Here is a 59,595-nt window from a genome sequence, read left to right as displayed (position 1 = left end):
ACGCTACCTTAAATTAAACCTCTCTAAAACTGAAATGGTTATCTTTCCTCCAACTAACACCAGTAGCATCCCTGAAGTATCCATCATAGTTAACAATTCCACTATCACCCCCTTTTCCCAGGCCCGGTGCTTTGGGGTTATCCTAGATTCTGCCCTGTCATTCACTCCTCATATCCAGTCACTTATTAAATCATGTCACTTACACCTAAGGACTGGAACAAGGATGAGGCAGAGCACACTCTTCAATTTTAATAAAGAAGCCCCGGTGCACAGCGTAGAGGGTGCGGCAATCCCCAAACGAATACTTCAGGTAAGAATACACTGGCACACGAGGTACAATGCAATGCAGAGTGACCCCTTGCTTATTTATTTGTGCGGACGTGCAACGTTTTGGGGCAAGCCCCTTTCTCAAGCATGACTTACACCTAAGGAACATATCCAAAATACGATCATTTATCACCCGAGACGCTGCCAAAATTCTTATTCACTCTCTCATCATATCGCGTCTAGAATACTGTAACTCTCTTTTAATTGGCCTCCCCCTCCAGAGACTGTCACCTCTCCAGTCCATAATGAACACTGCTGCGAGGCTCATACACCTCAGCAACCGCTCCTCCTCTGCCTCGCCATTCTGTCAATCCCTGCACTGGCTTCCGTTACCTTTCAGAATCAAATTCAAATTAATGACACTGACTTTCAAAGCACTTCATAACTCTGCCCCACCCTACATCTCTGAACTCATCTCTATATACTCGCTTACTACGCTCCTCTACTGACCTGCTACTCAACTCTTCTCTCATTACCTCCTCACATGCTCGCATTCAAGACTTTGCAAGGGCTGCACCCCTCCTCTGGAACGGCTCTCCCACGGTCTGTCCGACTTTCTCCCAACCTTTCTGCTTTCAAAAAATCTCTGAAAACGCACTTCTTTCGAGAAGCCTACCCTCACTCTGCTTAACTACCAAACGCAACACCACATACAGTACCACATTTCTCACCCACTCAATTCGATCTTGCCCACTCCCACACCTTGTGTATTACTCCCTTCCCTTTAGACTGTATGCCTATGCATAGGGCCTTCCTCACCTTTTTGTACCTGTATTGATTGTGATGTTTGTTACTCCATATATTCTATATATGTAATTCATGTGATGTAGTTGTATAATCACATTTACTTTACAGTGCTACGCAATATGTTGGCGCTATATAAATACATGTTAATAATAATATTGCTGGGGATTATATGGTAATGGACTCTTAAAATATCTATTAATAAACACTAGTTCTAGTTAACCTTGGGGTTGGAAATATATATGATGCTTTGCACGTGTGTGAATACATGGGCTGCTTTGATACTTTTGCCAGGGCTGCTTTTTCCTCCTAGTCTAGCCCTGGTATTTGGAGTGGTAAAACTGTCTAAAATAAAGGAATATTTGCTCAGCAAGAAGTGGTGAAGTGCTTGCCTTTCCTGTGAAATTTTGCTGTGGACGTGGCCGTAACGTCTAAGGAATAGTACCACCGTATGCAACAACATCTGAAGAGTGTAAGTAGTGCTGGCCATATCTCTTATTTGTTATGGTGGCACTGCAGACATGAGCTCTCAAGTACCTATATAGAAAATACAGCCCTGCAGCTATTGTTGAACTGCAGATTTCAGAAGCTACAGGGCTTTACTTACCATATAGGTCCCGAAGGGCCCTTGAGTGCCTATAGCATACCTCCCAACATAGAGGTATAGAAATAAGGACAAAAAGATTTGCCGCGCGGCTAATTTTTTTGACCACGCCCACATTTTTGGTCACCCCTATAATTAACATTTTCATTTCACAAAATTTGGCAGGTTATGAAAGTTTAAACACATAGCCGCACGATGGATCATCGCCCTGTTGCCGTTTCTGAAGAGGAGCGCAAGCAGAGAATCTGTAAGTGTTAGTGCAGCAGATCAAAGAGAAAGTCGGGACATTCTAGTAACAATCTGGGATTGTGGGTTGAGCTGTCAAAATCGGGACTGACCTGCAAAAAAACATGGACAGGTGGAAGGTATGCTATATTCCTCTCCCTGGCGCTGATGGATACCTGTGACTAAATCCTGTGGTGCAGTGGGGGTAACTGTTTCCTCTGTTATTGCCACATGCGCAGTACAGCAGGACCACCTGTAAATGAACCAATCACTGAGGGAATGGGGCAAGCTGAGGTTTGATGTCTATGGCAGTTAGGGTAGGCACCTTTTCTGGAAAAAATACTGGCCTTAAATTTATCTTTTTTCCCTATTAATAACATTGGGATCAGCCATCATTTTTACCGGCCAGACCAGTAACCTTAATGGCAGACATAAAGACAGACAGAGAAGATTCCATATTTACCTGAAAGCTGGGTTTACATTAGAAGGAAAGGAAATTGCATAATTGAAAAGTGTCCTACCTAAAGCACTCCAGACATCACGCTGAAAGCTAAAGTTGTTCACCTTTGAGTTAACTTTTAGTATACTGTAGAGATTGATATTCTGAGACAATTTGCTATAAAGACCAATTAAAAAGTTGCTTAGAATTAGCCATTCTATTCTATAACATTGTTATAGCCCCCTTTTTTCCAAGGGAGGGCAGCCTTCCTGCTTTCCATGGGTCCCCTTTTCTCTAACCCTATCCTTTAATAAACTATTGTTTTCCCTTAGCAGCATTGTGGTCAGAGCCTCTGTATAGATAAGCTAACACTATTAAGATTGTAGAATAGTTTTGAGAAGGAGAAGTACGATGAACTACCCAGAAATATATACGCTTTTTTATCATTTTTATTTTTTTGCTCTAAATAGTAAATGAGGCCCAGGGTGTAGTAGACCACTAGACAAGTTTGGGCACACACAGACAATCTCATGCAGGCCAAAACAAAGTGACTTCCACAAACAAAGGTGATATTTTGGGTCATGTTTATCAATTGATGGCAAACTACACAACTGTCTATTCACCAGTATAGTTTTTTTCAGGGGCATATTTATTAAGGCTAGCAGTGCCATTTCGATGTGGGGAGCCAACTGAGATGGCTTCTGCAATGCCTCCACCCGGCGCAGAAAAGGTAAGGGGAGGCAACTCGCTGAAAATGTACTCTCTTGATGCCCAAAGAAGTTTGAGAATATTTGGAACCCTTGGCTCGAGTCGCCAGCCACCTCGAACAACTATTGATAGATACTTTTTCAGCCGTATCCCCTTCTCCCCACTTTCCCCTTCTTTTCTTTCCTTTCTAACTTGCTTTTCTTCCTTCTAATTTTCTGTTGTTAAAATTTAATAAAAATTAACCTTTAAAAAAAAAAAGAAAATGTACTCTCTTGCACTAGAAGATTTGACTTTCTGGTTTAAAAAACTTAAATAAAGTTATCAGGAGTCTCTTTTTTTGCCGCCCATGGTAACTTTTTCAGCACTGCTGCCTGAGGTGAGTTTTTCAACTCACCTAATTGCCACTGAGCCCCTGAAGGCTAGTGCCACACAGTTAGGGTTGCCACTTTTTCTGGAAAAAAATACCAGCCTTCCTATATATTTATCTTTTTTCCATATGAATAACATTGGAATCAACCATCATTTTTACTGGCCAGGCCAGCAAAATACCGGCCAGGTGGCAACCTTACACACAGGGAGTGAAATTGTCCTACTAATAAGCACATACTGAAATCAGCTCCTATACCTGAAATTAGCCTTCTCTCCTGCCTGCACCTGGAACCATTGTGTCGGATCAGGTTCAGGCACATGCGACCGATTTCAGCACAAGAATGGAGAACACAACAGTTCCGAGTGCAGGCAGGAGGCTAACACCTGCATAGGAGCTAATTTTCGGTGCACATTTTTTAGCAGGACTATTTCAGCCCCCGTATGGCACTAGTCTGAATGGTGAATGATAAATATGCCCTTAAAATTCCTAGGCAACTTAATATACAAGGCAATGCTATGTGTGTAGCACCAGGCGGGGGAGTAAATACCGAGTGCATTACAAAGGCTTACCCTGCATGTCCCTATTATAGTCAATGCACATTGGGAACAAATCATGATGGTAAAGCTAATGTAAATATGTGTTTTTCCACCTGCTGAGAAAATGCTGATTTGACCTAATGCCGCCCCCATTTGTGTAGTAAATTAAATGGTGGATACCTACCAATGCAATGCACTCATGGGGCCAGAAAATGCAAATTTAAACACTGATGGAGAAACCACATGGTGTGACATTAGCCTCCGGGTGCAGGTATTAAAGAAAATGCATTTAGCAATGCTCCTGCCCTGTATTTAGCTTCATGTTGTGATGTAAGTAGATGTAAGCAGCAATACTGAGCAGCTCTGCAACTGACATTTTTTTATTTTCATGATATTAGCTGTTTTTACATGAATGTGTCCCTGCTGTTCTATTGGGGCGGCTGGCCAGAAATAGTGGCAAAATCTTAAATGACGAAGGAAGTCTCTCTTTATGCTTTTCTGCTCTCTTATCCCTCATAATATGACAGGAGAGATAGAATTGAGTATAGAAGTGTCAGAAGACCCTTTCTGCATCCGTAATTTCATTTAAATGATTCCAATATGAGAAAGTAGTAATACAAGTTACAGTGTTCATTTTCTGGCACTGATTTGTCTTTGTTTTCCTCTTTTGTGCAGGATGTTTTTCCACAATTGGATAAAAACCTACCACTTGAAACCTAGTTTTTTTTTTAAATAATCCTGAAAAATATAATCCTTTAGAATGGGAAAAAAATTGATAAATTGCATTAAAATGAGTTAAAGAGCTCACTTTTCAGTTAAAGAAATCCCTGCCCTAGAGGCTCCAACATGACTTTGCATTCCTGCATAAGAATAGGCTCAGCCAACAGAAAGAGATCCAGCCCCAGAGGCTCCAAGTCTGCACAAGCATATATATAAAAATAATGATTTCATGGGTGAAATGGGCAGTAAGGGGATATAAAGAGCCAAAAGGAAAGATCTGTGTGACATAGTAGAAGCAATTGTACTATAGGGTCTAATATGTTGCCTCAATCATCCAATGCTAGAACTGCACCAGTGTAGGTTTGCAAAAAAAAACCTCAGATAACCCATGCATTGTGTAATCCACCTGTCTTCTATTTGCTCCAAAAAATCCTTGCCTGGACCAGCTAGAACAGGGGTGCTCACAGGGCTGGATTTGCAGCTCGGGTGCCCCTAGGCCGCGCTGTCCTAGAGCACACATCCTGCAACCCTCTCCCAGCAAGCGCACGCTGCACCTCCCCAGTGCTCCGTAGCAAGTGGCTGGGCCTTTGTGGCCTCGCCACAGATTTGGGCCTGGGTGCTCAAAAGGTAGATTGGGATCTACCAGTAAACCTTTAGCTGGTGATCAGTAGATCTCAAGACACTGTTTACAAACAGCCTATTTAAATCACTCTCCTGTTTCATGCTTTTCATTCAGATATTTATTATGTTAAGGTTACATAAAAAATAGTTGTTTTTTAAATAAAGCAATATACAGTTTCTCATAAATCAATATTTAAGTAATATTTCCATGGAACAGAATGCTAACAATGCTTTTCTTTTATATTTGTAGATCATAATGGGACATCATCACTAAAAGTAGACCTCACATTAGTAAAGTATTGGCACTCCTGAGCTAGAATAATTCCCCCCATGCCTCACTGGGTAAAGTAGTACAAGTATAGGACCTGTTATCCAGAATGCTGGGGTTTTCCAATTAAAGGATATTTCCATGATTTGGATCTTCATAGCTTACTAGAAAACACTAGAAAATGGTGTAAACATTAAATAAACCCAATAGGCTGGTTTTGCTTCCAATAAGGTTTAATTATATCTTACAGGATAAAAAAATAGTAATCGCATATAAGTTTCTTATCTGTCCGTATGTCTCGCTCTCTGTCCCACTCCATGTGTGTTTGGTGCTCACAACCAGTCCCGTGCCGGCAATCAGTCCCTCTATGGTCTGGATTTCGAGCTCTCTCAATTCACACTCATTCTTGGAGGAGTTTCAGATATACAGACTCCTCACTCTTTATCCAACACGTTTCACGGATTCTGATCCGCTTTCTCAAGGACGAGTGTGAATTGTGAGAGCTCGAAATCCAGACCATATTGCCGGCACGGGCCTGGTTGTGAGCAAAAAACACACGAAGTGGGACAGAGAGCGAGACATATGGACAGATAAGAAACTTATATGTGATTACTATTTTTTTATCCTGTGAGTGTAACTTTGTATGCGGGGATATGTAGAACTATAACTAAATACTGCACTTAGGGTAAGGCCAGATGAGAAGATTAGCAGGCGACAAGTCGCCGGCGGTTTTGAAAAGTACCAGCTGGCGACTAGTCGCCCGTAAAAAAGCAAGCACAAAAAACCAAGCGATTTCGCCCATAAGCGACAATTTATCCCATCGTGCATTGCCGAATTCGCGCCGCCTACAGTGAGAACCACGGTGTGCTATGGGTAGAAGACGGAAGTAGTATCCATACTGAGCGCCGCGTGTTTTCTCAGCGAGTTGTCTCAGCGTCTTTTGCAAAATGGAAAAAGAATGGGTTGTTATCTTTTTTCTGATATACTTATATTATTATTTGCTAGAGAAAGAAAAACAAGAAAGAGCTACTGCTAGAAAATATTGGGTCCATCCCTTGACAAATCAACGGCTACAGAATGCATACAATTCAGTTGCATTGTATTACTAAAATACTCATTGTTTATACATTGTATTAATAAAATACATATTATTTTAAAAACTATTGTGTACTCTATTGTTTTTCATAAAATGGAACTAAATGACAATTTCTATGTCCTACAGATATATATGTATACACATGAATACACATGATGCACATGACACCCATGAAGTAAAAGGCAGTGATGAACTACAATCATATAGACAACCCGAACGACAAAGTGTATAAAAATAGCCGCCACGACAAAGTGTATACAAATAGCCACCACGACAAAGAGTACACAAATAGCCGCCACGACAAAAGGTGACGTTGTGCGTCTTGCGGCATGCGTCATACTTTGTTTTAGAGCCTGCGTCATTACCACAGCAGAAAGCAAAATGGTGGGCATTAACTCACTCATCGGCATGGGGTCACTTTTGACCATCGGACACTGCAGCGGCTGTGGTCTGATCTAAAAAGGAGGGACCCAGCTACATACTTATCTATCAGGGGGACATCCACAAGCTGAGCAGTCTGAGACTGAGGAGGAGCTGTTTGAGGAGGCAGAGACAGAACCTCAACAGCCTGAGCAGCCTGAGGAGGTGGAGGAGACAGCAGAAAGGGCTGATGCTTCTGATGAAGGTGTAATGGAAATGGAAGGTTTCCAAGATGGCGACGGTGTCCAAGATGGCGACGGCGTCCAAAATGGCGACTCCCGACCTCACCATGTGGATCCTATTGGTCGCGGCTCTATGACGCCTTCTTCCTCCCGTCTGCCGATTGGTCGCCGGCGACGGAATGGTCGCCGGCGTCAGAACGTGCGCCGGCGTCAATGCGTCAGCATCAGGACGTCGGAACCAACGCATTGACGCCATTGCGTCCAAATTGGCGCCAAAACCTGGCCTATATTAAGCCTCTGGACATTGCTATCATTGCCCAAATATAGGTCTTACCTTGTGTATTCCTGGGTGTGATTATTGCTATTGATTTCTTGTGTACCGACTCCTGCTTGTCTTTTGGATTGATTCTTCGCTGCCTGAACTGAACTTTTGCCTGGACTTCGACCATTCTCTCGTCTCATCCCTTTGTACTTCGATATCGGCTTGCTACCTGCCTCCTCCTTGGTCCTCACTTCAACTGCGCCTTCGGGCCCTTACAGAAGGTACACTTCATCACACCCCCCACATAAAGCTTTTTAAAAAATTTTTGTCTATAATGAAAGATGTATTATAAGAATTCTGTATTATTTTTTTTACCCTCAGTGATTGGTTCATTTACAGGTGGTCCTGCTGTACTGCGCATGTGGCAATAACAGAGGAAACAGTTACCCCCACTGCACCACAGGATTTAGTCACAGGTATCCATCAGCGCCAGGGAGAGGAATATAGCATACCTTCCACCTGTCCATGTTTTTTTGCAGGTCAGTCCCGATTTTGACAGCTCAACCCACAATCCCAGATTGTTACTAGAATGTCCCGACTTTCTCTTTGATCTGCTGCACTAACACTTACAGATTCTCTGCTTGCGCTCCTCTTCAGAAACGGCAACAGGGCGATGATCCATCGTGCGGCTATGTGTTTTTTCCATATGAATAACATTGGAATCAACCATCATTTTTACTGGCCAGGCCAGCAAAATACCGGCCAGGTGGCAACCTTACACACAGGGAGTGAAATTGTCCTACTAATAAGCACATACTGAAATCAGCTCCTATACCTGAAATTAGCCTTCTCTCCTGCCTGCACCTGGAACCATTGTGTCGGATCAGGTTCAGGCACATGCGACCGATTTCAGCACAAGAATGGAGAACACAACAGTTCCGAGTGCAGGCAGGAGGCTAACACCTGCATAGGAGCTAATTTTCGGTGCACATTTTTTAGCAGGACTATTTCAGCCCCCGTATGGCACTAGTCTGAATGGTGAATGATAAATATGCCCTTAAAATTCCTAGGCAACTTAATATACAAGGCAATGCTATGTGTGTAGCACCAGGCGGGGGAGTAAATACCGAGTGCATTACAAAGGCTTACCCTGCATGTCCCTATTATAGTCAATGCACATTGGGAACAAATCATGATGGTAAAGCTAATGTAAATATGTGTTTTTCCACCTGCTGAGAAAATGCTGATTTGACCTAATGCCGCCCCCATTTGTGTAGTAAATTAAATGGTGGATACCTACCAATGCAATGCACTCATGGGGCCAGAAAATGCAAATTTAAACACTGATGGAGAAACCACATGGTGTGACATTAGCCTCCGGGTGCAGGTATTAAAGAAAATGCATTTAGCAATGCTCCTGCCCTGTATTTAGCTTCATGTTGTGATGTAAGTAGATGTAAGCAGCAATACTGAGCAGCTCTGCAACTGACATTTTTTTATTTTCATGATATTAGCTGTTTTTACATGAATGTGTCCCTGCTGTTCTATTGGGGCGGCTGGCCAGAAATAGTGGCAAAATCTTAAATGACGAAGGAAGTCTCTCTTTATGCTTTTCTGCTCTCTTATCCCTCATAATATGACAGGAGAGATAGAATTGAGTATAGAAGTGTCAGAAGACCCTTTCTGCATCCGTAATTTCATTTAAATGATTCCAATATGAGAAAGTAGTAATACAAGTTACAGTGTTCATTTTCTGGCACTGATTTGTCTTTGTTTTCCTCTTTTGTGCAGGATGTTTTTCCACAATTGGATAAAAACCTACCACTTGAAACCTAGTTTTTTTTTTAAATAATCCTGAAAAATATAATCCTTTAGAATGGGAAAAAAATTGATAAATTGCATTAAAATGAGTTAAAGAGCTCACTTTTCAGTTAAAGAAATCCCTGCCCTAGAGGCTCCAACATGACTTTGCATTCCTGCATAAGAATAGGCTCAGCCAACAGAAAGAGATCCAGCCCCAGAGGCTCCAAGTCTGCACAAGCATATATATAAAAATAATGATTTCATGGGTGAAATGGGCAGTAAGGGGATATAAAGAGCCAAAAGGAAAGATCTGTGTGACATAGTAGAAGCAATTGTACTATAGGGTCTAATATGTTGCCTCAATCATCCAATGCTAGAACTGCACCAGTGTAGGTTTGCAAAAAAAAACCTCAGATAACCCATGCATTGTGTAATCCACCTGTCTTCTATTTGCTCCAAAAAATCCTTGCCTGGACCAGCTAGAACAGGGGTGCTCACAGGGCTGGATTTGCAGCTCGGGTGCCCCTAGGCCGCGCTGTCCTAGAGCACACATCCTGCAACCCTCTCCCAGCAAGCGCACGCTGCACCTCCCCAGTGCTCCGTAGCAAGTGGCTGGGCCTTTGTGGCCTCGCCACAGATTTGGGCCTGGGTGCTCAAAAGGTAGATTGGGATCTACCAGTAAACCTTTAGCTGGTGATCAGTAGATCTCAAGACACTGTTTACAAACAGCCTATTTAAATCACTCTCCTGTTTCATGCTTTTCATTCAGATATTTATTATGTTAAGGTTACATAAAAAATAGTTGTTTTTTAAATAAAGCAATATACAGTTTCTCATAAATCAATATTTAAGTAATATTTCCATGGAACAGAATGCTAACAATGCTTTTCTTTTATATTTGTAGATCATAATGGGACATCATCACTAAAAGTAGACCTCACATTAGTAAAGTATTGGCACTCCTGAGCTAGAATAATTCCCCCCATGCCTCACTGGGTAAAGTAGTACAAGTATAGGACCTGTTATCCAGAATGCTGGGGTTTTCCAATTAAAGGATATTTCCATGATTTGGATCTTCATAGCTTACTAGAAAACACTAGAAAATGGTGTAAACATTAAATAAACCCAATAGGCTGGTTTTGCTTCCAATAAGGTTTAATTATATCTTACAGGATAAAAAAATAGTAATCGCATATAAGTTTCTTATCTGTCCGTATGTCTCGCTCTCTGTCCCACTCCATGTGTGTTTGGTGCTCACAACCAGTCCCGTGCCGGCAATCAGTCCCTCTATGGTCTGGATTTCGAGCTCTCTCAATTCACACTCATTCTTGGAGGAGTTTCAGATATACAGACTCCTCACTCTTTATCCAACACGTTTCACGGATTCTGATCCGCTTTCTCAAGGACGAGTGTGAATTGTGAGAGCTCGAAATCCAGACCATATTGCCGGCACGGGCCTGGTTGTGAGCAAAAAACACACGAAGTGGGACAGAGAGCGAGACATATGGACAGATAAGAAACTTATATGTGATTACTATTTTTTTATCCTGTGAGTGTAACTTTGTATGCGGGGATATGTAGAACTATAACTAAATACTGCACTTAGGGTAAGGCCAGATGAGAAGATTAGCAGGCGACAAGTCGCCGGCGGTTTTGAAAAGTACCAGCTGGCGACTAGTCGCCCGTAAAAAAGCAAGCACAAAAAACCAAGCGATTTCGCCCATAAGCGACAATTTATCCCATCGTGCATTGCCGAATTCGCGCCGCCTACAGTGAGAACCACGGTGTGCTATGGGTAGAAGACGGAAGTAGTATCCATACTGAGCGCCGCGTGTTTTCTCAGCGAGTTGTCTCAGCGTCTTTTGCAAAATGGAAAAAGAATGGGTTGTTATCTTTTTTCTGATATACTTATATTATTATTTGCTAGAGAAAGAAAAACAAGAAAGAGCTACTGCTAGAAAATATTGGGTCCATCCCTTGACAAATCAACGGCTACAGAATGCATACAATTCAGTTGCATTGTATTACTAAAATACTCATTGTTTATACATTGTATTAATAAAATACATATTATTTTAAAAACTATTGTGTACTCTATTGTTTTTCATAAAATGGAACTAAATGACAATTTCTATGTCCTACAGATATATATGTATACACATGAATACACATGATGCACATGACACCCATGAAGTAAAAGGCAGTGATGAACTACAATCATATAGACAACCCGAACGACAAAGTGTATAAAAATAGCCGCCACGACAAAGTGTATACAAATAGCCACCACGACAAAGAGTACACAAATAGCCGCCACGACAAAAGGTGACGTTGTGCGTCTTGCGGCATGCGTCATACTTTGTTTTAGAGCCTGCGTCATTACCACAGCAGAAAGCAAAATGGTGGGCATTAACTCACTCATCGGCATGGGGTCACTTTTGACCATCGGACACTGCAGCGGCTGTGGTCTGATCTAAAAAGGAGGGACCCAGCTACATACTTATCTATCAGGGGGACATCCACAAGCTGAGCAGTCTGAGACTGAGGAGGAGCTGTTTGAGGAGGCAGAGACAGAACCTCAACAGCCTGAGCAGCCTGAGGAGGTGGAGGAGACAGCAGAAAGGGCTGATGCTTCTGATGAAGGTGTAATGGAAATGGAAGGTTTCCAAGATGGCGACGGTGTCCAAGATGGCGACGGCGTCCAAAATGGCGACTCCCGACCTCACCATGTGGATCCTATTGGTCGCGGCTCTATGACGCCTTCTTCCTCCCGTCTGCCGATTGGTCGCCGGCGACGGAATGGTCGCCGGCGTCAGAACGTGCGCCGGCGTCAATGCGTCAGCATCAGGACGTCGGAACCAACGCATTGACGCCATTGCGTCCAAATTGGCGCCAAAACCTGGCCTATATTAAGCCTCTGGACATTGCTATCATTGCCCAAATATAGGTCTTACCTTGTGTATTCCTGGGTGTGATTATTGCTATTGATTTCTTGTGTACCGACTCCTGCTTGTCTTTTGGATTGATTCTTCGCTGCCTGAACTGAACTTTTGCCTGGACTTCGACCATTCTCTCGTCTCATCCCTTTGTACTTCGATATCGGCTTGCTACCTGCCTCCTCCTTGGTCCTCACTTCAACTGCGCCTTCGGGCCCTTACAGAAGGTACACTTCATCACACCCCCCACATAAAGCTTTTTAAAAAATTTTTGTCTATAATGAAAGATGTATTATAAGAATTCTGTATTATTTTTTTTACATATACAAGAAGATGAGGAAAACTGGGACCATCCCCAACTGGTGGCTTAAGTCCGGCAACTGAAAGTCAGGGTGCTGGCCCTGGAAAACCAGATATAATTTTATTTGTTTTTTTTCCTATGTTTCATTTATTTGTAATGTAAATAGTTTTACCAGTAAAAGCCATTGAACCTTATGGATAAGGTCATTTTTATAAACAGTTATAAACATTTGGAGAAGGAAGAATTCAGCTTCATAAGTTTAATATTTATTTATAACACAACTGAAAAAAACACAAAGTGCAAAACTCCTGGATGTAATAAAAATTATAAAGTGCATTATAACAATCAAGTAAAGTGCATTATAACAGCCAAAATCGGCAAGTCAAAAAAGTAAAAATCACATTACATGTCTGTGAATGAGTTTTGGGAAGGATCCCATGCTTGGGAAGTGGAAGGGTATGCATAAGGGTATGGATAAGGGTTTGGAGTGCTGCTTTGAGGCATGTGGAATGGTTGTGGTGGGTGCATAACAGGCATGTTGGGTGGATGATTGCCTTGGGGTAAATATTTATATAACAGATGCAGAAAGTCCATTCTCAACATTTGCCTATGTGCCTCTGGAATCATCATGATGGTAGGCATTAAACCGGTATAAAATGAGAATTCCTGTGTATCCTCAAAAGCATAGGTCCTCTTGGCAGAAGACTCTTGGGAAGGCTCTTTGGATGATACCGATTCACACAACTTTGATAGCATGTCTTTTACTTCGCCAGATGAAATGTTGTTTTTTTTTCTTTTTGCTGCCCGAGTGTTGTCAGATCGAGATGTTTGTGCTGGTGGGGTCTCGGTGTTGCCAGAAGTGCCAGGTGGGGTAACAGGCCTGCTAGGATGGCCTGGTGGGGTAACAGTGCTGGTATTTGGTAGTTGGTCTGAAGAAGCTGTTTCTGTTACAATCTCTTCATCCTGCACACTATCAAGATTGCTAGAACTTCTAATGGAAAACACCAAAAAAAATAACATTAAAACCAAGGAATTTTTCCATACAAATAATACATACATTTTTGTATACTCTTGCATTCCTCTGCATTGTTGTGTTACATATATCTGCAATATTATCTGCAATTATCTGTTGTTGTACAGTGCTTTGCCCTCAAGGAGCGCTATACAAATAAAAATATACATACAATATTACATGGATATACCAGGGTAGGCAACATTCAAATGGATGTCACTGATCCCATCTGAAGATCAAATACTCAAAGGCTACAAAGTTATCACAATCTATTTATCATCTTTCTATGTTGGCCCATGTAGCATTGATCATACCCTCCCCCCAAAGAAAATGGATGATTATTTACTAACTGTCTCTTAGCAAAAGCAGGTAATAGAAATTTTAATTGTTCAGCATAAATATACTTCTTTCTTTTTGATGGCGATGCACCACTTCGTGTCTCTCCTTCTGGGCAGCCACTTCCCTACGAAAGCAATCTCTGATATGCTTCCATCGCTTTGAATTTCTTTGACTGGGATGGAGAAAGAAAATGAATACTATTACAATGAATACTACATTTAGATGAGTCATATAGTACTAAACCATATAGTATGACAAAGTAATGTTTTAAAACAGCCATACTAGCCACCTACCTAGTAAAAAAAAAACATTACATCCACAGGCCGTATGCATACCCCCTACAATATCTTGCAACACATTATGGGGCCGATTCACTAACTTCGAGTGAAGGATTCGAAGTAAAAAAACTTCGAATTTCGACGTTTTTTTTTGGGCTACTTCGACCATCGAATGGGCTACTTCGACCTTCGACTACGACTATGACTTCGACTTCGAATCTAAGGATTCTAAATAAAAATCGTTCGACTATTCGACCATTCGATAGTCGAAGTACTGTCTCTTTAAAAAAAACTTCGACCCCCTAGGTCCCCATAGGCTTGGCTAACTTTTTTTGATCGAAGGATATTCCTTCGATCGTTGGATTTAAATCCTTCGAATCGTTTGATTCGAAGGATTTTATCGTTCGATCGAAGGAATAATCCTTCGATCGTACGATCGTACTATCTGCGCTAAATCCTTCGACTTCGATATTCGAAGTCGAAGGATTTCAATTCCCAGTCGAATATCGAGGGTTAAATAACCCTCGATATTCGACCCTTAGTGAATCAGCCCCTATATGTCCAACAATAGGGAAGGCCTATTTTGTTTTAGGTATTTATTTTGTAAAAAAAAAAGTGGCAGCCATACCCACATATAAGATTGTAAAAGTAAAAATTGTGACAAAAAATAGTTACCTTTCATATTTTTTTGAGCATCTGAAAGAGCTTCCCAGCCTTCAAGTGCCACTTCATCCCACAGTTGTTTCCTAGTGATCTTATTATGATATGCTGGTAACTCAGTCATATAGAGAGCAGGTCGATTTTCCAACAAATCAATAAGCCTATCTGTATCAACATGCTGCTTTACTAAAGGCATTTTTTTATGAAATAGTTGGCGCAGGAGTAGTGTCGCAAGCGTCCTTTCCCCAACACGACAGCCGAGAAATAATGCAGCGCGTAGTCGAACGCCCAAACAAATAATTTGAACTTTGCGCCTTCGTATTTATGTGCCTGCGACTTGACGCCGTAGAAAGGGGCGTAACTACAGAGGAAGCAGACCCTGCGGCTGCAGGGGGGCCCAGGAGGTACAGGGGGCCCCATGAGGCTCTCATTGATGAGCAATTTCAACATATATTGTTAAAACAGGACAAACACTGGATATGTTGGGGGCCCTAGAATTAATTTGCTGTGGGGCCCAGCAACATCTAGTTACGCCACTGGCCGTAGAATCCATGTTCTCGTACGGCACGCTGTAGAATCCACGTTCTCGTACGGATTTCCTGTGCGTCATGTCGTTGTTCGTTTTCACGCTGCTATTTTTCGCCTCGTCTGTTTGGCACAGGCGATTTTGTATATCTACTATGTCAATTAAATTTTTTCAATTGTTGCGTTGCATCGCCCAGAAAAGGGTCTCTGTGCGTTTTCAGGCGACTAGTGCTTTTGAATAGCTGTGTGTGACAGATACCTGGCGATTCCCTATGCTTACTATGCTGAGACATAACGAGCGACTAGTCGCCGCTACTCATCATTGCAAGTCGCCCCCGAATCTTCTCCTCTGGACTGGAGAAGATCCCTTGTCTCTTTGCGCTTTTATTTTTAACTACAGATTTCTATACTTTTGGAGCGGGAGTACTCAATTACCAAAAGCTGCAGAGCGGGGAAATGAATATTCTTGAAACAAACGGTGATCCCTATTAACCTCATCTTCAGGAGCGCCGCAGGTGTTAAATTGGTGTTTTAATTATATCTTAGTTTGGATCAAGTACAAGCTACTGTTTTATTATTACAAAAAAAAAATCATTGGATGATTTGGATAATATGGAGTCTATTGGAGAACATATCCCATACCTGTTGCAGAATTCGATTTTACACTTCCAGGAACTAATAGATAACGTATTATTTGCCGAGGGAACTGATTACTATATAATGTCATATCTCAAGTGCTTCATACTGATATAATGAAAAAATCTGAATAATGTGTCAAGTGGGTAAAAGTCACTGGCACACAGGGTAAGTGCAGTATGTTTGACAACGGGGCATTGCCCTGTAATGTTGCAGTTTTCCTCTAATAAGCTTGCATGGGATCTCCCTGCTGTCCTTGTCTTGTGTGAATTTGTTATACTTGTTCTACAGGAGGGTGCCCATCGCTCCATCACTGAGCCCGGGATCTTCTCTTGTTGAGAAGGTAAGGTTGTTGCAAGCGCCTACCTTTGTTCTCAAGTGGGTGAAAAACACGGTGATTTGCGTCCAAAATTTGCACTTTGTACACTGCACTGCATTCAGAAATTACCCTTTACAAGTCCTCCTCCAAGATGAATCCAAACATTATAAAGAGTATATAATAAAATGTATAATAATGAGGAAATAGACCTGCAATAGCACATAATATTGAACTAACCCTTGATTTCCTTTTTGATTATGCTCAGACAAGCTGACTTTAAAATACAGGGATTTTGTTCTGCCATATATCAAACCAGTAAATTTATAGAGCCAGATCACAGTGACACATTTAGATGCAATAAAAGTAAAGGTGAATAGCTTGGCATTTATACACACTGATTTAGAATTTAGACTTCTTCAAAATAATATCCACTTATATCAGATAGGAATCAAGATAATATTAATTTAATAAAAAAGATATATCTGATTTCTTAGCTCAACATTGGCTGTCAGTCAAACTGTTAGAAATATATTAAAACATGTTTCAAACGAATACACAAAGCTGTCTTTGTAAAATATCTGGACTCTCACAAGATCTTGATCCGCAGCATGCAGGCTGCTGATTCATTGAGAGAAGATTCCTAAAATTAGGCCTGTTCAAAAGAGACAAACTGGTTTTGAGAATCCCCTGTAAAGTTTTGCATACAAGAAAATACCAAAATGTTAATTGATTACTCTGGTTGGATCTTGGAAAAATAAATCACTAAGTTACCCCATCTAGAAAGGGCCATATTTACCATACAAGCACCTAAGGGCATGTGCTTAGGGTAGCAGCTTTAGGGGGACATCACTTAAATGCCTCCATGGTAAAAAAGAATCCCCCAACTCACCACTGGCTACATGCTGTGGAACAGAGGGGGACAGCAGGACCTTATGTACATATGCCAATAACCAAAAGAAGGAGACAGGCTGAGGTTCAGTACAGGGGCAGTATACATCTATATGAACCTTTTTCAACATGAACAAAATAAATAGAAATTATTCTGAAAATACAGTACATTATGCCTGTTGTTTTCATTGAACAATGTTTTTAACTAAGTTTTTCTTTATTATAAAGCAATAATGTTGATTGTTTTGAATTCAAGCTTATTAATTCCCCCCATAATTGGCTTGTTGATGTTGATGAGCTCTGTATAATCAAACCCCACGTTCCTTTGTAGTGACTGCTTTGGCTTACAAATAAGAAGACATTCATTATGCTCTGAGGATGACATTTAAAAAAAATCCCTGGCCACCGCACCTAGGGATGTATCGTGTACAGTATATAGGAAAACAACACTTTCAAAATAAAATGAAATATTTAATTTTGAAATCTGACATGGGGTTCGACATGTTGTTAGATTACTTAGTGCCCTCAGCCATGTGATTGCTGCACTGCAAGATGAAGTGATATTACCCATGCCCCCTAGCAGCCCATTAGCAGAGCAATAGGAAGGTAACAGCTCAATGACACCTGCATTGATAAATTCCAATAGAGTAAACCCATTTTTTTAATTAAATTTTGAAATTTGACATGGTGCTAGACTTATTGTCAGTTTTCCAGGTGCCTCAGTCATGAGACTTGTACTCTGATAAACTTCAGTCATGCTTTACTGCTGTACTGCAAGTTGGAGTGATATCACCCCCTCCCTTCCCTCCCAGCAGCCTATCAGCATAACAATGGGAAGGTAACCAGATATCAGCTCTCTGTTGTCTATCTTATATCTATAAGAACAGCACTCACTAGTAAAAATCCATGTCCCACTGCAACCCCATTCACTTACACTGAGTAGGAGAAACAATAGTGCAGCACTGGCTCTTTCTGAAAGCACATGACCAGGCAAAATGACCTGAGATGGCTGCCTACACACCAATAATACAACTAAAAAATATGTTGGTTCAGGAATTAAATTTTACATGGTAGAGTGAAACTACACCATAAAATCAAGACAGTCCCTCTTTTGACAGCTCAACCCACAGTCCCTCATTTGTACTGAAAAGTCCAGTTTTTCTCTGCACTGAACAGCCAGAAAAAGAAACAAAGTTTCTTACTTAATTGGCTTTTGGCAGAGAGCACAGAACAACCACAGCAGCTGATAAGATATTTTGTATCAATTTCAAGATAAGCAAATAAATAATTGTAACAATATAAGATAACAGATCCCTTGGGAAATGTTAGACTCACAGGTTAAAGAGCAATTCACCTTCATTAGCAAAACTGTAATAACTGAAAAAAAAAACCAAAAATATGTTCAATCTTTCACAACCTGTCCAATTTTGTAAAACTAACATGGTAATTAGGGGGTGTGGCCACAAAAATGGACATGTTCAAAAAATGTCACCTCGCTACGCCTGTCCCTCTTTTTATTTCCAAAATGTTGGGAGGTATGAGAATCCCTTTAACGAAGTGTGAAATGGCAAATTTGAGAAACCTTTGCCAAAATAAAAAATCCACAACCACATCAGAAATTTATACACAGCTATTATCACTCTGCTGTAGGGTTCAGTACACCATTGCTAAACTTTATTATCATCAAGAGCACCAATTTTGTTTGTCATCTTAAATGTCACCGGATACAGGATGAAGAACTATTGTTATAAAAGGGCAGAAGCCACATTAGCATCTCATTATCTGTCATGCTAATGCTAATATCCTACAAATGAAAGGAGTACAAATGCAGAGTCCTCTATGTCTTAGCAATATAAATTGGTGCTGTATATAGAAATTATGACGATGATATCCAGAGCAACATGAATAGTTTTATGTATATGTGTTCAAATGTGTATGTCTATAAAAAATCCAACATATTGGTCCCATACTGGGAACTTCTCGGCACTGAAACTTTGACTTGATTTTCTGTGTACAATAATAGTTTATGTCTTGAAGACTCTCTGTCAGGTTTTGACATTTATTGGCACTCAGTCATGCTGTTATAACTTTTAGGAGTGCTCACCTTGTGAATATTTATATCTATACACTCAAAAGAAAGTTCCCCAGTAGAACTGAACATTGTCAGTTTTAATGACCTTGTCTTAAATAGACATTTACGTGTTTTGTTTTTCATGTTTTGTTTTTCACAAATATACGCATACAGTTTACTCACATGTGACTGGTCCGCGTCTATCCTCGTGGTGGCCTCTGATGAAGTGCCAAAGAGAGGCACGAAACGCGTCAGGTGACTAGACACGACATGGTTTAGCTAAAGAGCTCCAGGAGGATGCCTGTTTGTGTTTTTAAAGATGCTTGGAAATAAAGATGTTTTTTTATCTTAATACTACCCGTGGTTGTCGGCTCCTGTCTATCTGCTATTGTTTTTCACAAGCTTACAAATAATGGTGTTTAGGCATAGAAGTACATTTTGCATAGTAAATATAAATGGCACTCAAAAGTTCTAATATTTAATAGGTTAAATTGATTTATATTAAAAATATCATGCAAAAAAAAAAACAGGTTGATCCAGAAGTAGGCAAAAAAACAACAACTTGTGGCTTGTGGCAATTTGTCACAAGAAAAAATACTTCTTGATTTCTAAGAGCTGTGGCATTTTAAAGAAGAACTAAAGTTAAAATTACTGTCAGGTGCCAAAATGTTAGGCACCCTCTAGTGATTAAAATTGCTTAAAAGGATTATCTTTATAACCAGCAAAGATGAGCAAAAATTAGCAAAAGCAAAATTTCATCACACTCAAGAAAAAAGAAGGCATTTATTTCAGGTTTCATAGAAGGAGAACATAAAGCCAAATGTCTCAAATCCTGTATGTGATAGCAAAGGAAGGCCACTTGCAAAGTTGCTTAGATTGCAAATCTCTAAAAACATAGTAATTTCAGCTGAAGTTGATTAGTTCTCATGTGGACTCTCTAACTAAGGCCATGGGCAGACGGAGCGTTGGCTCTGCTCCTCTCAGCCATGTGTATTTTTTCAGGCTGAGAGAAGCAGATCTGCCCCAGTTCCATACAGCGGAACCTCTTCTACTTTCATGCAGGCACATGCAGTGGAGTGGAGTGGAGGCTGGCCTGAAAATGCCTGCTTTCACGTATTTGGGCCAACCTCCACTCCACTCCGCTGCGTGTGCCTGCACTCAAACAGTTATTTTGTATGGACCTGAGGCCAATTCCTGCAGTGCACAAAAGGGAAGAATACTATATACCGTATATACTCGAGTATAAGCCGAGTTTTTCAGCCCCCAAAATATGCTGAAAAACTCTACCTCGGCTTATACACGGGTCAAGCGCAAAAACGGTCGCCGGCGCCTAAGAATATTTGCCGGCGCCTTAAAATAGTAGCCGGCACCTAAGAATATTCGCCGGCGCCTAAGAATATTCGCTGGCGCCTTAGAATAGTAGCCGGCGCCTAAGAATATTCGCCGGCGCCTTAGAATAGTAGCCGGCGCCTAAGAATAGTCATCCAAAAACGAGATTGAAACTTACCAGAAGCTGCTGCATTTCTCACCCTCGGCTTATACTCGAGTCAATAAGCTTTCCCAGTTTTTGGAGGTAAAATTAGGTACCTCGGCTTATACTCGGGACGGCTTATACTCGAGTATATACGGTAAATGTTACCTGCACATCCACACACTTCCGCTTCCTCACGCAGAAAAAGCGTGGCTTTTTGTCACAAAACAAGGAAGTAGAAAATGTTACAGGTTGAAGCGGAGCCAAGACCAGGGAGCCTAGTACTTATTCTGGATTTAGGGTACAAATCGTGACAGGATCATACTCAGAACTAAATTGATTACTATTTTTGTTCTTTTGTCTTCATATTCATTTTAATTGGCAAAAGTTTTGGGATCTAATCTAGGTATAAAATATGGGTTTTGCTGAAGTGGTATGAAAGTTGTTGATTTTTCTCCATATTTTTAATGTAGTGGAAATAGTAGGGTGGCAATAGTTTAATAATGGTGCAAGCTTTTTTGTGTTCTATATGACATTTTGTAGTGGTAAATCTATTTCTGCAATTTCTAACTATCCTTCTACTATTTTTATCTACTATTTTGTAGGTGCCATTACATGATGCATTCAAGATGGAATGTGGCATAATATAAGTATCTGTAACATTAAGCCTCATTTTTACTGTGTTGTTTGACTTCAGGAGTTTAGGAACTGTTAGAAATTCCGTTAAAAGAGGCCAATAAAGGGGAAAGGCAATGTTTATTTGTCTCGTGGATTCTGAGCTCACCAGGAGTCAGAACTCTGAACAAAGAAATCACCTTGTTTTTATAGACTTACATGAGAATGTATGAAATAAGACTGTACATGAATGAAAGGGAGTCACTGGTGGGAGAGCATAGAGATATCTCTTCACAGCACAGAAAAACAAAACTGCTTTTACCGCCTAACAGGTGGCTCCACCATTCAAGGTCAGGGTAGTAGTGACCAAGGCCAGCTTGAGAACAGAATCCATCCAAGTCAGGTGGGGTCTATGGGGGGAACCTTTATATAAAAAATGCTAATCTCTTTCAGCACAAAAAAATATTTGAGTCATGTATTCATTGTACTGCATATAATGTAGACTGTAGATATGCAGTTAAGTGCAAGTTGCAGAAGAGAGAAAGATAGATCATATTAAAAACCAATTAGTCTAAGACAACTATTCTAACAACAATGAACACATGGAGTAAATAGGGAATTTACAGGACTGTGAACAAAATTATAACTCCCTTGTACAGATAAAGAAACCGCAATCTGCAGTAGTCAAATGAAAACAGTGAGGACCTGGCAGGGATAACTTGTCTATATAATGTCCCAAAGAACTTTGTTGCAATGCTGTTCATCTGTAACATCAGAGGGGCCCCCATGGGCCCCACCAACCAAGACCCAATCCCCACAGCCGGCAGCTCCTGGGCTCCTTCCTGACCCCCCCCACCTGATCGCCCGTGGGGATTTTCAGCTAGGCTGGTGGGCCTGAACCGCAAGCCGCATATTTATCCACTTGCATCCACTACCCGATCCCGATCCGCAACTGCCTTATCCACAACTTAATCTGATAACCCGCAGACCATTAAAAAGAAAGTGCTGTTGCTGCAAACCGGAAGTGACGTTTTAAAAAAAATGGGCAGAGACAGAAAGTCTTTGTGAAATTTCAAAAGGAATAAAATATAGACAATATAACATAACAAATAAAGATGAGACCCACAACCCAACCCGGTGACCCGCAACCCACAGACCTGCATCTATACCCGCACTCGAAAATCCTACCCTTATCCCGCAGGATACCCACTTTTTTTTGCGCAGGTACCCGACCCACTGCAGGACTCTAATATGTGCCATTGGCTAATCCTAAATAGAAAATTGCCATTTTAAGAAATAAGGGCCACCCATGGGATCTATGGTGTAAAATGTATACTGAAGCAATAGAATTCTTAATAAATCAGATGAAAGATGAGCATCGGACTGGCCATACAGGCCCGGATTTGTGGCGAGGCCACATAGGCCCGGGCCTAGGGCGGCACATTTTTGGGGGCGGCATGCCGCCCAGCCGCCTGTGCTCCCCAGTGCTCCGGCGCTCGCACGCTGGCGCTTTTTCGTCAGCGTGTGAGCGCTAGGACCGCGCGGCCTAGGGGCGCCCGCCCAGCAAATCCGGCGCTGTGGCCATACCAGGGATGACTTTGATGTAGTTGGCCAGCAGTGGCGTAACTACAGTAGATTGTTATTGGGCCCCACAGCAAATTAGTTTTAGGGCCCCCACCATATCTAGAGGTTGTCCTGTTTCACCAATATTGTTGTATAAACATACCATGTGTATAAACATAAACAAGATGGTAGATGGTAGTCAAGACTTCAAGTTCCAGGGACAAGTTCAAGGACAAAATAAATCAAAATAAATAATAAATCAAGAACAAAATAAATCCAGGGACTTACCATATGGTACACATGTAATTCTGGAAGATCAGGAATATTTAGTCATCTTAACTTTATCTCAAATGTTATTTTACGTATCTGGATGTTTCTAGTTCTCCCACTCACTCACATCATATAGTGACACCTACTGGACAAAGTTATCTAGTCCATTTAGTATACAACATGTCTTGGGTTTTACTATAGACTACTCAATAGAAAAAGGAAGGCTTTCCAGAGAAAATGCTCGGCACAAGCTCACCGTGTATCACAGTAACTAGTGGATGAAAGGGCTGGCACTTAATCAGGCACAACTGAACTAATAAAACAACTATTAGACTGTAACTAAGTATTCTTTTTGTGCTATTAGTAGCACTTAACAAATTCAGTCTCATAACAATAGTGGGGGAAAAATGTCTGGTTAGGGAAGACATTAATATAAGGCCCCCCTTGCTCTGTGATTTATTCTTTATGTCAAATGGTGGAGCTGGCACAATGTCACAAGGAATATTGCATGCTGATGGGAAGGGCTGTATTTTCTAAATAACCACCAAATAGAAATCAGTGGTTAAATATAGAAGAAGCTGACCCTGTGGTCATGGGAGGGTGGCCAGGGAACAGAGGAGCCTGGACCTCAGGGTCTAAGTCCACTTAGCTTCTCCAATTTGAATTGTACAGTGTATGCACAATAAAATAGTGGCAAATGAGGTTCAACACATTACTTATCAACAGGAAGTTATAATTTGGGACAAATGCAAGATATAGATAGAATTGAATAATATTGGGATCCCCTTAACTAAGGTTTCAGGATATTGTGGATAAAAGAATTTGCAACTTTTAGGCAAGAGTCAATCAGATAATATGGACAGTCAATTGGCATTGACTCGAGGGATAAAAATATAATTTGCCACATTCCCTGGTAAGACCACACCATGATTATGCACTGCAGTTTTGGGCACCAGTGGATAGAAAGGTTATAAGTGAGCTGGTAGATACAGTGGAGAGGTAAACTTGATGAACTTGATTTACTATGTAAATGCTAAGGATCCCTCTTATTCTTACTACAGTGCCCCCCATGGTAATGTAAATGCTGCATACTTATTAAAATGGTGGGTCTACTATGTCTTTTTAGATTCATGACAGGCATAAATAAGAGCAAAAAAAGCACTGCCTTTTGGGTAAAAACAATGGTATATTTGTAAATAAATGAGTAAGTGAAGCTGACTTTGTGTAGTTATAAGAAGTAAGGCAGGAGTTTCCAGCTCAGTCTGGACTTCTTGTTCATAGTGAGTATAGTCCTTTAACCCTTAAGGGGATTTCCACCCAAAGACTATTACTTGCATAAGGAAAAGAAATGTCATTCTAAGCATCTTTCAATAAACTTGTACATTCACTAATTATTATCTAAGTTTTTAACGTTATTAGTCAATGTACTTTTAGTTGAAAGCAGTGTCTGTTTATCCCTGGTTCTGGCTATTAGATCAGTTTAGCAGAACACAGTTCTCTTCCAGGCCTGTTAATTAGCTGGCTTCTACTACTCTGTTTCAGAAGTCAGAACCAGCAGTGCAGAATCTATAAACAGCCAGACAGACATTACTTTCATTTACATTTCACAAATAAAACTAAAAGCACTGGACATTTTCAATGAAAATTCAATGAATTATATATTGTGTAGAATTACATATTCCTTCCGTATTTATTTAAAAAAAAACAAACAAAAAAACAGTTTTGGTTAGTATACCTAGAGCTCCCCAGGCATATGCACAAAAAAATCTTCAGAGGGGCCCGTGCGCACTTCAGCGCGTTTACTGATCGTCCTTCCTATCTGCTGCACAACCACCCTCAGCTCCCAGATGCTATTGGTGCGACCGGAGGGGAAATTTGGCTGAGGAGAGAGATTTATTTAAAAATATATTTCCATAGTTCCCTGTGACCTCAGTGTTTACTTCCTCTATAGTTACAGCACTTATTAAAAAATAAGATGAATATGAATGCGGCCCAGCTTGAAATGCTCAGTTCCAGAGGAAACGTCATAATAATGTAATAATAAGTCTTATTTAATATCCAGGTGTCCCATATTCCAGTGTATAGCTCCATCTGGTTATCCAACTGACATTGTAGGTTTTTTTTTTTTCTTTACTTTTACAAATCAAAAGTGTTTGTGTATTTCATGTGTGACTCCAGACAATTTTTGTTTTTCCAATGTGGCCCAGGGAAGCCAAAAGTTTGGACACCCCTGCATTAAAGGTACCTGTACTGGTGCTACCATCGCCTCTGGACCCAGTTGCATACCCCGCAGTCGCAGGGGGGCCCGGGAAACAGAGGGAGCCAGCTAGGGTTACCACCTTTGCTGATGGCTAAACCCGAACACGGGGGCGGGGCAGATAATATTGGGGGTGGGGCAGTGATGTAGGAAAAGGCATGATGACATCTGAGGTAGGCACAATGATGTTGGTGGCGTTATGACACCAGGGCAAGGTTATTGCATAACTTAGATACAATTGGCTGGATTTCTATCCAGTATTCTCAGTTCTTAAAGTGTTGATGCCCAGTTCAAACCAACACAGGTGGCGAGCCTATCTCTAGCTATATTCTGCTTGATGATTAAGCCCAATCCTTTAATTACAGTATGAGATCTATTATACAGAAATCTGTTATCCAGATAGCTCTAAAATACAGCAATGTTAATTTAGAAAAAAAACACATTTTTGATTAATTTGCTTATTTTGTATCTGTGATAGTAAGAAATGAACTGCACTTGAAAGTAACTAAGCCATGTTGAGGCGAGTGTCTTAGTATTTAAATGCTTTTCATGTATTGGCCAGATTATTGTTCGGGTTTCATAAGGCTGAAAACCGAACAGAAAGTTCAGACCCGAACAGGCCTTACAAAAACTAAACTGTTTGGGTCAAAACCGAACAGGTGGCAACGCTAGAGCCAGCAGGGCCGTATTTACAAAGCAGGTGCCCCTAATCCTGCTGTCGTTTGTCACTCTCATCCCCTCCCTTTTATTCATTAAAATTTTCATCGGGACAAGTGCAATGGGGATTGGCACACAGGAAATTAAAAAAAACTATCCTGCGCATCCCCAGTGTTTCTGAACCAATGTGGGTGTGGTTGGGCAGCATTCCGCCCCTAAAATCCTGCCGCCCTAGGCCCGGGCCTTGTTGGCATTTCCACAAATCCGGGCCTGGGAGCCAGACTGTGGGGTATGCTTCCTCTAAAGCTAATAAGAAAACTCCCTCCTCCCCCACTGCTCTCTTACCATCTAGGAAGGGGGCGCAAGGCAGGGCAGCATGTGGGAGGAGTCAGTTGGGGCATGGGCAGAATGTGGGCAGGGCATGAAGTGGCAGGAGGGTGGGGATCGGAGTGCATGGGCCCCTCTGCGGGTTTTTTGCAGGGTTGGACTCTCCGCACTCTAGTTACGCCACTGTCTGGACCGCAGTGACGCTGGAATTGTGCAATCTAATTTGGCCCTGCTATTGACTCCAATGCATTTTGGCAAATTTCCAACTGTTTCACAAATGTTTAGTCAAAGCAAAATAGGCAATTTTTTCTCATTGCTACTTGAAACTCACTCTTTTGAAGACCATTTACTCTTCTTTTCAGCACATTATTGGTTTGCATCTACTCACCCCTATAAATGCTGCATACACTGCAAATACAACATACATAGATACATTTTACACACAGAGACTGAAACATCCCAGCAAGGTTCCATACAAAAAGGTTTTATTCAATAAATAGCTTAGTTTCACATTAAATAAAAGCTAGTTGTTTCCACAGAAAATATTGTGAGCAATAAAGAGTTTCAGGTGTAAGGGGCCACTGCCCTCCAGATGGGATACAATGGAGGCAGCCCCGTATCACAGTGTAAATAGGGATTTAATGCCCGAGGTAATCCGGTCTCCCTCATGGAAGAGATTTAAGACACAGGTAAAAGGAAAAAAACACATGGAAATACACCCAAAAGGGGATGAAAAAGGAGAATGCTACATACCAGGCAATACCCATTTCCGCACATTGTGCCATTATAAAACACACCATAATTTTATCATTTCTTATTGCACATGATTAGTTTGTTGCAAAACACTTTTTAAAAAATATTGTTAATTTTCCCCTTAAAAAACCCTGGCATATTTGAGCTTCCATATTTCAACTTTTTTTCCCCCAAAGTTTACAAAACATCCCAGAACAGGAATAAAAATAAATAAGCATAAATTACTGTTCCCCTCTGGATTTATTCCCTTGAACATAAAGACAATTTTGAGATTCAGAATGAAACAACGAAGCAGAGTCAAATGTTTTTTTAAAATGGCTAAGTGTAACAATACTCAGAATATCCACCTCTGTTCTGATCCTAGAACTTGGGGATTGATGACCACCTGATCATTACCTTTAATTTTACCAAATTTATGGTGCATTAACAAAGAAGAGAAACTGCAGCTCCTCTCCACTTCCCCAGGTTCTGATTATTTGGGATGCTGCCCACTTTGGCGGTATTAGTCTGTTCTGCCCATGGTATCGGCCAACTTCAGGCTGCACATTCTACATAAAAACACAATGGTATTAAAGCGTTCAGAGCTGTTGTAAACTCAGTTAAAAATCTCAGCTGTCAATCAAATATTGCCTGCTCCTCCTCTATGCCTCAGGCATAGAGGCGGGGTAAGCAATTACTTTCCCTTTCCATTCAGGACTTCCTAGATGTCACTGCTCTCCACACATTCTCCCAGTTCTCTTAACCATTTAATTGTGTAACCAGTGCATGGGGTTGGACATCAGGTCCCCCATTCTTGTGCACAAACAAAATTCTGAGATGGTGGAAGGCTTGTCTTAATAACAGTGTCCACAAAATAGCTCCTGCCTCCTTGCTACTGATGGAAACACACTGATGGAAACAAGATTCAAATAATTAATACAGTGTAATTAAAGTTAATTTTGCTTGACTAACATGATAAGTTAAGATTTGGAATAATTTTTTCAGGTGACGGGTCCCCTTTAATATTGAATTATAACTAGGGGTGCCACCTTTATGTCTGGCTGAGACCGGATGGGGGCGGATCCGTGAGATCAGTGGGCAGGGCTATGACGCGGCGATCAGCGAATGGCAGATTGCCGTGTCAATCAAGGGAATCCTGCCCGGTTTTCCTTATTTGGAAAACCGGGCAGGAAGTATAGACCCGGGCAGCCCCTCAAAATGTCCGGGTCAAAACTGGACAGGTGGCAACCCTAATTATATCTCAACATTGTGCAGAGGTAAACAATTTAGAATGTGCTGTGTTGCACTCTGTTCAGACGTAGGCACCATTAAAGCCTACACATATTGTATATACTAACAGTTGTTATAAGGTCAGTCATGTGACTCATTGGTTGGTTACAATTGTAGTAACTTAGGGCTGTATTTATAAATAGACACAAGTGGGTCCATGCCCAGAGTGCAAGCTTCAGGGAAAAGGCCTGCTGGTGCCTATATATAAGAAAATAGCTAACAAAATTAAAAAAATCCCTAGTTTGCAACCAGATATTTGGTTAAATATCAGCATACAAATACCTGGACTGAAATACAGCCCTGGTAGCTCTGCAACACACAAGTTAGGAGACGAGTGAAGGCGATAAACATGAGAACATAACTTCCACTCCTGTTCATAAATGGTGCTATGCATAGTTCAGTATTGGCATTTGTCAGATTTCCTGCTAAACAGACCTTGGCTAAGGCCTATGAGCAGACTGACAGACTGCCATAACCTTCACAGTGATAAGCTGCATGAATATTAAAGCTTCTCAATAAAAAGGCTGCCTAGCCTAGCATTAAAATCAATGCCTCCGGCCCTATGAAATGGTGCATTTTGATGGACAACTGATTTCCAGAATAAACCCAACAGGTCCTAATAGGTCAAACCCCCACAAAACTACTGATCAGGCAGAAGTATCATTTTAAAATGTCTGTCTACAGAATGTAATAATATTTATAAATATTTATATATGTGTTGTGTTTCATAAACTTGCAGTACGTACAGTATATTGAGGGAAAATATAATCATTCTCTTTTCTCTTCAACCCTTGTCTTTCTTTTTCTCTTTTAAATAAATGACATTTCATTTTGCATCCTATAGCTGTATTCCTAAGAAAGATACTTTCATTTGAGTTAAATATAGCATTTTTCTTCTGAAATTTTTACTTATGGCAATTGATAGGGATGAAAATATCCCAATATAATGCAAGGTGTGTGTTTATATATAGGTATATCTATTTCAAAGCCATTTATAATGACAATGAACTTGAATGAGCTAATTTAGTCCTTATCTGCCAGACATGAATTATATAATATAACTTTCGGCTTAAGGAAAAGGTTGGTATAGGATTTAAGTCTCTGTGGTTATACAGGCCCCTGTTATAAAATGTATCTCTGTTTCTAACAGAGAGATTCTTTTTTCCCCCCTGCACATTATCCAGCCTTAAAGGCCCTTTTTTCTCGTGTGTCTTTCCAGTTTAAAATTTCATTCCGCCCCCTCCCCCCAGTCTCCTTCACTGGATCATCACTCCATTCACACATCAGTCTCAACACCCCGCAGCTTGGGGACCAGGATCCTTGGGGTAATTCCAGCATTCAGATCTGATTCAAACTCCAGCAGCTGTCCCATGAAATTTAAGTTGGGGGAGATGATTGGTCGCTTCCCTTTGACAAATTTGTAGGCATCTCCCACTGTCATCAAGGTGTGCTTCATAAGGTAAGCAATAACAATGGTGGCAGAGCGTGAGACCCCTGCCTGGCAGTGGATGAGTACCCCTTTTCCTTCCTGCTGAGCCTCTTCTACAAGTGAAAAAAAGTGAAAAAAGTTTTATAAACAGTACAGATACTAGTATAAAAGGTCAGCTGTACCAATGAGCACAAAAATATGAATTAATATATTGGTACTCTTTGCACGCACAAGTGATGGTGCCCTAAGAGTGGTATGATTGCTAGGGATGCACCAAATCCACTATTTTGGATTTGGCTGAACCCCCGAATCCTTTGCGAAAGATTCGGCCGAATACCAAATCGAATCCTAATTTGCAAATGCTAATTAGGCATGGGAAGGGGAAAACATTTTTACTTCCTTGTTTTGTTTCAAAAAGTCAAACGATTTCCTTCCCCACTACTAATTTGCCTATGCAAATTAGGATTCGGTTCGGCGGGCAGAAGGATTCAGCTGAATCCGAATCCTGCTGAAAAAGGCAGAATCCTGGATTTGGTACATCTCGATTTGCAACCAGTGGTATAATTTCAGGCCCCCTCCAAGTCATTTTACCATGACACTGCCTATTACCTTCCATGTCCACATGTGAATGGATCTGAGAGCATAATTGCAGACAGGAGGGACCCCCATCTCTGTGCTCCCTGAAACTGCAGTCTATTACATAGGCACCATCTTCTGTGTCTATAGACCCTCTTTCCCTTAGGTGATTTATGGGGCTTTCCAGCTCATGAGCAGTTTCTACTAATACCAGACTGGCTCCAAAGGTGCATGCACCAAATATCTGAATTTTGACAATCTCTTGAGAAAATCAATTCAAAAATACAGAATATGGTACCTGAGCTCCACTGCGATACTCTGCATCTAAAGGCTAGGGGGAATCCAGGGGCATTTTTTCAAGTAATAAGACTACGTGGGGAGGCAGCAGGTAGGGGAGACAATGGAGTACAGTGCATGGGGCTTTTGTCTCTGCAGGGGTTTAGTTCTATTTTCAGTATTCCACAATTTGATACTTCAAACTTGATACCATATTGATGATCACTAAGTATTTTCAAAAATGTGAATGGATTTCTGCTTTGTACAACAGGCAGAGAAACATACAGTGTATGGGCATGTTTGTATATAACTCTAGTTGTGTGAACACATATACAGGTCCCTGCTTACATTTTCCCTGGTGTGTAGTGTGAATGTGAAAAGTACCTTAAAAGGGCCGTAGAGGTCCGGACTGGCAATCTGTGGGTTCTGGCAAATGCCAGAGGGGTTGCTGTAATGTCCCATAGACAATCACAATTTACTGGGCTGGTGGAGGACTGTTTGGGCCTCTGAGTACTTGGAATGCCAGGGCCTATTTTGACTCCCAATCCAGACCTGCCTTAAGCTGGCCATAGACGCAAAGATCTCATCGTACAAAACGAGGATTCGTACGATTTTCGGGAACGTGTGTGGAGAGTCCCGACATTTTACGTCCAGCGGAGATTGGTCGTTTGGTCGATCGGACAGGTTAGAAAATTTCTGTCGTCTGCCGATAATATCTCTGCATGTATTGACAATTTTCAGGGGCAGACTGTCACTAGTTTTGTCTATTGTATGATTGCTGTCAGGGGCAGAACATTGGCTGATCTGTTCTTCAACTACTTTATTTGGTCGGAATGGTAAGACTTTGATCGGAATGGTTAGTGGCAGGTCGGGAGATGGGAAACTCCAATTGTACATTGATTCGTATGATCGGGTCTTTGCGTCTATGGCCAGCTTTAGACTGTAAGCTCCATTGGGGCAGAGAATGATATGAATGATGACCAATCTCTGTAAAGAGCTACAGATGTTGGTGCTATATAAGTTATTATATTATCCACCCATCATTCCCCCATTGCAGCCTATATGGATTGTGTACCAGTACTGATAACATTCATGTAGCAGTTTAAAACAATTTCAGACATTCAATATTTTTAAATAAGCAAATTTGCAGGAACCAAAACACACATTAATAAGAATGCAAATACCTTCATATTCATTCTCATTTGTAAGGAGATTACACAGTAGGCATGATAAACTTGCATTTATAGAACATAACCTCATGATTAATGTTATTCTATTATAGATCAATTGCTTACCAATGAACTCAAATGCTTCCTCGAAGTACTGCCGAAGGTCTTGCTTGCTGTTATCTGTAGCCGGAAGTCTCTTGTATCGTAGGGCCCCAGATTCAGCATGATATAAGGGCAGATGAGTTGTGACATTTAAAACATGGCCAATGTTGAGGTTCACCATACGGTTTAAATCTTGAGCATCTCTCTCATTGCCAAGAAAGAGAAAAGGCAAGATGGAACTCAGCTCTGCTTTCTCCGGGTCAGGAGACAGTGGTGCTGTGGGTGATATTTCTGTTGGTAATGTGCAGTCATCAGCTGGGGACTCAGGCAGAACTGCAAGAAAAAGGGGAAATAATAGAGTTAGAAAACAGTTCACAAATTTTATCCAGCCCTTTAGCTATATGAGGTTGTTGCAACATTTTGAAGGCTAGTCTGCTTTCTGGGGTGCAAATAATGTTGTTAATTGGTATTTGAAGGATGTTGATGTAAAGGGTTTTCTAAGTAGAGATTTCTAGCTGATTCCTTGCTCCCTGTTAATAAATAGGGTTGTCAATTTCTTGTGGGCAAACTATATGAATTACACAATGAGGGGCAAATAATCTTCCCAATGAATCCTTTTCGTTAGGGCTAAACTCCACGGGAGAATTTGTAGGATGCGACACAACTGTTGGATAGGAATGCAGCATGCTGAGTCTTCGGGTAGAACTACACAAACGTCTTCAATGAATTCTGGAGGATCCTACCCGCTGTGCCAAAATGCAGGCGTCAAGTCGGATGCAAAAGAAATATAAGGTAAGCAATAGCAATCTCGGATGGTGTTGCATCGTTCATCCGAATGACATGACTGTCGGATGCAGACGATGCATGCTGTGTCTGCATCCGACAGTGGTGTCGTGTTGGATGAACGCTGCGACAAGATCCGACACTTGTATTTCTTAACTTATTTTCCGTTGCATCTGACTTGACGCCTGCGTTTTGGTGCAGCGTGTCGGATCCGGCAGAATCGTGTTAAAGATGCTCATGTAGTTCTACCGTTCAGCTGAAAAGGTAAAGTCTGATGGTGTCTGACCCACTTTTTTACCATTGAAATACATTGACTGTCAGATGTAGATGCATGAACAAACTACATCTGACTTTATCTGGTTCATTTTAAAATTATAGCTATAGGGGGATCAGATTTCATAGGACTTTGCAAATCTTGTGCTGTTGTGTGTTCTTTCATGGTGCTGCGTGGTGTTGCATGGCAAGATCAGATAATATCTGACCCACAAAATCTGATCAAAATCTTCCGTGTAGTTTTACCCCTAAACTGCAAAAGCTACAAGTTTGTGTTTCTTTAGTTGCTCTTCTGCATGTGTCCCCTGCCACCTGTTACCAATCAGGTTGCATTTCTTAAACTGGTTGACCTTCCACTGTGCAAAACAATGGGCAGTTGTTATCAATGGAAGCAATGGTAGATAGGATTAAAAAATTGTTAAACATGCAAGTAACACTTTGTCAAATTTGCTATATATTCTGACACATACATATATGATCCCCATACAAACTTTTAGCTGTGTGTCACTCATCCTGCATTCTTCCCTGGTGAATTTTGTTGTTTTTTTTAATTTAAAATTAAATAAACTGAATAGGATTGTTTTGCCACCAGCAAGGATTCATGCAGCTTAGATGAAGTGCAAGTTACAGTTATAGTATTACAGAGAAAAATAAAATAAATAAATAATTTTACAGATTAGAAGTATGTTTGTCATGGACACTGTGGAAGTTGGCCTTCCTGTAATTTTAGGTTTCCAGGCATCCCATACCTGTATTATTATTATGTAACAGATTGTTAAACAAGATAATATCTTCTTTGTAAAGGTATGGGATCTGTTATTTGGAAAGCCCTGAATATAACGCATGCCAATTGGAGGCAAAATAAACTCCTATTAAGTTATGTTTAAATGGGGAAAACCCATTATCCAGAAGACTCCAGGCTGCATTCTGGATTACTGGTTCCATACCTGTACTTGTATCTATGGTTTTAAATCCAAAGCGCACCTGTTTTACTAGGGGCCCATGATCAAGGCTGCAAAAGTTTGACACACTCACTAACCTGTCCTCTCATGATCATGTCCTACCATGTAGGTTGGGAGTGTTAGTTACATTTCTCTTAAACTATGACCCATATGTAAATATCTGATTAATCAGTGCTAATTTTAAAACTTCATTTGTATTTCTGTTAAACACCATGATATCCTAAGATAATTTACAATAGGTCTTTGGTTTGTGATTTTTGGTGGTCAGGTTTGACATTAACTATTATTTGGTTGCTAGGACTCAATTGCCCTGGTGAACAGGTGGTAGCTTGAAAGCCACATTCGAATATGAATAGTAACAGGCCTGAAGAGAACGATTAGCTGATGATAAAATATATGCAGAATGGTAAATATAAAGTCTCAAAATATTTTTTTTTTCCGACTGCTGGAGTCCAACAACTAGACAGCAGTTTCAATTGCAGATGAGAAAGTGGCAGAAAAGAAAGACACATAATTCAAAAACCATAACTGTTAAAAATGAAAGACCAATTGAAAAGTTGGCACATTTGTAATTTTCCATACACATTCACATTATAAATTGGTTAATTTATATTCAAATTACGTTATTCCACCGTCTCCCTTTTATAAAATCTTGTAATAACGTGTCTAGTAACCCATAGCAACTAATCAACAGGTAGCCCTGGTTAACTGTTGTAAAACAAACATCTGATTGGTTGCCATGGGTTACTAGATGCAAGCAAACTTATTATATCACTCTTTATTTGCCAAAAAACATGTATCACTGAAACGGTGATATCAAAATGACAAGCTAGTGCCAGGAATGAATGTAGAAAATTTCAGCAGGGAATATGTGATTCACTCTGTGGAAATGTTCAAGTCACGTTTGTGCTTGTAAAGTACAATGTATTTCCTTTTAGTCATGGTGTCATGCCTACTTCCTTCCTTAAAAAACACAGTATCTCTCATCACTCTCATGTTACGTGTTACACCTGACATTTGAGAAAATAGACATAATCAAAGGCAGCGGAAAAAAATATTCAGTTTTATGAAGATGTATAAAAGGGTCTTTAGCACCACTTCTTCACACTCACTTAAGGCTTGTTTCATCTAGCTAAAATGAAGAAGAAAAGTTAGATTAGATTGGAGAGTTATTTACAGCCCTAAAGGGAAAATTGAATACAATTTGCAAAGAGAACAAGTTTGCAAATAAAAATGTAATGTAATATTCTTTGTCAGGCTTTTTATTCTGAATCCTAATTGCGCATTGCGAACCGTTAACACCTGCTCTGGAGTTTTGTTAAATATTTTGTTGCAAACAAAAAAATGGTTTGAAATTGCAAATTTTTATTACATACAATGCAAACGTTCGGAAAAGCAATTTGGTCGCAAACTTTGCAAATAAGTCGTTGAGGCCTTTAATCTGTCAAAAATGGCTCAAACATGGTTGTTAACGTTCACAAGCGTCTTTGTGAATGTTATTTGCACTAGCAAAGCATTTTACATTCCCCTTAGATGTCTACAAAAAGCTTCTGTTGTGGACACTGCCCACTTCTCGTCAGCTGAGTGTGCCAGTAGCATTACTGCAGTTCAGCACAATCTGCTACTGCCAGGGGGCCTGCAGAGAGGGACCCAAAAAGGACTACCTCCCTCTTGCAAGTACACATGCCTACAGATGAATATTGTATATGCAGGAAGCACAGAGGAAGGGAGCAGGTTGTACATTGTAAATGGGCCCGAACTATATTTTGTTGGGGGGCTCAGACTAGTCCTCTTACATCACTAAGGTGCCACTCTGTAACATCATGGTTTTATCGTTCATTATATAAGGAAACCAGGCTGTGAATGTCATATTCCCTTAGTTAGCAAATAGAATATGGGGTAAGGGCTGAGCAAAATGCAGAAAATACAGCTTCATGCAGAGAAATGGACTTTGGTACAAAAAATGCATATCTTTACATTTCTGTGCCCAAATCCGCTGTCTGTGTGTGCACTGGCCAACCCATGCATCATCTGTTTTTCCTTCTATGCAGGTCAAGAATCAGCCTTGTTTGCTAAATAAAGCAGCTAGTTTGCCAGACCATATCCCTTTAAATCAGTGTTTTTTGGACATTTCAGGTCAAGCTCCCATTTGACGCCCAATATTTGTCTAATATATTAATATATTTGTCTGTAATAGTAAAATAACTTCATGTAACCCCGCACCACCATTCTTGTTCCCATAATTATACCTTTCTTTTCACAACTGTTTTCCTTGTCATTGAACGGTTCCAGAAGGAGATACAAACTTTGCAAGTTCCGGTTTGATCCTCTGATTGGAGACAAAGGTGGAGATGATGATGGTGGTGGTGGAGAAGGAGGAGAAGGTGGAGTCACTGATTCATCTCCCCATATTGTTGCCAGGCCTCTGCAGTCTAGAAGCAAAGGTGCCCCCCCAAGTGTCCCACCTCTGGTTTGTGACATCATCTTCCGTGCAAGCTCATCTGGCCAAATGGCTCTTACACTGTAATCATCATCTTCATCATAGCTAACCCTTGAGCCACCAATAAACTGGGGGTCAAATGTCACAATGGGGTCACAGCTGCAAGATGAGCCCACAGATTTCCTGGCTGGACGCAGAAGACGCCAGCAACCTTTGCAACCACATTTTAAAGGATGAAGAGCCCAGCGAAAGCAAGATGGGGAACGGGGAGAAAGTGAAGGTGAAGGAGGAGAACACCTTCTTCGGGTGCAGGGTTCCCGAGGCCATCGTGCAGAGTGAAGATGGGGTAGAGGTCCAGTAAGTGTAAGGTCAGCATGAGAAGGAGCACGGTGTCCAAGTTGGAGTCCTCTGACCTCTGGGGCTAAGCGGGGGTTAGGAGGAGGGCGCAGAGGCAGAGAACGGGGACGGGGCAGAGGGGTTGAACGCTCTTCTAGAGGCACAGGAGGCATAGTGCTGTGGGGAAAAGACAAGATAAATAAATTGATATAATATGGTGAAAAATAATGTGGAAAAAATGAAAAGGTAATATAAGCTTCATGTCATGAAAATAAGAAACTTTCTACATACAATCAATTAAAATCTCCACCCCATTTCTAAAATAATCAAGTTAATATTCAATAACCCCCTCTCTGCAGTCTGTCATTCTTCATGCAAGAGCCAGATTTTTTAAAAAGCTCTAAAACATTATAAACAGGGGAGGCTCAATTTACCTAGAATATATATATATATGAGCTAACTGTAGGAAAAATCAGACTCTGACAGATTCCGTCTCTTTACGTGGTCAGAGTCTGTAATTTTTTCGGGTTGTTTTTGAGCTGACAACTTGTATGCGTGACCAAGACTAGGATTGGAATCCACTGGCCAGAGGTGCTGCTGCTCCTTAATTCCCACTTGATGAGTGTTACAATTCAGGTATTTGTACGGTCCTCCTATACCAATTTTGCTGCTCCCCATTGCCCCTTCATTCTAAAGCCCAGCCATAGACTGCAGTGCCTGTCGCCCAGCATCTTGTTATTGCTATAAGCCTTGCCACAATAATCATCCAGAGATCAAGAGCATACTGCAGGGGATGTGCAGCTTCCCTGACTGCAATTCAACCCAAGATGTAAACATACAATGACACACAATGCATGCCTAATAGCAGCAATACTAAAAACTGCATAGGATAAACCCTGTCACAGAAAATGGTCCTGAATCTAAATCTTTTTAAGCCTCCACATCTAAAAAAAGGTCACCAGTTCCCTTTACAATTACTAATATCAAGACATCAATCTTAATCCCCTTCTGTATGTTGTGATCCCTCACACGGGTGTCATTCCACTGTATGTATATGCACACATTTTTTGACATAAATTTGATATCATGTGTTATATCTTGTATGTTAATAACAGCCGATGCTGAAGAACGCACAGAGGTTATGGAGTGACAGTTTGCCGAGTACACATGTCTGTGTGTATATATGAAGCTGTATCAGCACATTTGGCAGTACACCGATACAAATGCACAAAGCAGGCAATTATTGTGTATTTCATGTTTCATTTAGGCACACACACATACACACCTCTGTATACATGCTTTGCTTATATATTTATATATATATATGTTCAGGGGTTACAGCGTGTTAGTATACATGTACACACATACACTCAGGGGAGAGAAATGCATAGCATATATACATACCTTTGTCAGCTGCTCCCTTGTTTTGCGAATACGGGTCCCTGTATAATCCTCCTCATTTGTGCATGACTGGCTTTTGTGTGTCACAGAGTGTGCATGTCCTTTGTGTGTGAGCCTGTGTCAGCGTGTGTGAGAGAGGGTGACACTGAATGACGAGGAAGGCATCCTCCTCCTCCTGCTGCACAAGGGATGACATCACCTCCAGCCAATCACAGGCAGCCCACATTATACAAATAACCAGACCGGTCTGAGCTAATTACTGCCTCTCTGTTGGCTGATTGTATTCAATAGTTATATGTGTGTATTTGTGGTTTTCTCTGGAATGGCCTCCTGTTTATTTGAAATAAAGGCAGTATTGCCTCTCTGAATCTTGGGTAAAACCAACGGACTTCCCCAATTCCCTTGGCCTCTAGGGGAATAATCAATAAAGCAGCAAATGTTGTAAAAGGAGGTGAATTAGTTGCCTGAATTGAGAAGAAAATTCATATACTGTTATATACTAGCCTGAATATGTAATACTTTACTACATTGTAGCTCAGATACACTAGACAGCTGAAAATATGTTGTGACTTCAAACGTAAAAGCGAAAGCTTTAGAAAAGCTGCAATATATATATATATATATATATATATATATATACAATTCCAACCTTCTGATAAAGGAGGGGCAATTGTTGTGTTGGACACAGATAAATATATATCCGAAATCAATAGACAAGTTTCAGATAAAACAGTGTATATTGAATTAAAGGGTGACCCTACCACTTCCTTTAAAAAAGAACTGGATGGTGCTTTACATAATGCCTCTCAGCTGGGGATAATCACAGAGAAATCTAGGACATATATGATGGTGGACTATCCTATTATTCCACTCATATATGTCTTACCAAAAATCCATAAGGATCCAATAAATCCGCCAGGCAGGCCAATAGTGGCAGGCATAGGTTCCTTGACGAGTAATGTAGCCGAGACTTTGGATAAAATATTGGGTCCCCTGGTACAAACAACTAGATCTTTTGTAAGGGACACCAATGATTTCTTAGAAAAACTTTCCCAAATACCTATGATAGAGGGGGTATGTTGGCTTGCCACCTTTGATGTGGCGAGTCTATATACATCGATTCCTCATATGGATGGCTTAAAGGCAACCAAAATTTTGTTGAATCGATCAGGTTTGTACAGTGATGCAGAAATAGAATTCTTCATGGAGATGTTGAGCTTCATACTACATAGAAACTATTTTCAATTTCGGGACAAATATTACTTGCAGGTGCGGGGGACGGCCATGGGGTCCAAGGTCGCCCCGTCATATGCCAACTCCTTTATGAGTTGGTTTGAGGAGGAGCATGTCTATCAAAATGTACTCTTCACTAGGCACTGTTGTGCCTGGTGGAGGTACATCGATGACGTGTTCCTCCTATGGCGGGGTGACCTGGACTCCTTGGCCGTCTTCCCCTGAGGCAATTAATGGGGCCCATAATGACATTAAATTCACGATGACAGCTGATCTCCAAGTAGTTACTTTCTTAGATGTATTGGTTACACGAACCGAGACAGGGTTTGATACTCGTATCTATACAAAACCCACTGATCGAAATCAACTTCTTTCTTATGACAGCTTCCATCCCCCCTCAGTTAAGAGATCGATTCCTATCAGCCAGTTTACCAGAGTGAGTAGAATTACAAATAATCCGGTGGTCTTGGAACAAGACTTAGAAATAATGTCTAGGAAACTTACAGATAGGGGATATCCGAATCAGCTAATACAAAAAAATCAACAGGCTGCTATGGAAGGGATTCTTGGATGTACATCAAGAGATCGGCGTACTACAGGTAACAGATTAGCTTATGTATCCCAGTATAATTCTGCCAGTTCCAAATTTAAATGCATACTAGATAAACATTGGCACTTATTAAAAGATGCATATCCCTCAATTCCAGAGTTTCAACAAGGCCCTATGATGTCCTATCGCAGAGGAGCAACCATAGGGAGTAGATTAGTGAATGCAGACATACGGAAACCACCTAATAAGGCAATGTTTTGGGGTCCCAAGAAAGAGGGCATGTATAGATGTAAGGGTTGTGCCCAGTGTCGATTTGTATTGGTAGGTCCTGATTTTGACCATCCACATAGGGATCAGAAGTATCAAATTAGGGGTTACAATACGTGTGATACCAATTTTGTTGTATATATGCTGGTGTGCCCATGTGGGTTGGTCTATGTTGGAGAAACCACCCAGAGGGTGAAGGATAGGTTTTCTCAGCATAGATCAACTATACACGTGGGCAACAGATCATTGCCAGTCTCTAGACATTGTTTAGAACAAGGACATACATCAGAGGAGCTGAAATTCAGAGTTATCCAACACGTCCCACCTCTGAAAAGAGGAGGAGATCGTGTTCTAGCATTAAAAAGAGCAGAAGTTAAATGGATTGACAGGCTAGGGACTCTCAGTCCAAGGGGTCTAAATCGTGATTTTGACTTGCATTTATTTCTGTAAAGTACCCATTTAGGGTGAGTAGTAATATTTTGGGCAACTAATATTATTTTGTGTATATTTTTTCTTTATAAGTACTTTTGTATTTTTTTAAAAAAAAATTTTTTTTTTTCTTTTTTGCCATTTCATCTGTCAACTTTTGCTTTTCATTTTGGCATAATTTGCTCAAACAACTACAATTATCAGATATAGTGAAAAATGCCCATGTAATTTGCTGTTACTGATATATTTCTTTTCTTTGGTAACTATGGACTTTGCATAGTAACGGGAGGGTGGAGATATGTGGTGACTGACGTGCAGATCCGGCCTCCAGGTGAGGAAGCATCATCACAGTTACTTACCACGTATGCCCCGCCTAACGAGGAAGCAGAAAGTGTGTGCAATGGAGTCCTACACGCTACTACACGATACATACGCTTGAGAAAGGGAACGGATGTGTCCCGAAACGTCGCGTGAGTGTGGATGAATATAGCGTTTATGCTGGACTTTTAACAGATAAGTGTCTTGATACAAATGACGCTGCTACTATGTTGTGAAGAATGCCATTTTTTGATACATTTTAACAAGCTAATAAAAGCTATGTTTTAAATATGGAGTGCGATCTGGTTGGACCAATATATATATATATATATATATATATATATATATATATATATATATATATATATATATATATATATATATATATATATATATATATATATATTTATATAAAAGAAAGCTGTGGTCTCACGCACTCCGGTTAATCACTTGATTTAAATTTTATTCACCGCATAAAAGCATTAACGTTTCGGCTCATGGTCTGGAGCCTTTGTCAAATTGCATCACCATAATTAAAACTGAAACAGTTACACAGTTTTAAAACCAAATAAGCTCCACCAAATTCATGACATCACCAACAAGTGTGTTTCTTAATGAGTTAGTCAGTTAATAAAATACTCAGTAAAGCTTATTATATGTATCCAGTGTTTTGATCCAAAAAGCTTCACGTTGTAATAATTTGCGAGATCTGTCACCTCCTCTCCTAGGCTTTGGAACATGATAAATTGCCATATATTTAAAAGTAGCTAAATGGTGCCCCACCTCCAAAAAATGTTTAGCAACCGATTTAGTGGTTTTCTTATCTCTATAAGCTACATTAATGGCTGACCTATGAGCATCAATTCGCAATCTCAACATCAAATCAGTTTTCCCCACATAAGATAATCTGCAAGGGCAGGTGATTAAATATATGACGTGTGTGGTCGTGCACGTAATATGGTGACATATTTTATATCGATGGCCTGAGTGGGGATGTACAAAGCTATTGCCTGGTGTCATATATCTACAGGACAAACATGTTTGACACTTATAGCATCCAGGTTTATTTGTGGGTAACCATGAAGTGATCGAACTTTGTTCTTTATAACAGTGTATAGGGTCCCCTATACCGCAAACATACGGATCGCAACACTTTACTGCATGCATCTAGTTGCCATGCCCCTGCTTTGAAGTGCTCGCTCCCTTTGTCTCAGTTCTGCAGAGTATTGCGCAATAATTCAGATGAAATGAAGTGTAAAATACAATTAACTCAGATGAAAGAGAGATTTCTGCAACAGGGCTATAAAAGCAGGGCCCTAGATCAAGCATTGGTTAAGGCTAGAAGTAACAAGAGTCCTTTGATCTTATCAACAGTGTAAACCAATGTCTCAACTTTAAGAGCCGAACTTCCGGGTTTTAACCCGGAAATTCGGCTCCGCTAGTGCAGAGAGCTTAATGTACTAGCGATACTGACCCCTTAGACCCACTCTGACGCAAATTTTTAAGCGCAGAGCGCGGTGGGGGCGGCATCTGTGTTGCTGCCTCAGGCGGCAGCAGCCCCAGAGTCGGCGCTGACACCAGGCAATAGCTTTGTACATCCCCACTCAGGCCATCGATATAAAATATGTCACCATATTACGTGCACGACCACACACGTCATATATTTAATCACCTGTCCTTGCAGATTATCTTATGTGGGGAAAACTGATTTGATGTTGAGATTGCGAATTGATGCTCATAGGTCAGCCATTAATGTAGCTTATAGAGAAAAGAAAACCACTAAACTGGTTGCTAAACATTTTTTGGAGGTGGGGCACCATTTAGCTACTTTTAAATATATGGCAATTTATCATGTTCCAAAGCCTAGGAGAGGAGGTGACAGATCTCGCAAATTATTACAATGTGAAGCTTTTTGGATCAAAACACTGGATACATTGTCCCCAAGAGCAATGAATGAATACTGTTCCTTTAGCTGTTTTTTGGATAAGCGATAAAAATTTGGGTGTTGCTCTGTGTATATAATTATGTATATTTATATCTAATATTACTTGCCCCACTTGCTATACATGTTGTCATTTTCTGTGGCTATATAATTAGCTTTACTGAGTATTTTATTAACTGACTAACTCATTAAGAAACACACTTGTTGGTGATGTCATGAATTCGGTGGCCTTATTTGGTTTTAAAACTATGTAACTGTGTCAGTTTTATTTATGGTGATGCATTTTGACAAAGGCCCCACACCATGAGCCGAAACGTTAATGCTTTTATGCGGTGAATAAAATTTAAATCTGGAGTGCGTGAGACCACGGCTTTCTTTTATTTCTACAACCACTTCACAGCACCCAGAAGTGAAAGACATTGGTATAGCGCGTGCAGACTGAATTGTTAAGGTATATATTTATATATTCACATTAAATATTTCTTAATAAATTGAAATATTGTATTATAGAAAGGGAATGGTGGGGAGATACACAGTGACACAGAAGGGGACAATGGGGTTAAAAATAGTGAGGTACAGTAGATGGGGGGAGAAATTTAGTAGGACAGAAAGGAGAGGTAAAGTGGGACAGTGGTTATAAAATGAATACTCACATAATCACACCCATAATTACAATCACTTGTGCAAACAAAAGAGCTCATTTAAAGGAGAAGTAAAGGCTTAGTGCACTTGGGGTGCCAAATGTTAGGCAACCCCATGTGATTGTATTGACTTACCTGAAACCCCGGCATCTTCTTTTGTCAAATTTGAACGAAATAGCCAACATTTATTTAAAGTCCTGTTGTACTGTGCATGTGCAGCCGCGCGCAGGAAAGTGGAAGACGGAAGAGATAACCCGGGCCGGTGCAGTTTTCAGTGGCGTAACTACCGGGGGAGGAGGGGGTGCGATTGGGCCAGGGCCCACACCCCCTCAGGGCCCCCCGGCAGCTCTCGCACCACTGTATTTTTACCTAAATGCGGCAGGGTTTCAGGTAATTAACTACAATCACTTGAGGGTGCCTAACATTTGGCACCCCCAAGTACACCAAACCTTTCTTTCTCCTTTAAGAAGACAAGGCTTTTGCTACATTGTTTCAGTACTCAGAGCCAGGAGTACCGAGAAAATAAACATTTACACATAGTTTTTAAATTATTTGCCTTCTTCTTCTGACACGTTCCAGTTTTCAAATGGGGGCCACTGACCCCATCTAAAAACAAATGCTCTGTAAGGCTACAAATCTATTTACTGCTACTTTTATATTATTCATCTATCTATCTATCCAGTCGCTCTCATTTTCATATTCCAGTATCTAAAAGTTAATTTAAAGGTGAACAACCCCTTCATAACTAGTTTAATTACATTATCATTCATTATGCAAAAAAAGTGGAGCATTCCTCAAAAAACAACTAAACATTATTGTTGGTATAGCAATATTATGTAGAAGACCTGGTAACATGGTGCTGTGTTTGCAGAACTGACAAAGGAAGGAGTTTGTATTGATGTTATTGTGCTGTTGCTGCTGTAGGTATGTTATCCTGAAGTTACAAGAAGGGAGCATTTTTCTTATCTATAAAAATACAAACACTGTAGGTATAATTACATCGTCTCATATATACTTTCAGTTATGTATATTGGTTTGTCTGCCACAATTCAAAAGTGAAGATCAATTTTAAATGCGTTGGCAGATGGTTTCTAGACCCTAGAACTAAACCAGGATTGTCTCTTTGGTAACAATTTAAAAGACAAATCAAAGCCCTGACAATAGTGCAATGTGCGCAGTGCAATTTCATATACAAAATCACCACGTTTTAACCCCAAATACTGCTTTTTTCCATAATACCAGCGTCATCAGGAAAGTTGCATTTGGCAGAATTGTGTCTGATGTGCCAAAATGCTCTTTAATTTGCTCTCGTGCATCCATGTGAATTGGGTGCAAATCTTTGGTGTCAGGATGTCCTTACTGTATTTCTGGTGCTTGCCATCAAAATGACATTGTAATTCTTTAAAGGAAAAGGAAAGTCTAACAATAATAAATTTCTGCCTTTGCTTTAAGTCCGCTGTATGTAAAGCCGTTTGTCACATCTGCAGGCTGGTTGACAAAAAAACAGCTTAGTACTGTAACAGAAACTCCTATGATACATCCGTTCCTCACCAAGTTTGTGGTGGGTGGAATAATTTTGGTGCATGCACACTAGATTCACTGGTGCCATCTTGATTACGCAAGCAAAAAGAAAATGTTGGCAGCAAATAGGAATGAATACTGTTTTATTAAACAGGACAAAGGAACATATTTGGGGATAATCAAGTTAGCGTTCAAGTACAGCATGGAGTAATCTTTCACACTATGGGGTATTTATAAAAATACTCTCCTTGTACTTTAAGCATAAGTGTAATGCATCTATTGATGCAGACTGCATGGGAACCCTGAAGCTACCTCCACCTCAAAGGGACACCAGTGTTAATAGGTGCAGTTGTGTACAATTTGGAACAGGGAGCAGGACAGCCACAGAGCACCAATCACAACTATGCTTAAAGGGATACTGTCATGGGAAAACATGTTTTTTTCAAAATGAATCAGTTAATAGTGCTGCTCCAGCAGAATTCTGCACTGAAATCCATTTCTCAAAAGAGCAAACAGATTTTTTTATATTCAATTTTGAAATCTGACATGGGGCTAGACATTTTGTCAATTTCCCAGCTGCCCCATGACAGTATCCCTTTAAGGAACAGCTTTGGAAGGAAGCACCTTTAATAAACAGTGTCAATTAGTGCAATGATTGTGGTCATTGTTGTGTGGCTGCAAGAGATCATCAATTTCTTATGATTCCAACTGTCATTTTGCCCAGTTTTGGACTACTTTTTAGAAAAATATAGAATGGGTAAGACATAAGGACAATCCTACACATAAATGTTTCTCTGCCGGCATATTCAGCTGAAGGAGGTCTTTCTGTGCCTCCTGTTATAAAGCTTGAAAACCTCCTGCTCACTGCTGGTGACATTGGTATTCAGATGTTTTCATGACTTGATAGGCATCACCAGTGGTGAAGAATTTGGAATGCTGTTGGTGGGAAGGGTGAGGGTCATTAGAGCCAGAATGTTAAGGCCACTTGGCCTTTCCTCTGCCTGGCATTTATTCTGGTTAGCACTTGTTGGCAAATAACATTTATAATATTCAGGAAAATAGATGAATCAAACAACTGCAATGTGTTTTTATTAGCAGTGTAGGCACACTATATGTTTCGGGCAGGGCCCTTTATCAAGTTTGATAAAGGGCCCTGCCTGAAACATGTCGTGTGCCTACACTGCTAATAAAAACACATTGCAGTTTAAAAATACTGCCTGGGGTTGTTTGATTCATCTATTTTCCTGAATATTGTACCTTAAGGTGTAACACAGACACCTGAATCTGCAGCTTTAAGGAATCGAAAGCCAGTGCCTGTACCAAGAACTTGTTTACTATTGACAAATAACGTTTATACCCATGTCCTTTTTTTTCTCAAGTGCTTTTCTCTATTTGTAGGTAGACCTGTCAACAAGCTCAAGCCTACGGCATTTACTTTGGTGTCTGTGTTCTCAAAAATGGACAGAATACAAAAAAAAAGTCTGTGAGACAGGCAATTAATGTTAAACACTTCCCCCAGAATTCCAGTGTCTTTGAAATCAGAATGGGGCAATGTGATTGGTGCAATTTTGCTGTCAACCACAAATGCACTTCACCAAAATGATGCCAACTGCAAGCACATTTCTGATCCAAATGGGCGGAAGCCCGCTTGGAGTCATTTTTGGTGTTCAGTGTGCAAGAGACATCTGCTTCTGATTCTTTCGTGACAAGTGTGCTGCATGGATCGATGCTTGGTGTGAAGGGAAGGCTGGAGCTACCGCCTGGTCATTGGTGGTGAAAACTCCAGGGTTCCCGTACATCAATAGGAGCAGTAGAGATCAATTTGGTAGAATAGGCAGAAAAGAGTAGCCCCAACTGCAACTATACTGATGTGAAAGGAGCACATTTGGGAACAAGAACCTTACAAAAGTGGTTTTGCACTGAATCAAGTGCTGGGAAATTGTGGAGACTGCAACTGCACTTGCGGATGTACATGAGCTCTATAATTTATGTATGTGTATCATGTTGTCAGCAGTTGGAGCTGCAATCTGCCATTTATTTGCACTTTGCACACTGCTATTTAATAATGGACACATCCCACTGCACTCTGTTTGGGTAGAAGCCCCATTAATGCAGTGCTGCCTGCTGATGCTGCAACCTGCTCCAAGAGATATTCAAGTGGAGCAAAGTACAGCTATCCCCAAGACTCACATGCTTGTTGTGGCCCTGTAGAAACATAAATGACCCCTGAATTGTAAAAATGTTATTTCAGGAAATGGGTTTAGAGTAATTTTTTGTTTCAGTTTTGTTTCTTTCTGTTTCTAATCTCATTTATTCAACAGTCCTGAGTTTTCTGTCTCATAATACCAAAAGTACCCAGACGCTTATTCTTAGTATAATTGGTTATTTTATCCACAGCCATTACTGGCAAAGATGAATATTTAAGCACACAACCATGTCTTCCCAACAGTCTCCACTAGCAACAGAATGGGTTACAATATGCAGCTGAGTGATATTCAATGTGGATGTCACCTTTCCATCAAGTCACCTGCTCTTCTAGAGTGATTGTGAAATGGAAGCATCTATGAGCCAACGTTTTTGTCTTGAAGTAGTAGGTCCAGGGCCGCCATTAGAAATCACGGGGCCCCATACAACAAAATTTTTGGGGCCCCCTGGGCCCCACCCACACTGACGACCAAGCTCCGCCCCATATTCCGCCCACATCGCAGTTAAAAGACCACACAGACATCAGCGCTAAAAAAGTAACCCCCCCCCCACACAAGTTGTAAAAAGCTATTGATGGTCAGGGCCCCCTTATAAAAAAAATTGGGGCCCCAAAAAAAAAAAAATTAAAATTTTTTTTTTTAAAAAACATTGGTGGCAGGGGCCCCCTGTTAAAAAAAACTTGGGGCCCCAACAAAAAAAAATGTAAAAAAAACTAAAAAAAAAAAAAAACATTGGCGGCAGGGGCCCCCTTATAAGTTAAAAACAAATTGGGGCCCCAAAAAAAAATTTGAAAAAAAATTAATTTTTTTTTGAAAAAAAAAAAAACATTGGCGGCAGGGGCCCCCTTATAAGTTAAAAACAAATTGGGGCCCCAAAAAAAAATTTGGAGAAAAAAAAATTTTTTGAAAAAAAAAAAAATGGTGGCAGGGGCCCCCTTACAAGTTAAAAACAAATTGGGGCCCCAAAAAAAATTTAAAAAAAAAATAATTTTTTTTTGAAAAAAAAAAAAAACTGGTGGCAGGGGCCCCCTTACAAGTTAAAAAAATTTGGGGCCACCAAAAAGAAAATTAATTTTTTTTTTAAAAAAAAAACCCAAAAAAAAACAATGGTGGCAAGGGGCCCCTTACGAGTTAAAAAAAAAATTGGGGCCCCAAAAACAAAAGTTTTAAAAAAAGATTGGTGGCAGGGGCCTATAGAATATTAAAATAATACATTGGTGGCCAGGGGATTAAAAAAAAAAAAACACAAACTGGTGTTCAGTAGAATTGAACTCATGGCTTCAGTACTTCAACTTCGCCTCCTTTCGTGACTTCGGGTCTTTTCACCGCTTCAGGACTTCGGCTTCGGCTGTTTTCGTGACTTCGGGTCTTTGCGCTGCTTCAGGACTTCGGCTTCGGCTGTTTTTGTGACTTCGGGTCTTTTCGGCGCTTCGTGACTTCGGGACTTCGGCTTTTTCCGTGACTTCGGGTCTTTTCGTCGCATCGGCTTCGGCTTTTCGGCACTTCCGCATTCGGCACTGAAGAGGCAAGACGTACGGCTCGGGCGCTCGTAAGGGGGGCCCGGATCTTCAAAAAAATGCAGCGCTGCCGGGCCCCCCTTCATGCCCGGGCCCGGTACGCTTGTCCCCCCTGTCCCCCCCTGATGGCGGCCCTGAGTAGGTCAGTTAATGTAACATATGAACCTTAATCTTGAATTGTAATTTTTGCATATGCGGTAGATGATTTTTTTTTTGTTTGGTTAGGCTAAGTCTAATGTTACAACAAAAGTTTCTACACCAGTGATTTTCCATTGGCGGAGAAACGGCTGATTCAGTCCCATTTACCGCCCTCTCATTTTCCTCTCTGTCCCCTCCATTGCTCCATTGCTATTTCCCGCTTCAAACCCTTCTGTCTTGCTGCTTGTTATATTTTTAATGCCATTCCTGAATCTCTCCGGAGAGAATCCTCCTTTAGTGTCTTTAGAACTAAACTCAAAGACTACCTCTGTTAGCACCTGGATAACACTTAAACTGGGAACTGGCACGAATATGGCAGTGTATCATACAGCACATAGTACCCCTCCGTATTGTGTCTGTAAGTTACCCTCCCATTTAGACTGTAAGCTCTATGGGGCAGAGTCCTCCATCCTTTTATCTCCTTGACACTGAGCACTTAATCTGTATTGTAATTATATTTTATATTTATGTGAATTGTATTTCTAATAATACACTTATTGTTACTTATTGTTGCAGTGACCCCTTGTTTGTTACTACTAATTTATTGTTTTGCTGTACAGTGCTTTGCCCTCTAGGAGCGTTATATAAATAAAAATATACATACATATATGTAAGTTAGTGCAGTTTACTGGCAAAGCATTAAATGGACAATGAACAAAGTAGATAAAGCATCCTTTAGCAGCGAGTGCCACATAAGAAAGGTATGTTTGAAGAGGCACCATAGGATGCTGGGTAGGCAAGGGGAAGAATACCCCACTATAACAAAACATACAGAATCTTACTCGTAGATATTCCTGCTGGGAAAGATTTTCTGCTATTCTTGTAGTCAATGCAAACATCAAACTGTGCATTTTATCTACAATCCATAGCAGTTCTGTCTTGTCTCCCTTGCAGATGCTTCCTGTGGGAATCCAAACACAGCGCTGACTCTAACATAATGTTCCAAAATGGAAAGCTGCATATCTGCATGTCCTTTAAGGGACAGGTAAGTTATAGGGTTCTGTATGAAGGAGAAATTCAGTCAGTTGTGTTTTGTTGTTGGAATATGTAAAGAATGGCACTTTATTTTTAAGGTCAATATTAATTCTGCTGATGTGAAAAAGGATCGTGGAAAGCGAGAAGAAGAAGAAAATTTTGTCCAAATAGTAGACATGTAAAAGTGCCTGCTCCACAGCAGAAGAACAGTAGTCCTAAGAGTCCAGCACCAGCAAACAATTTGCTCATTTTAAGGGCCCTTTAGCAGCACCAGGTGAGAAAATGAAAAGCAACATTTTCCCTTAAAGGAGAGCTAAACCCTCACAATGAAGACAGCTAAAATGCTGTATTTTATATAATAAACATATTGCAGCAGCCTAAAGTTTCAGCTTCTCAATAGCAGCAAAGATCCAGGATGTCAAACTTGTAACAGGAGATCACCATTTTGGAAAGTGTCTGTGACACTCACATGCTCAGTGAGTTCTGAGCAGCTGTTGAGAAGCTAAGTTTAGGGGTCGTTGCAAACTATCCAGCAGAAAATGAGGTTGGCCTGTTATAAACCGATGCTACAGGACTGATTATTCAATTCTGATGCTAGTTGCACTGGTTTCTGTGCTGCCATGTAGTAATTATCTGTATTAATTACTAATCAGCCTTGCATTGTGACAGTTATATTCTATGTGTACTTTATATTGTGAGTGGGTCTCTAAGCTCAGTAAGTGACAGCAGCACAGAGCATGTGCAGTTAATCAGCAGAAAAGAAGATGGGGAGCTACTAGGGCATCTTTGGAGACACAGATTTTCCCTGCTAAAGGACTGTGGTTGCCTTGGGCTGGTACAGAAGCCCAAAACATAATGTATAGCATTTCTAGCTACTTCTTTAGTTAAGCTTTAGTTCTCCTTTAAATAAAATGTGGCCTCAAAACCCCCATAGCAATGGGATTCTTGTAAAGCACAAGCCTCTGCATTTGCCATATAATTCTTGCTTGAAAGAACCCTTGAAATTGTTCTCAGGCAAGAATTGAATGCTAGCATTTTCATCCAAACATCATATTACTGTATGTCCAATACTGCTTTGCCTTTGTTTTTGTTCTATGGCAAAATCTCTACTTCCTTGCTGTAAAGTGGCAATAGGTATTTGTGACTGTGGTGACACAAACTGAGCGTTCTTCTACACTGAATATCCACCATGAAGGAATCTACAGATTACATTTAATTTAAATGATGTACATCCCAATATTTACAGTATTAGAAGTGGTGCTGGTATTGTTCTTGTAACCTTGCCTTTTGCTGACAGAGAACCTAAACGTTTGCTTCTTAACACAATCGGCTAATAAAATGCTGTGTCTGCCTGTTTTTAGCTTCCTGATATCTGCCCTTATGGGGAAAATCATTAAAGGAGAAGTAAAGGTTAAAACAGATACCTAATATGTTGGGCACCACCCAGTGAATTCTAACCTGTGGCACAGGCTGCTTCACTTCTTTCATAAAGATCTAACCTGCCTGGTTTACTTATTTAACTAAGGAGAGGGTTGATCAGTAACCTCTTTTCCCCTATTTACTAGTAATACTGACATTTGTGTAAGTGCATATATTTTTAAAAACAGGGTTCCAGTTACAAAATGATGATTATACAATTGTAAACCCCATATGGGAGTCCTACCTATCTAACTTTGGTCAAAAGTGTCTCCTGGCCACGTATTGGCTTTTTGAACTTACATTGTCCTTACAATTTTAATTTTGGGTGCTTCCACGATCCTTTTCCCTTTTGTACTTTCTGTACTTACTTGAAGACCACTGCACTGCCAATCACAGAAGCATCCCCTGCACCCAATGGGTCTGTGTATTATGGGTCTAGCTGAGTTGAACTGTGTATTGTAGCAAATACAGACTCATGATATAACCACATCCACATGCGTTTTTAGGTATATGTTGGCTAAGGCCTATACTGCCTATTGCTACAACTAAAAGGAGAACTGAAACCTGTTTATTACAGTGGCCTCCCTTCCGAGTCACTTCATTCGGGACCCTTTACATTTCATTGTTTGCTGTATCTTTCTTCGAAAAGCAGAGTAGCACAGTGGCAGACATCATCTTTTGCAAGTTCAGGTTCTCCTCTCTGCGATCTCCTGACAGGAGCATGTATACAGCGCCGATTCTAATGAAGACGCCGCCTGAGGCGGCTCCTTAAATGCCGCCCCTCCCCTCGCAGAAACACTAGTGCGGAGAGCGCAACTGCGCTCTCTCGCACTAGTAAAGCCGAATTTCAGGTTTCAAAACCGGAAATTCGGCTCTTTAAAGTGACAGGAGCGGCTTTTTGCCGCCCCTGGAAACTTATCTGGCGCTGCCGCCTGAGGCGAGCGCCTCAGCTCGCCTCATTGGCAGAGCGCACCTGCATGTATAGTTCAAGTTGATTCAGGCTTAGTTTTTAACCGTGCAATCTCCATGTCAGCATGTCTAGATGCCACCCGCCCAGTAAGCACCTGGGGGCAAATTCACTAACCTCCGAAAATTCGACAGCGACAGCTTCGCTCACATCACAACATTTCGCCAGGCGTAGATTCGCCAGGACAATGCTGATTCACTAAAATCCGAAGTTGCGTCCAGGGTCCCGAACGATGGCGAAGTAGCGCTAGCATTACTGTGGCAAGCGAAGCGATAGTTGCGCTAGCGTTGCCTTATTTGCATACGGCGGGAAGTTAAAGTTCAATGGACGTATATGTTGCAGCAAATACATTACACTACACAAACCTTAATAAAATAAAATAGAGTTGTTATATTGCCCTACACATGTGTACCCAGTGTATAGTTTATGTGCCCTATGTTAGGAAATGTAGGGGGGAAGCCGGGTACCCCAGAAAAAACTTACGATCTTTTGCAGCCTATCAACCTGAAAAATGAAAAGTCGCCAGCGTTTTAGAAATCCTATCTTCTCAATTGCACTTCGCCTGGTCTGAAGTCTGGCGCAAGAGGTAACGTTCAGTAAAATCTGCATCTTAGTGAATTTGCGTAGTTACGTTATTACCCATGGCTTTTTGCCAGAGTGGGGTAATATTGATCATATGGAGTATTCTAAATTCGCCTGGAGGACATATTGAGTGGCAAAAGCGTGGCACAGCTGTAAGTATCGATACAGTCATATAATAGGATTGATTCAGCTTCTCCCTGAGTTGCTTAAAGGTAAGGACTGTACCATCGACCAGCAGGTCTTGTAGGTGGCAATTTTATATTTTTTTTATTTGTATTTTATTAGCTTTTTATTCAACAGCACTCTGGATTGCGGTTTCAGCAATCTAGTTGCTAGGGTCCAAATTACTCTAGCAACCGTCCACTGATTAGAGTAAGAGACGGAATATCAAGGCGATTAGTAATAAAAAGTAGCAAGAACTAAGCCTTGGAGCTCTGACTTCCAAGGCAAGGGGGTAATCAGAGCTGGATTGCCCCCCCCCCACCAAGCTACCACAATGTACTACCATACCATAAGCCTGTGTGTGGCTGAGAAAGACACAGACCAACTTAAAAGGAAGGGAGTTAAAGAGACGAGTAGTTGTTATTGATAGTTCATTGGATTTGGACAATAAACCATTTCTGCCATTGCACCCCCTCCTTCCCAAAATGCTTGCCCTCTAGCATGGTGTCAGTTTAGCTTAACTTCTATTTCTGGCCCAGTTTCTAGTTATACTATGATTTTAATAGAGCTTTGTAAAAAAGTATCCATGAAATTAATGCTATTAATAATAAGGTTCATGGTGGTAAAAAATTGTGCCTGGCTCCTCCTGTATGCCTGGATACAAAAAAAGGCCACTTAGCATGGGCTGATCAAAGTATCTCAAGCCTCCCACAATTGTTTTTAGCAGCAGCAGCATGTGGGAGGCATGAAGACAACATTTAATAAGTGGGAGGGAAAGGTCTGTGACTGATATGGAGCGACCAGGCAACTTACATTTCGGAACATTTGTTTTGACTAATTGGAAGATTTTGTTGGTTTATTGTATTTTATTAGCACAGAGTGATAACATAAGCGTTCTTGTATTTTTTTTATTTTTATTGTTGTACAACTTGAAAATGTATTTTAAAAAAAAATGCTGCAAAACTGGGGCTAAATGTAGGTCCAGTTCAAAATGTTCGCAGCAGGGGGTGCTGTTTACCATAGGATGACTCCTAGCAAATACACTGACGCACACTATGCATAGTTCCTAGGTTTAAAGCTAGTATAATAAATATAAAATATGCACATGAGATTTGTAGTTCAAATTCATAGAAGAGACACCCCCCAATGTAAAAACAATATAGACCTGACCTGGTATATAAAGACAAAGCCTGTGTCCTAGTGCTTTTATATGGTCATGGAATTCTTCAGTGACTTACAGTGCTTTGCTTTGCATAAAAAAAGGGTAATTAAAACAACAGACAAAAAGGATATGCAGTGTTAGCCTTACACGTAACATAGCAACTCATACATTCTTGTTTTTCAGTCCACCAATGTAAATCAGACCCCCGCTCAATATTATGACAATTACTGAGATGGTGTGTGAATTAAAAGTCCACTTGGAGGGGGCCCTCTTCCACCAAAGCCTCCTGCAGTTTTGAGAGGACAGTGCATTTTATGTCTATTTATTATAGCGAGGTGTGTGTTTAGCCTACGATTGGCTGGGGAGTCCAACCATTACCCTTTCCGATTGGTTGGCATGCGACAATATCAGAGGTTGAGATCCACTGGCTCTTTGGGAGAATGGGGAAAGCAGAATAATTGTTCGCCCTGCTAAATGGTGAATAATTTGTTCATTATGAGATCATGGGGCTCCTTTTAATCAGGAGGTAAAGTTTGTTCTGTCTAAGGGCTCTTACTCACTGGCGTTCTGACCTGCGCTCCCCTGCGTTCCGTTTTTTGGCGTTCAGCCGCAGGGGAGCACAGGAATAGACGCATGTCATTATTTCAAATGGGGCTGTACTCACTCAGGCGCGTGTAGGCGCCGAACGCAGGAAAAATGCAGCATGTTGCGTCTCAACCTGCGTTTGGCGCCTACATGCGCCTAAGTTAGTACAGCCCCATTTGAAATAATGACATGCGTCTATTCCTGCGCTCCCCTGCGGCTGAACGCCAAAAAATGGAATGCAGGGGAGCGCAGGTCAGAACGCCAGTGAGTAAGAGCCCTTAGAAAGGCCATGATTTCCCATGGGATTCCAGTGTCTGGAATCCCTGGGTGGAAACACTGTTTGTGTTATGACTAACATTATTCAGGTGAGACTCGTCAGGTCAATTGTGACATTTTGCCTTGACACCGTCAGAAAAGAGCAACTGTCACACTAAACTGTATGGCACCGACTACACAGCAATGTCACACCCAACCCCTCCCCCCTTTAATTCTTTAAATGCTAGGTTTTAGGCAATTTTCTTATTAAGGGTTTAGCTTTAAATTCACTTTCAGCATGAAGCCAAGTTTTCTAAGGCAAGTTCATTTCATGTCAAATAGGCCTTGCAAATTAACTATCTGCCTACCCAGGGGTTACACACCCCAGCAACCGAATTAACAGATGTCGTTAGGCAGAATAGAAATGCACAAAAAAATACATTTGGGGCCTCGGAGTAAAAAAACACTAAGGGGCAGATTTACCAGTTTTCGAGGGGAAAAAAATGCAACAAACCTGACTTTTTTTCCTGCGACCTGCTCAAATTTTTTTTTAAATATCTTGAGCACTAGCATATTTAAGAGAAACCTCGAACAAAACAACCTTGGTTGCATTTTGTCATGGAAATTAAGTCACACACAAACAAAAATTCCATTGTTCCATTGATATTTAATGAGGCTGAAAATCTCAACTGTTCTAATTAAAGGGGGTGGGGATAAAGTTGCTTGAAGCCTTCAGAGACAATTGCCATCGGCTTCCCTAAAAATCTTCCCTTGAGTGTTCAAAAAATATTCTCGAGTATATCTGCATTCTTCGAGATTAAATATTTTTCCTCTGTTTGTTTAAACTGCATTTTATTCTTGTTTGTGTGTTTTTCTTCCCACTTTTTAAAACCAGTGATTTAAATAAATTGAAGCAAACCGTGATCATAGATAATAAATTTACCCAGGTACAGTAACCCATAGCAACCAATTAGCAATTACTTTTACTAGTTACTTTTACCCTAGCAACCAGGCATTGATTTGAATAAGAGACTGGACTATGAATAGGAGAGGCCTGAATAGAAAGAGGAGTATCAATAACAACACATTTGTAGCCCTACAGAGCATTTGTTTTTACATAAGGTCAGTGATCCCCATTTGAAAGCTGGAAAGGGTCAGAAGAAAAATTCAAGAAAAAAATGAAGGCCAATTGAAAAGTTGCTTGGAATTAACCATTCTATAGCATACTAAAATTTAACTTAAAGATGAACCACTCCTTTAAGCTCAAATGGATCTGTATACTGTATATGATGAATAATACTTTAAAAACACAAGGACTGGGGGTGAAATTATAACCTGATTATGGTGCCCTGTCTCAATGAAACCACGACACAGAAATGATTCACAATAGGATAAAATCCTGACGCAATCTTAAACTGTCATTTCTGGGTAAAGTCTCTGCTTTAAAGAGATACTGACACGAGAAAATAAACTTTTTTAATATCTATTATAACATTATCTTTGAATGCTATTTATAATTTTGCCATAAAAGTAATTGCCTGATGCGTTTACATTACCTTTCTTACCCCAAATGTTCCTCTGTGAGGGGGCTACCATATTTGTGCAGCAGTAGTCCGTTAGCATTAGAAACAAATTATATTGTTATAACTCCCTCTGTTTCTCTCCCAGCAGGAAAACTATGATCCTTACAGAAAGCTGTCAATAAATATAAATACATTTGCGTGGGACAGCAAAAGTGCCTGTTTAAATTTTGCTACCACTTCTAGGAAAGGAATAAAGGGGGCCTGGGCAGTCCCAACTTAAAAAATTATTTTCCTGTCCTTCCGCATGGCAGTAGGCACTAATGGGTTAACTCCCTCGCACAGCGGAAGGACAGGAACCAATAAACCTAATTCCCAACCCCCTTACCCCATCTCTTTTTTCCTGTCCTCGCATCAGGAAGGATTCCCCTGTGCCGGTGTGGTTCCTCTCTGCCTCACCGAAGCGACCGGTTCACATATAGCCGGTGGAGCCTGGTAGCTGGGCTTTTAGAACGCGGTAAGACACGGGGTGTGCAGTAAGGCGTTCTGAGTGCAATAAGTCGGATCCCGCGGTAAGACGCTGTGTAGACTCTTGATGATGTCATCTCGAGGCGCCCTTTGCTCTTAAAGCGCCCATTACCTGTTGCTCAGCAGGAGCAGGTTTTGTATGCAGTACATGCAGCAGGAGCCGTTTTGCTGGTGGGGAGAGCCTGAATGTAAGCGGTGTTGCAGGCCTACCTGTTGGGGACCTAGGTGAACTGTACAGCTACTTATGTTTACTCCTCTTTTTTCAGAGCATGAGTTCTAGGAGCCGGAGATCCCGGTCATCCTCTAGGGGGTAAGTGTATCAGAGAGATGTGTGGTGACTCCTTTGTGATGGTAACAAACTCGTTTCTTTGTAGGTCACCTAGGAGGAGGAGTCATCATTCAAGGAAGGCGGTGGAAAAAGAGTGTTCAGTATGTGATAATCCAGCGATGCATAACAAAAAAGTATGCCTGATGTGCTGGGAATCTATGTCTGGCAAAAGAGCAGATGATCAGTGGAGTGCTATGAGAGACTGGTTTAAGGAGTCTATGTCTAAATCACTGGAGGACCTAGTAGGAACTGTGACAGCTAATGTGATACAGAAAGTGGGTCCCAGTGCCCCAGTAATGGGGAAAGAGAGCCGTGATCCTAAGGTGCCTGCGGAGTGTGAAGCACGTCAGCAGGGGGCAGCAAGGTGTAGCCTTTCGGCTACTTCAGAGGAGGAAGAGGAGCTAATTGTATTGGATGAAGATTCCTCGTTTGATTTGGATCTATTAGAACCTCTAGTAAAAGCTGTCCGGAAAGTGTTGGAACTAGAGGACACTGAACAAGAGAAAAAGCAGGACAGAATGTTTAAATCATCAGGAAAGAAAGATCTGGTATTTCCAGTCCACGATGTACTAAAAGATATTATTAAGGAAGAGTGGGCAGTACCAGATAAAAAGTACTCAGAACCTAGACACATGAAGAAGATGTACCCGTATGCGGAGGGGGATGTGAGTCGGTGGACCAACCCCCCCAAAGTGGATGCTGCCATCACAAGGGTGGCTCGTAAGACCACATTACCAGTGGATGAGGGGGTTTCCTTGAAGGATCCTGTAGAAAGGAGACAGGATACAGTACTGAGGAAGGCCTATTCAGTTTCGGGGCTACTCTGCAAGCCAGCGGTAGCAGTCACGTGTGTGGCGAAGGCATCCAAGATCTGGCTGCAAGAGATAGAAACTGAGCTGCAGCTTGCTGGAGACAAAGACAAGGGCAAGAGCTCCTTTTTGCCGCAAGAAAGGCGTGTGAGACGTCAGCCAGTCCGTGCAGGCTGGGCGGACAGAATGCCGTTTAAGGATGCCAAGACCTATAGGCCTGGAAGGCAATTTGATAGGCAGCCCTTTTGGAGAAATCGCGGGCAAAATCAGCTCAAAAAAGAGTTCAAGCAGGGTAAGCCTAAATCGTTCTGACGGTGTTCAGGCCCAGCTGCCGCCAGTAGGGGGAAGACTACTTTAATTCCAGGCAGTCTGGGAAACTACGAGGGACAGTTGGGTCCGGGAAGTGGTATCCTTAGGTTACCACTTGGAGTTTTCAAGAAAACCAAACAGAAGCATTTTTGTGGAATCAAAGGTTCCGAAAACGCCGGAAGCTCATCGAGCAATGAATCACATTTTATTAGATCTGCTGGAAAAGAAAGTAATTTTATCAGTGCCGGAAAGCCAGAAGGGACAAGGTATCTATTCTCCGATCTTCCTCAGGAAAAAGGCGTCGGGGGAGTTCCGAGCTATCTTAGATCTCAGAGGATTAAATTCATTCCTGAAGGTAAAGTCATTCAAAATGGAGACGTTGAGTATTATTTCGCAGAACCTACGGATAAACGCTTGGCTAGCAAAGATAGATTTGCGAGATGCATATCTTCATGTCCCTATTCTCTTAAGTCACCAGAGATTCCTCAGGTTCTCGGTAAGGGGGAAGCATTTTCAATACCGAGCACTTCCCTTTGGGCTAGCGTCTTCACCGAGAACCTTTTCAAAAGTTCTGGCTCCAATCATAGCCGCCCTACGCCTGCAGGGCATACAGATCTTCACCTATTTGGACGACCTGTTGATAAAGGCTTCAAACGAACAACTTCTGAACCAGCAGGTCCAGGTGACCATTATGGTTCTAGAGGAACATGGATGGTTAATAAATTTCCAAAAGTCACAACTGGTCCCGTCACAACGGATGGAGTTCTTGGGGGTTCTAGTGGATACCAAGCAGTCGCGACTATATCTTCCCCCAGGCAAAGTGGAAGACATTATTCGAAGAGTGCAGAATGTTATCAAATTTCCTTATACCACGGCTCTGAGCTGTCAAGAGATAATAGGGAAACTGGTAGCTACGAAGGATGCCGTCAGGTGGGCAATGATTCATCTTCGACAG

The 59,595-nt window shown here is 41.0% G+C and overlaps 1 protein-coding gene across 3 annotated transcripts; it reads right to left on the bottom strand.

The window, feature by feature from the left end:
* Positions 1 to 26,918: 26,918 nt before the first annotated feature.
* Positions 26,919 to 57,191, bottom strand: dusp10.2.L (dual specificity phosphatase 10, gene 2 L homeolog). Of its 3 annotated transcripts, none has more exons than XM_041590007.1 (4): positions 57,055 to 57,191; positions 36,292 to 36,995; positions 32,049 to 32,357; positions 26,919 to 30,014 (listed from the first exon to the last, which is right to left on the bottom strand). In XM_041590007.1, the coding sequence occupies exons 1-4, from the start codon at positions 57,057 to 57,059 to the stop codon at positions 29,749 to 29,751; spliced, it is 1,284 nt and encodes a 427-aa protein (XP_041445941.1). In that variant the 5' UTR covers positions 57,060 to 57,191; the 3' UTR covers positions 26,919 to 29,748. The 3 variants fall into 3 exon arrangements, with proteins under 3 accessions (XP_041445941.1, XP_041445942.1, XP_018113118.1); XM_041590008.1 differs by having other exon boundaries at positions 26,919 to 27,751; XM_018257629.2 differs by lacking the exon at positions 57,055 to 57,191 and adding an exon at positions 38,223 to 40,216.
* Positions 57,192 to 59,595: the final 2,404 nt, after the last annotated feature.

This window comes from Xenopus laevis, chromosome 4L (genome assembly GCF_017654675.1).
Source record: "Xenopus laevis strain J_2021 chromosome 4L, Xenopus_laevis_v10.1, whole genome shotgun sequence".
Classification (NCBI taxonomy): domain Eukaryota; kingdom Metazoa; phylum Chordata; class Amphibia; order Anura; family Pipidae; genus Xenopus; species Xenopus laevis.
This window is presented reverse-complemented; position numbering and strand designations above follow the sequence as displayed.

Excerpts from the sequence above, each read along its gene's own strand:
- dusp10.2.L (XM_041590007.1), bottom strand. Across the intron at positions 32,358-36,291 it reads AAACAGTTGTGAAAAGAAAG|TTCTGCCTGAGTCCCCAGCT; the intron begins GTATAATTATGG and ends TTTTTCTTGCAG. Across the intron at positions 30,015-32,048 it reads GGAAGCATTTGAGTTCATTG|AAGAGGCTCAGCAGGAAGGA; the intron begins GTAAGCAATTGA and ends TTTCACTTGTAG.